Below are 72089 nucleotides of genomic sequence, written 5' to 3' on the forward strand. Positions count from 1 at the left end.
ATAATTGATTGAATTCAGATATTTATCGAAACAAATCAGGTCATATTCATATTGAATCAATTATGATACTCGAATTATCTGAATTCAATTCGATTATATCAAATCTCGAATTTGAACTCAGATTCTCAAATACCGTTGACACCCCTAAGTGTGTATATATATTGTGGGTAGGGCCAGGGCCAAGCTAAAAATGATCTCTTTTCCTCCTACCTTGGTTCTTTCATACAAAGTAGGGGCAGCATCATTTTATTTCTTATTTTACTAATCACAAACAAGGAAAATAGAAAAGGAAGCACAACTTTCATATTCTCTTTCTTATAAAGTGGAGACTATATCATCTTACTTCCTTATTTTATTTCTCACAAACAAATAAGAACAATAAAAAAAAAATGAAGTACTAATAAGCTATAATTTACACAACCCATTTTCTCTCTCCAGCATTTACACTAACTCATGAAATTTGCACTGCAAACATATGAAGCCAGAAGATAAAAAATGACAAGCAATAGCTATTGATATTAGATGTGGTCACGCAGTTGAATTTCAAGCCCCTTATTATATTATGGTAATTTACAACCTGGGTTAAACACATTTCTATATGTTGATTGACCATGGACTGGGTGGGCTACGGATCTACAGTGACTTTATATTACTTAAAACGTTTCATGCATATGTAACAATAGAAATGATACCAAATACAGCCATATTAAGAGACCTCCATAGATGTCCAAGAGAGGATGTAGATGTTATTTGTAGATATGGAAGGAGAGGCAAGATTAAATTAGATGTTGCTTGCAACATTACATCACTGATATTCTTGAATTTTTTTTCATATATATACATCAGAGAGAAATGCCTTTTTATTTTCATAATTTTGGAAACCCCAATCCCATTTGTATAGGTGTATTCATGCATTTCGTAGTCTACAATACGAATAATCCTTTCCTTGGTAATCACATTTGAGCTTTCCTACATCTTAGGTGCAAAAAAAGATGTAATTCGTCAAGTATTGTCGTTTTTATTCACTTTCTTCTCTTGCAAATTCATCTGGACCAGTTTTTCCAGATACGTAAACGAATCATTTTCTTTTTTACTCATCTTCGTCAAATAGTAACTATAAGGAACGCTTGCCATATAATAAACGCCAATGTACCAAAAACCGGTGTCTTGAAGAAATGGGCTACATTCTTTTTACTTGGCTCACGGGCCTAAGAATGGTCCAACACAGCCCCATAACTCATGTGATGTCTGTCTCATACCTAGGGTAAAATCACTACTTAGATGGTGATTGGAAGATATTAACTTTGAAAACAGTGGCTCCTATTGTGGTGCATTTCAAAATTTTTATAGCACTTAAAGTTTCAATCAATCACATCAAATATATCAAATAGCATATTTACTTTTCATTAATTTATGTTACATGAAATTATTTTATCAAATAGATACAACTTTTGAAATCTAAAATTCAACCCAAATGAAGATGGAAAACCAGTTAGAAATGTGCAGAGGATGATTTGGAATCGTCCTCTGGGGCCTTATTTGGAGTTTGGCGTAGACAACAAAAGCAACGGCAGATTCATGAGAGACCAATTATTAAGCAATGAATAAAAAAAAGAAAAGAAATAAAGGTGAAGGGTAATGAATACCTTCAAAGGAATGGTCCAACATTTCAGTGGCTCTATGATTCATATGATACCTCATATCTTTAAGGGAAAAATTAATTAGTGATAGGAAGATTTTCGGTTCTAGCTTTCAAAATATTTCCAGTTTGTAATTTAATTTTTCTATCCGTGAAGCTATTATTATTTATTTTTCTTAATTAATTGTGCTTACGAAAACAAAGTGGTTCTCCACAGTCCACAGTATGGTTCGAGTATCAAGGTTTATGCAATTTTAAACTTGAAGAATTCTAAGGCAGCGCGAAGTAGGTGGGAATGAATACGAGTGACCCTTCATATATATCTAGCCAACTACCAACTGTCGTGCTTATTAGTTGCCGACATACACATACTTGAAAGGAAACCACTATGGCCATCGGTATTCAAGTTAATGGTTTTACAGTTTGACTATCGAGGTGGAATGGATGTGGATCAATCCGTTACAATATTAAATATTAAAAAAATAAGAATTAATCAAAATGTAATAAAATTAACCCAAAAACCATATATCGTTTGAGTTGAAGGCCTCTCAGCGGTTCAATCGTTTGAGTCAGTTGTTTGTTCATCAAGTCAATACTATTTTTAGAAAATTCTGAATTACGTGCAAAACAGAGACATTTAACTGATTGATTCCTATCCTTCCTGGGTCAAACGATTGATTCAGGCGCGCAATTATATATAATATACCATCCGGTTTACTCTGTCTTTCACAAGATCAGGTCAAAAAAGTTACTTTCCATGAATTGGCTATAAATACTATGCTATTAATGATATTTTGCTCATAAGGGTATCTTTTGAAACTTGGATAATATATATATATATATATATATATATATATATATATATATACTTTGTCAATTAATCATTATCATTATCATCAATCAAAACATAATCCTATTTTACCATTCCCTCATGTTCACTGCCATATTCATTATTAAGTTATTGGACATTTGATTCATTACTTCATCCCATTCTTTTATATATATATATATATATATATATATAGCGAAACTTCGCTTATTAGATGGATCAAATTCAAGTAGTCATCCAAATTAAAACTGAGAAACACCCTTCCCTTGACGAGCTTATTTACCTAATACAAGCCAAACCCATCTCTCTTTCTCAACTTGAGTAATTAGGTAATTAAGTAACATGTACGTATTCATCAATCACGCATATATAGCTTTTGAACAAAATTCATTTCAAAGCTTAGTTAGTTAGCTATCTAGCTCACGTAGGCCATGTTTGGGAGTGTTTATTTAAAATAAATGTTTATTTGGGTTATTAAGCACTTATTGGTATTTGAAAAATAAATCCAAAATAAGTATTTATATAAATAATTACTTATCACACTTGAATTTTAAAAATAAGGACTTATTTTTTAAGCCCAGTTTTTCAGTTTTTTAAGTGCTTATACAATAAGCACTTATTCAATTTTTTTTCTTCCAAAATTATCCCTAGTTAAATTTTAAAATACCACTTATAGAATTATCCCTATTTGAATTTTGTATATGTGCTTTTATGAAAGCACTTTTATAAAAGTACTTTTACGAAAACACTTTCACAAAAGTAGTTTTATGAAAGTACTTTTATAAAAGCACATTTATAAAGTTTTATAAAAGTACTTTTGTGAAAACACTTTTAAGAAAATACTTTTATAAAAATATTTTTATGAAAATGCTTTCATAAAACTACTTTCTTAAAAGTGCTTTCAAAAGGTATATTTTTGAAAGTTTGAAAGAAAATGAAGGACAAAAATAGTCACAAATGCTTATTTAAGTACTTATTAGAGAAAAATACTACCAAATAACATCCAATATAAAATAAGCACTTGAAAAAGTTAGGTGCCAAATACAAATAAATATTTATTTGAATAACCACTTCTATTTAGCACTTGCTTTTAACTTAAATGCTCCCAAACATGACCTTATAATGTTTAATTAATTCCTTTAGGCTTTAGGTAGGCGTAAATATAGTTAAGACCACTGAATTATGTGGGGAGAAATAGCTTCTGTTGCCCCCTCCCTTTAACCTTTTGGAATGAGGGGGATTAATTTATAAAATCAATTAAATAAAAGCGAGGCGCATGCTGTAGACGCGCGTGCATGAGGGATTCAAGACAATTTAGTGTTCAGCAAAGCTTTTCCTATCAGTGGGTTGTTGACCCACATGGAAATGACTGCACAACACTTTTCCTCTTAATTAAGGGCTGGCTAGTGGCTACTAATTAATTTGTAGATAAGAAGATAGACATCCATGCCAACCACGTACTATCAAAGTAATTCCATAGGTGTATTTTCCTTTCCTTTTGGAATTAGAAAAGAAAAAAAGAAATTGAATACTTAAGACTTTGGTATTCTTTCTTTCTTAATTGCCTTGGACCAGACCCGGCAGTGAGTCACATTGAACCGGGTCAAGGAATTTTCAGATCATTTTGGTTTGGATGAGCAAAGGTTAGACCCTAATCCCTAAAATATTCAGGTCAGGGTTGATCAAGGTCAGACGGATCAATGGTTCAACTGCCTGAATGAATTGATCTTTGACCAAATCAACAGTTACTACCAAAAATATGGATTTAATCGTCTGGTTCATATGGTTTAAATGATTCAACCATTTGTGTTAATATCATCATTTTAAAAATTTAAAAATGTTGGTATGAAAATAGGTGACCCAACAATAACCACCTGTGACCAATGACCCGACCTGGCTCGAATTCTTTTAGAGTCAAGGGGGTCAGGCCGGCTTCTAATCCCCCAACTCTTTTGGATTGGATCGACTTTTTGTCATGTCTATCTTGGATTGATCATAAGAGACGCAACTTTGATTAGTAAGGCTAATACAATTAAATGGCCATTGCCAAATGTCAGTCCCAGCTTGGTCTTATGCATTTTCGTGCCTGCCATCAAACAAGGCAGTGATTAGTAAATACTGCTTCTTCGTATTTCATATGTTTTAACATGTTTCAGTGATTAGTAACAAAAGAAAAAGAAACACATGTTTTAGTGATTGAAACTAATTAATTTTTTTCTCCGTGTTCTGTGTTCCTAGTGTCAATAAATAAAGTTGTTTTGTTTATTACCAAAAGAAATAATCCTTTAGAGACAAGGAAAGAGAATTTACATGATTTAATGTAATATTTTAATTTGTTCTCTGGTTAGGAGGTGAACTACGGCATATGTTTGGCTGTTCTTTCTGATCGAGCTGTTTTAAACAAGTTATCATGATGGGTGTGGGGTAAAAGAGTAATTACAATCAATATTCTTTTAACTAAAAATACAATTAAACAACCAAATGGGTAATAACCAAGCATTTGTCATACAAGTGGGTTTAGAGCTACCTTTTCAACTTGTTTTTTCTCTTCTTCTTCTTCTTATTATTATTATTTTGGTAAAGATGTAGAGCTCCTTTTCAGCATCTTTGGGTAAATACCTAGTATTTGATTTGAAAGAAAATGAAGGGACAGAGAAGGATGCATGTGAGGTCCTATGATCTTACCACGAAGAGCCTTCTGTTATTGGGTGATATTAACTGATTGTAGCTTCTTTTCAATATATCCCAATATTCATTTCCAAGGAAAAGATAGTTATGTCTATATAGGGAAAATCTACCATGCAGGAAAGACACGGTATGGAAAGAGTTTTGACCAATCAAAACCTATCCATCAATTTTGATAAATAACACCTTATTCGCTACCACATTTACGATTCCAATTTATTGGTTAGTTGTTTTTCAGATATCACATCTTTAATTTCCATATCATAGTCAAACCTCTCTCTCTCTCTCTCTCTATCTATCTATCTACCTACCTACCTACCTACCTACCTACCTACCTATCTATCTATCTATCTATCTATCTATCTATCTATATGTGGAAATTTTAAATTATAAAAATAGTTATTATTATTATTATTATTACTATTATTATTAAACTTTGTATTCCATTTCTGACATAAATAAAATTAATTTTTATTTTAACAACTATTTTTATTTAATATAATGAATGTACAACATAAGAAATGTTCCCAAATGTTTTTGACAAAATTCTGTTTTCATTTTTTGTGTTCTATCTTTTCTCTTAAATATTTATTATTCAATTATGGCATTATGAGTTTCTTTGAAAAGTTGGATCATTGACCCACCATCAAGATAATAAATAGCTTTGCTTTCTTATCAATTTTAAATTATATATTTCATCAATATTATATAAATAATTACTTATCACACTTGAATTTTGTTTGTCGTAATTAATATATATTTTTTTATATATTCTTTTGATTACTTATACTTTTTTACTTTTTTAAAGATTTATTATTTAACTATCATATCATCAATTAATTTATTTGACCCAAACCACTAAACCACCACCCAAAAAGAAAAATAGTTTGACTTCTAGGTTGACATTAACTTTTGTATATTACATCTCCATCATTGATAAAACTATTTATTATGTATAATACTTTTTTTGTTTAAATAATGAATGCATAATATTATAGATGTACCCAATATTTTATTTTTTATAAATATATAACATTAGAAATGTGCCCAAAATTTTCTCTATTTTTTTATTTTAGTGATTATTTGTATTTTCTATTTTAAAAATTTTATTATTTGACTATGTCATCATTTTATTTCTAGGTTGATTTTAAATTTGGCATTCCATTTTCATCATTAATAAAAATACTTTTTTACATTTCATACTTATTTTTGTATAGCATAATAAATATACAATATTAGAGATATGCCCAATTCTTTTTTATATTATATATTTTATTTGTTTTATTATTTAATTATGGAATTATTTATTAATCCATTTGACCACAAATGGTTGAATACTTGAATTGCTTACCCACCACTAGGAGGAAAGAAAATGGTTTTGCTTTCAAATTACTTTTCAAAATATTTATTTCTATACTATTAAAATTAATATTATAGATTTAATTAGTATAATTTAATGATAAGAAAAATCTATCTTAAATATAGAATTTAATGAGAGAATATATCTTAGATATGAGATTTAATTAGAGAGAATAGGAAAATAGTTTTATTTTCAATAAATTTTAATTTTTAAATTTTACATTTTATTTCCATCATTAATAAAAACATTTATTATTTTTCATACTTATCATTGTTTAATATGTCAAATATATAACCTTAAAAATGTTTTCAATTTTTTTTAATTTCAATATTTTTTTATTTTATCTATTGTTGAATTTCATTATTTAATTGTGACAACATGGATTGGCCCATTTGACCCAAAATGGTTTAATTTTCTTACCACCACGTAGATGAAAATACTATTTTTTCTAGTTAGATTTTAAAAGTATAAGTTTTTATGTTATTGGAATTATTAGTTTATTATGTATGGATTTAATTAATAGAATTTAATGATGAGAAAAAACAAAAATGCCTTAAATATATGATTAAATGAAGGTGAATGCAAGTTAATATCTTAAATGTTGGATTTAATGAGAAGGAATTGAATGCATTGAATATCTTAAGACAACCCTTTTCAACTCATTTAATATCAATAACAAATTACCCGATTTGCCTTCATCTTTTATCAATAAATTTAAATATGGAGGGGTAAATTTTCTCCTCAAAAAATTCCAAAAATATTCTTGATGCTATTCATGCTTTTCACCTCTTTACGATGACGTTTTACACTAAACCGTGAAGAAGTGACTATTGCACCTTTGAAAAGGATGATGTGATCAATGTAAAGTTTTACATTGATTTTATCGATGTAGTACTTACATCGATAATCAATGTAAAACTTTAAGTTTGATGAGGTTTTACATCAATTCACGATGTAAAACTTCACTCCATCCAAACACCTGCAAAATTGAGTCGAAGTGGAGTTTTACGTCAATCATGATTATACATTCCTTCCAAATGCCAACAAAATCGAATCATCATAAACTTTTACATCATTGTTTATTTACACCAATTCCAAACACGACCTAAGAATTATTGTATGAAACTTTGAAAGCTGATCATTGAATACCTTTGCAATGTTAAACACTTTCTTTGATGTAGCCAAAGGTAAAGGTTAAATATTAATTTGGGTTGAAAACTACAAACTATTTTTTTTCTACTTTCTCATAATGGAAAATGGTTTCATTAGTGCTATTAGATTCTCTTTGCTATATTATTTTAACTACTTTGTAGGTTTTCATCCTACCGATGATTTCTAAACAAGTAAAATTAATACATGGTGAACACAATGCGATTTTGGATCATCGATTTCAACTCTCATCAACTGTTGGTGGAGATAAAAAAATCCCATTGTTTAAGCTTCAGAGCTTGTGAATTGAATTGATCGACTTAATATGTGTTTGGTTCCATTTATGTTTATTGAATAAATGTTTGTACTTTGTTTGCTAGTAAAACGGAGAAATGAAATAATTACAATGACAATTAGGCACCACCAGACTCCACATCAGCGTAACAGTAATAAAACGCCTGACCATTTGTAAAAACTTTAAAAATTAATTTTCCCAAATGATTAGCATGCACAAAAATCAAAGTCGACTTTTTCCATTTTAGATGCATGCAGAAGAACACGAGAGAGCAAATACTGAAGTAATGCCTATGTAGCACCGCCAATAAATATTTACTGAATAAAGGTAAACACAACCAAACACCCTCAAGATCAATTGTAGATTACACATACCACGATCAAATAGTGAAAAGAAATTGCATCTAATCGTCTTCGTTTTTGTCTAACAACCAACAACAGAGAGAGATAAGCTAGCTGGACGCCATGTGGGTCAGTGGGGGTATAAGATATCGAAACAAATAGGTCAAACACAAAAATATATTAATTATATTAAAGGTATACCTGAATAAGGGTCAGCTAGTCAATGAAGATTTGCGCTGACTTGATCTTCCCCTTTTAAGTTCTCAGGCATCAACTGATTATATTTGTTGCAGAAAAATGGATAACAAAGATTGAAATGAATATCAATCATTCAATGCACAAAAATATCAAATAATCATAATAAAATTTTGAGTTTCTAAAATATTTAAAACAAATAATACAACAATATATAAACTTGCAATGAGGCAAAGGGAAATACAAGGCAAGGCAGTTCCAAAGAGTCCACCAACACTGGAATTAGTAATACTTTGTAGCAATGTTTTAAAAAATGATTAGAATGGAAACCGTTCTGGCCACTGGTTTTTTGGATTGATAGTTCGACTATCTGGTTTGAATAGATGGTCTGCTTTGACAAAAAAATTAAAAATAATTAAAACAAAAAACGGCGAAAGCCATTGAACTGATCGAATGGGTCAATGGTTCGACCACCTTGGTCAACAACCTGTTGACCGATTCAATGGTTTTTGGCCGAGGATCGGGTTTGGGGTAAAATAGAATTGGTTGCTTGGACGGTTCACAAGCCGAATGGTCCAATCATCTGGGTCAACAGCGGTTCGAAAACCATGCTGTGGAGTTTAAACATCACTTTTAATAATTATTAATATACATTATCAATAGTGTGCATGTATTGGTTCGGTTTGTTTCCATGGCAGAACCTGAAACCTACCCTGTAGGGATTAGTTCCAGGTTTTTGGAACTAAAACCTATTCTATGAAGGTCAATTCCAAAGTTGGTTCAAGCCTTGATGGTTCTAGGGTCAGTTCCAAGATCCCATGGAACCTTCCATGAAGCTTTGGTTGAACTGCCTTCAATAAGCCACTAAAGAAGTTTAAATAGATAGTCTTGTTTTTTAAGATAATAAATTTGGGCTTTCTGTGTTTTTTACCAATCACCAAACAAAGAATTGCTTATAGGCTGTCTAAAGTTGGGGCCCATCTTATCTATATTAAAGATGTATAATATTAATCAATGTTAGAATATGGCCTTAGATTAGGAGTGCAACATGCTCCGGTCTTGGGCCTTCGGACTGGACCCTCTTTTCAAACATCATTTTTTTATTTGCTTATCTTTAAGCCCTAATGGGTTTCAAAAGTAGACTCAGAATCAGAACCAATTATTAATCGAGATAATTCGGTCCGACCTGATTATACCTATGATAATAACAATTTAAAACTCTATTTTTGATAATATAACCTTAATAAACATCACCGTAAAATAACAAAATGTCTTACTATACGCTGATTAAATAAGTATTTTCAACCAAAATTATCTTTATGTGCTGTCTATAAAAATGTACCCCTTTATAAAATATAACAAAAGTTACGATGATTTTTAAGTATATAGATTGATTTAGAACGGTAAAACTCTGTCCCAAATCCCAATCCAATTAATAATTGAAAGAAAACTGCCCGTTTGGTTCAATTGGCTGGAACCGATTTAATTATTCACAACCCTAACGCTATATATTCATTAAAGCTAAATCTTCCCAAACGGGACCTTACGAGCTACCAGCCAAGTTTCATTATTCAAGGTAGGGAGACTTTGGCATCAGGGCACTCATGGCAATATATGAACGGTCAGTCTGGAAACGTGGCAATAACAGACAACATGATTTCATTTTTTAAATAATAAAAAAATACCCCCCTGATAGAAAATTTATACTGATTCATTAATCTGTCTTGAGTTAGAATTCAACCATGCGTAAATATTTTAGGGATCTATGCCCATACATAATTCCTCCAAATAAAAGAATTATTTATAACTTTGGGCACATGAAAAGATCATGCTCTCCTTTTTTTTTTTTTTTTTCAAGAAAGGAGCACACTCCCTCGTTCAGCCTGGCCCGGCCCGGCCCATAAATTCTAGGTTTGGGTTTGAGATTTGTGTTCAGCCCAGTTTGGTCTGCATATACTTAAAACTTACATATTTTGTATATAATATATATATAAGTTATTTTACATTATATTATATATTTTATATATAAATATTACAGCATGACATGTATAATTTACATTATATATAATATTTTATATATAAAAATTATACCAAGTGATCATAAGAGCCGAGATCTCCTGCAAGAAAAATTTATGTGCGTGTACGTTAAATTCATAAGAAGATGCTCCCAAAGTATAGCTGAATGCTTGTTCTTGCAAAATATGTATAGAGTTTTTGTTTGCAGGAGATTGCTGATCATATTGTTGCAAAATATGCTCCCAATTTACGTTTGCTTTTTTCTTTTCAAAATAATTAAATGAAATAATGATATCGTGGGCCATTCAATAACCAATAAAGCAGCAAATTGAATGCATCTTTGGAATTCAGAATCTGGCTTGGTTTTGCTTCAGATTTAGCTTTATCTTATGATGTGGCGCGATTCGGGCACTCCTATCTGGCGGTTGACAGGCTCCTTATTGGCAACGAGCGGCACTTGAGAAGATGAAAGGAAGGATTCCCGGGGGCTTGCCCGGTGAGAATACTCCGATGCTTAAGTTAGTATTGTGTATGGAAGTAAAGAGGGCAAAATGAAAGCTAAGAGTGGAGGTCGTGCTTATCACTATATTCGAGAGGTTGGAGGTCTCAAGAAGAAGTTTCTCCTCTACCCTGAGGGCTTTTATAAGAGCGCTCTTGCGAGACAGGGCATAACCGCCACTGGGTCCCTGCCATAGCCGTTACCTGCCAGGGCTGCGCAGGTGGCCGTTGGGACGTACTCCTTACCTGGGCGAGTGACACGTCCCCAAAGTGACAGGCACGCCTCCGTCTGCTAAGAGATGTGAGCGCAGACTGTCGAAAGGACAGAGACTGCGCCATCAGTTAGGGATGTGGCCCAGTCTGACTAGTACGGCCTATTAAGTAGAAGCTTCCTGAGGAATGCTCATGCGGCCCGTTCGCGAGCTACTTTGCAATGAGCTTCGAATACTTCAGAAGCACCCTTAGTAGAATTGGTCCTCGATTGACTTGCCTTGTTCGGGAGCTCGGGTGAGCTGGCTTTCTTAGCTCGCAAGTTAAATTTTGCCTCGGAATATCCCTTGAGGTATCTCGGGGGACCTAGAGCTCGCATTGTGGCGAGCCCCACCTTTACCCCGCTACCATGCAACGAGCTGCTTTATGAGCCTATCACTTAGCCGTACCGGAATACAATGTTGAGTTGTCACTTACGCCGAGTCAGCGTCCACGTGTCGCCGTTTCACAGGTCGGGTCAAATCATCCTTCATCAATTGCCCCCCACTCCTCGGGCTAAGAGTGCCGCCTTAGCGCGGGGAGTTTATGAAGTGCGATGGACTGATTTGACCAAAATTCAAACTTGATTGACTGTAATAAATGTATTGGCAGGAATCAAGAGATCTTCTGACTCCTCCAACTTCTCGGATTCCGAAAACGTGCTGAGGTGGCCTTTAATTCCGAATGTCGTGCGGCTGCGACTACCTTAATCGTGGAAGATGTGCCGCCAATCGCCTTCGATTTTCAGAAGGCGTGCGGTCAGGGCGCTCGCGGGCCGTTGGATCTGTTTCAATCCGGGCCATCGGTTTGAGAGGGCGAGGGCTATAAATGGGGAGCCCCCCTCGGCCCTACCTCCGTCCACGCCATCTTGCTTTGGATTCTGAGGTTGTGTACTTCGCCTGGTCTACTCAAGTTTCTCAGTCCGCCCCGTTCCGTCTACTCTGGTGAGTCCCGATCGCCGTCAGCCATGTCTAGGTACCCACGCCATACCTACCACAGGGGCGATGGTCAGGATGATGATGATGCTCCCTCGAGCTCGGGGGGAGCCTGGGAGCATATCCCAGAGGCTCAGGAGGCCTCTAGCGACATGGCGTCCACTTCTAGGGGGAGGGAGCCTGATACCTTTGGCCCTTCCTTGATGATAGCGGAGAGGCTCAGGTCTCTGATCCGCTACTTTCGCCTTCCTGGGGACCTGGTTTACAGCCTCCCTACTGGCAACTTCCCTTGGGAGCATGGTCCCAATCAGATAGTGATCTTTCAGGAACAGCTCGAGGCTGGCCTGCGTCTTCCCCTGCACCCCTTGATAGTGGAGGTGTTGAACCAGTTCAACATCACTATTGACCAGCTTCACCCCAACGCTGTTCGAAACATGGTTGGGACTATATCCCTATGTCACGAGTATTGCCTCCCTTTGGACCTTGACATTTTTGCCTCTATCCTTTGTATAAAGAATGCTGCTCCTGGGGTTCCTCCGGAGAAGCGCTTTTACTACATCTCTCCCCGTCGTGGCTACAAGCTCTTGTACGAGCTGCCGAATAGGATCCCCGCCTGGAAGCGGGACTACTTTGTGGTCCGTAACCCTGAGGGGTGGCCTTTTCCCACTGCTTAGAAGGGTGCCATCCAGGACACCGGGGCCAAGCTGAACCCTGAGATTCGGAAAAAGATGCTGTCCTGGGCGTCGGTAGGCTTCCTTTGCTCGGACTACTTGGCCGAGGAGAAGCTCGTGCAGGTAGGCTTGAGCCCGGGTAGGTCGGCCTTTTAGGTCGCGTAGTGTCTTGTGACTTGTGTACCCATGCATTTTGCTTTCTGTTGGACTAATATCTTGTGGTCTTTTGGTAGCCATCATGTCTAGTGCCGATTCGCGCCGCCTCCTTCGGGAAGTACTGAGTTTGGGTCTGCCGAGCCGGTCCTGCCCTCTCCTCCGCCCGAGGTTCCAATGGCCCCTCCTGAGGGGACTAGTGGGGTCAACCCTGGGGGAAGCGAGCCCTCTCTGCTAGGGGAGGCCCCCTTTAACCCCCTTCAACCCCGTCCTTACCCCCGGTTCCCAGTGGGAAACTGGGAAGGGATAAACGATTATCTGGTAGCTCGCTGGAGGAGTCGGAAGGCAATCAATAATGACGAGATAGGTCAGTGGGGGAACATGGAGCCCGGGGATCTCTCTGCGTTCGCCTCTTCCCACTGCATGGTGGTAAGTGGCCTTTTTCCCTTTTTCCCTCTCGTTTTGCCCTTTTTCGCTGTCTTCTGATCTTCTTTTTCGTCGATAGGTAAATTCTGCCATCCATGCCATGGCTCTCCAGACGCGCATCCATCGCGTCGAAGCCCTTGACCAACGCGCTGCCAATTAGAAGCTCCAGGTCGAGCTCGACCGGATCCGGGGCGAGCTCCATCACACTCGCAAGGGGAGCGAGTCTCAGGAGCTGCTCGTTCATGACCAGGAGGCTCAAATCACTCGGCTTACTGAAGAGAGCGCACGCTATAGGGAGGAATCGTCGAGGATGGCGGGGGAGAGGGAGCTCCTCAGGCAACAGGTGCGGGAGTTGGAGTCCACTCTTCTGAATCGGACCCGAAACTTTGACCAGATGGTGGAGGCTGAGCGAGAGAAAGCAGTCTGGGATTTTAAAGACTCCCAGGAATTTCATGACCTCCAGGTGGAGTATGGCTCGGGTTCGTACCGCTCAGGGTTTAAGCTCTGCCGGTGGCTGGTTCGAAAGAAGTTCTCTGGGCTTAACCTCGACGGCATTACTATGAAGGGTCTGTTCCCCGAGACAGCAGACCAAGCGGATGAAGAGGAGCCTGACTCTCCGGAGGATGAGGAGGCGGATCCTTGAGGTGGCGTTTCTCTGGGCTTCTGTGGCTTCCGGGTGCCGTAAACCCGGTCTTTCACCAGTTTTTTGGTTGGGCGGTTGTGCCCCATGATGATCAAACCTTTCCCGAGCTGTTTAGCTCGGTTGCTGCACTTGTTATTTTCCTTTACCGCATTTGTTTGTTGTTTGTTGTTTGTTGTTTTTCTTTTCTTTTCTTTTTTTTTTGACAATGAAAGTCTCTCCCCTCTTCTGAGTATGATGAACTCCTTTTATTTTGCTAAAGCGATCTCATCATTTGGGTTATTGAAGTTACCTACCCAAAGTAGGTCTCTTCAGTAGGCGTTCTCCCTATTGGTCACATTTAGGGCCTCCGTGGCATACCGCAAAGTGACTACTACATACGTCCAAACTAAGCATTGGTTGGTTATCCCTTAGTTCGACCGACGTATCGAGACGAGCTATGCTTCGGAGGGTTTGAACCCGAATTGCTTACGCCTTTAATATTTCATACTTTGCCTTCGCTATTGAGGTAGCTATCTTTCTTCACGCCGAGGTCTTTGTTAGCTCAGTGTTTTGGCCCTTAGGCTTAGGAAGGGACCCGTAGTCCGCTCTTGGATTCTCCCAAGCCGAAGTGGCGATTGGGGTCTTCTTGTGCCGAGGTCATGTTAGCTCGGTGTTTTGGCCCTTAGGCTTTGGGAGTAGCTCGTGGCCTACTCGCTTCTTACATATAATATTACCTCAAATTGACAATATTCCATGCTCGAGGTACTTGTTTCCCTTCGAGGGTCTCGAGCTTGTATGTTCCTTCCCCGAGCACTCGTTTCACTCGGTAAGGATCTTCCCAGTTGGACCCGAGTTTGCCAGTGCCGGGTTCAGGTACCATAACTTTACGAAGGGCCAGGTCGCCAACGCGGAGGTTCCGCTTCTTGACCCTGGCGTTGTAGTACCGAGCTACTCTCTACTGGTAGGCTGCGGTCCTAATGTACGCAAGATCCCTTACTTCGTCGAGTAGGTCGAGGTTGGTGCGTAGCTCATCTTCGTTTGTTTGATCACTATATGCTTCTAGGCGCAACGTAGGTACTTCGATCTCTACGAGGATCACTGCTTCGGTGCCGTAGGTGAGATTGAAGGGTGTTTCTCCCGTGGCGGTTTTCTTCATGGTCCGGTAGGCCCATAGGACACTGGGTAGTTCATCTGCTCACAATCCTTTAGCTCGATCCAGCCGTGCCTTTAGTCCGCGGAGGATGGCTCTGTTCGTGACTTATGCCTGGCCATTTGCCTGAGGGTGCGCGACTGAAGTAAAGTTCTGTTGAATCCCCATGTCTCGGCACCAGTCTTGAAATTTGATGTTCTCGAACTGTTTGCCGTTGTCGGAGATCAATACTTGAGGTAATCCGAAGCGGCATACGATGTTCTTCCAAAAGAAGTTTTGGACATTTCGGGCTGTTATTGTTACAAGGGGTTCGGCTTCTACCCACTTGGTAAAATAGTCCACTGCTACCACTAAGAACTTCCTTCCACCCGTTGATGGTGGGAATGGTCCGAGTATATCAATGCCCCACTGTGCAAAGGGCCACGAATTGGTGAGGTATTTGAGGTCGACAGCGGGTTGGTGGTGAACATTGGCATGTCTCTGGCATTTATCACATTTTCTAACGAGTTTGATGGCATCTACCTTCATCATTGGCCAATAGTACCCTTGTCGAAGAGCTTTCTAGGCGAGGACCCTGCCCCCCAAGTGTCCGCCACACAGACCCTCATGGGTGTCGCGAAGTACAAGTTCGGCTTCGGAAGGTCGCAAGCAACGCAGGTAGGGGAGTGTGTAGGATCTCCTATATAGACGCTCATCTATCATGACGTATTTAGCTACTTGACGTTGCACCCTTATGGCTGCATTGCGCTCTGCAGGGAGGGTCCCGTGTAACAAGAAGCTCATGAGTGGGTCAATCCAGCTCGGCTCTGCTTGAACGACGGGAGCGACCTCCTCTACCCCCCCCCCCCCAAGAATGCTAGGTCGAGACAGGTCCTCTATGTACACGGTTCTCATGGTGATGTCGCTAGTGCTGGCTAACTTGGACAAGGCATCAGCCTTGGCATTCTCCAACCTAGGGATCTGTCTGATGAAGTGTGACTAGAAGTTGTGCAGGGCCTCTCTGACTTTGGCTAAATAGGCGACCATGGTCGGCTCGCGAGCTTCATACTCGCCGGTGACCTGGTTGACCACGAGCTGGGAGTCGCTGCAGATAACGATGTGCTTGGCTTTTACTTCTCTGGTTAAGGCTAGTCCGGCTATCAACGCCTCGTATTCTGCTTCATTGTTAGATGCCTCGAACTCAAAGCGTAGCGCGTATTCCAGTTTCATGCCGCTCGGACCGTGCAAAACTATTCCGGCACCGCTGCCCAGTTGGTTCAAGGAGCCATCTACGTGAAGGATCTAGGGCTCCTCATCCCAGCTCGCGACTGGCCAAGCTAGGAGAGGTGCCACACTGGCTACTACTTCATGGGGTTCGGACTCGACCGACCCGGGAGCTTCGGGCTCACCCGAGGTGGGAGCCTCGCGCTCAACCGGCCTGGGAACTTCGGAGCTGAATGTGCATTCGGCTATGAAATCTGCTAAGGCTTGGGCCTTAATGGCAGTTCGCGGCTTGTACTGGAGGTCGTACTCGCTGAGCTCAATGGCCCACTTCGTCAACCGACTGGAGACCTTGGGCTTAAGCAATACTTGCCTCAGAGGTTTGTCGGTAAGAACGATAACAATATGAGCTTGGAAGTACGGGCGGAGCTTCCGAGCTGCAATTATCAATGCGTATGCTAGCTTTTCCATTTCTGGGTATCTCGTTTCTACCCCCTGCAATACTTTACTAACATAATAGATGGGTCATTGGACCCGATCTACTTCCTTTATTAGTACCGAACTAACCACCTCATCGCTTGCCGAGAGGTAGAGTTCTAAAGCATCACCCTCATCGGGCCGGGTTAGGGTCGGCACGCTAGTAAGGTATTCCTTGAGCTCGTCGAGCGCGAGTTGGCAATCTTGGGTCCATTCAAACCCTTTGCTCTTTATTGCCTTAAAAAACGGCAAACAGCGGTCCGCCGACTTAGACATGAAACAGCTTAGGGCGGCTATGCGGCCATTCAACCTTTGAACCTCCTTCAACTTCCGGGATGGTTTCATGTCTAAGATGGCCTTAACCTTATCCGGGTTGGCTTCAATGCCTTGCCGGTTAACGATGTATCCTAGGAACTTACCCGAGGTTACACCGAATACACACTTGTTTGGATTCAATTTCATATTGAACTTACGCAAAATTCCAAAAACAGAATGCAAGTCTTGTATTAATTCATGTGAGAATTGGGTTTTGATGACCATATCATCTACATAGCATTCTTCTTTTCTGCCGATTAACAACACAAACAATTTATTTACAAGCCTTTGAAAGGTTGCCCCTGCGTTTTTCAACCCGAAAGGCATAACCTTGTAACAGTATAGACCGAATTCAGTGATGAAGGCAGTCTTTTCTTCGTCTGTCGGGTCCATCTTGATCTGGTTATAGCTCGAGTAGGCGTCCAAGAAACTTAGCAACTCATGCCCTGAGGTCGCGTCCACCAAACGGTCGATTTTGGGGAGCGGGAAGCAATCTTTTGGACAAGCCCGGTTCAGGTCGGTGTAGTCGACGCACATGCGCCACTTGCCGTTGGCCTTCTTTACCAGGACGGGGTTGACTACCCAGCTTGGGTAGTGGACTTCTCTTATGAAATTCGCTGTGAGGATTTTCTTGACTTCCTCATCGACCGCTTTCTACCATTCCGGGGCTAGGTTGCGTTTCTTCTGTCTAACGGGCCTAACTACAGGATCAGTGTTCAGCTTGTGAGTTATGAGTTCGGGGTCTATACCGGGCATTTTTGCCGCAGACCATGCAAAAATATCTAAATTTTGAAGTAAAAAACTTACCAGTTCGGATCGTAGGGGCTCCTGGACAGAGGCGCCGATCTGGAGCGTCTGAGCTGGGTCTGCTATTGAGGTCGGGACCACGACTGTTTCTTCCGTGGGCGTGGCTCGTTCTTTGCCTTGCTCCGTGGGTCGTTCCAGTTCAAGGTAATCGGTCACTTTGGTTTTCCCCTTTAGGGCGGCAACGTAGCACTTGCGGGACTCGAGCTGGTCGCCCCGCGCCACTCCCACACCGAAGTCTGTTGGGAACTTCATAGCCAAGTGGTAAGTGGAGACCACCGCCCGTAAGACATGGGTGATCGGCCGACCTACTATGGCATTGTAGGGAGAGGGGGTCGCTACCACTAGAAAGTTGTGTTTGAATCTAACTACACAAGGCCATGTGCTGATCTCTACAGGTACTGTTATTTTCCCAAGGGGCCAGACTTCCTCTCCGCTGAAGTCTACCAAAGGAGTGTCTGCGGACTTCAAGTCGCTTTTCTGCAACTGGAGCTGGTCAAACACGGCTTTGAATAATATGTCGGCCGAGCTGCCCGAGTCGACGAGTATGCGCCTAACCTCGAAGTCGTTGATTCTCATTTTTATTACGAGCGCGTCGTCGTGGGGGTAATGGACCCCACGCGCATCGTCTTCTGTGAAGAAAATTGGCTCTTCCGTTCTTGGCCGCTTTGGGGGGTTCTGCTCCTCCCGGGCGACCTCGCGAACCGACGTCTAAATTGCCACTGAGGTGCACCCTGCAACGATCGAACCTCCCACTATCATGTGGATGGTTCCACGAACTAGCCTCTCCTTTGGAGGCTGTCTCTGTGTTGTTCGGCCGGCCTGCTACTGGACTCAGGAGCGTCTTTACTGTGCTCCCCTTGCCGACCTGTTCTGTTACTATTATTATTGTTATTATTATTTTGTACAAAGTTTCTCAAATATCCGCGACGGATGAGCTCTTCTATCTCGTCGCGGAGGTTTTTACAACTCTCGGTGTTGTGCCCGTGGTCTTTATGAAAACTGCAATACAGACTCTTATTTCTTTCACTGGGATTCCCCCTCAGACGGGGCGGCCACTTCACGTACGGGGCGTCCTTGATTGCCATCAGGATTTCGGCCTGCTTTGCGTTCAGTGGGGTGTAGTCAGATCGGTCTAGTGCGGGAGCTCGGAACAACTGACCTGGCTTTGCTCCCCGAACTATCTCCTTTTTTCTTCGGATGTCCTCTTGACTGGAAGGTTCCCCTTCTCTCTTTCTTTTTTCAGGTGCGCCCTCACCCTTCTGGTTGATCCCCTCTTCAGTGGCTATGAACTTATCCGCGAGCTTTAGAAACGCGGTTATGGTCACGGGTTGGTTGACGACCATGTGCCACTTGAACTCTTTGTGCTTTACGCCCTTCTTGGCCGCTGCTAGGCGTACGGCGGGGTCCAGGCGCGGTATCTGCATACAAGCGTCGTTGAACCACTTGATATAACTTCGGATGGACTCTCCCTCTTTTTGGGCTACGTTGAAGATGCTTTCTTCAGTCCGCGGGCACCGCTTGCTGGTGACAAAGTGGGACGTGAAGGCTTGTGCGAACTGCGCCCAACTTCTTATCGACCCGGGTGCCAGGTTCCGGTACCACGTGTGGGCTGCTCCCCTGAAAGTAGTGGAGAAGGCCACACACATGCATGACTCACTGGCTCGCGCCAGGTGCATCTGTGATTGAAAAGCATCTACATGATCATTCGGGTCAAACGACCCGTCATACTTGTCAAGAGGGGGAAGCTTGAAATCCTTGGGCATCGAGACTGCCAAGAGTTCAGAAGACAGGGGGGATGGAACTAAGAGGAGGGGAGCCTTAGCTTCGGCTGAACCTACCTCTTCTTTGCCCATGGGCTCGGGCAAATCGCGGGTGACAGATCGGCGAGCTCAGCGGCGGCGTCTCTGCTTCTTGGTGGGCTCGGCGTTCGTGCTGCTCACCTCCGCGCTGTCTAGAATGGTTTGGGCCGGGAGTAGCCCGGTCTGCTGGTGATGGTTGTGGACAGAAGGGACTTGCCTGGAGTTTGTTGCCAGGGTCTCGAACCGATTTTCAAGGATCGGGGTTCCGAACTTCGACTGTCATGGCAACGTTGACCTGCCGGGCCGAGGCCCTCCCGACCTGTCCACCCGCGGCGAGATCAGGGTAGCCAGTTTCTCTCGTCTACTGTGGGGGGAGGCCTGGTTTTTCGGGAGATTTTGGGGGGCCTCTCCTTGGCCGGAGTGCTCGCTCTGGCGGCGAGATTTGGCTTGCTGCGAGGCCAGGTGCTGAGGCTGTTGAAGTTGGGGTTGGGGCAGCTGGGGGAATTGCTGTTGATACTGGTACTGGGAGACCTGGTGCAGCACGTGCTGTTGATAGAGCTGAAGTCGTTGGAACTGTTGCATCTGGGCCTGCATGGCCTTCATGCACTGCATCAGATCTTCCAGCTAGTTCGGGCTGGCCGCTGGGGGGCACGACCGAGGGTTCGGTGAACATCGTTCTAACTGTAGCGGGGAGTGGGGTGATGACAGGTGCCATTGTGAGAGGCACGTTCAAGCTAAGGATTCCGTCCGCTGAGAGGGGGACGGTGAACTGTCCGATACAGACAGTAGGAGACTGGGGCTGTTCCCTGGAGTTATCATTTTCCGTGCTTCGTCCGACGTTGCTAGAAGAAGCCATGAGCATTGGATTGTTTCAAGGAAGAAGAAGGAACTGATAAAGTTTGGAGGGAAAGGCTTTTTGAAACGTTTCCCACAGACGGATTCCCGGGGGCTTGCCCAGTGGGAATACTCCGATGCTTAAGTTAGTACTGTGTATGGAAGTAAAGAGGGCAAAATGAAAGCTAAGAGTGGAGGTCGCGCTTATCACTATATTCGAGAGGTTGGAGGTCTCAAGAAGAAGTTTCTCCTCTACCCTGAGGGCTTTTATAAGAGCGCTCTTGCGAGACCGGGCATAACCGCCACTGGGTCCCTGCCACAGCCGTTACCTGCCAAGGCTGCGTAGGTGGCCGTAGGGACGTACTCCTTACCCGGGCGAGTGACACGTCCCCAAAGTGACAGGCACGCCTCCGTCTGCTATGAGATGTGGGCGCAGACTGTCGAAAGGACAGGGACTGCGCCGTCAGTTAGGGACGTGGCCCAGTCTGACTAGTACGGCCTATTAAGTAGAAGCTTCCTGAGGAATGCTCGTGCGGCCCGTTCGCGAGCTACTTTGCAACGAGCTTCGAATACTTCAGAAGCACCCTTAGTAGAATTGGTCCTCGGATGACTTGCCTTGTTCGGGAGCTCAGGCGAGCTGGCTTTCTTAGCTCGCAAGTTAAATTTTGCCTCGGAATATCCCTTGAGGTAGCTCGGGGGACCTAGAGCTCGCATTGTGGCGAGCCCCACCTTTACCCCGCTACCATGCAGCGAGCTGCTTTATGAGCCTATCACTTAGCCGTACCGGAATACGATGTTGAGTTGTCGCTTACGCCGAGTCAACGTCCACGTGTCGCCGTTTCACAAGTCAGGTCAAATCATCCTTCATCATCTTATTTATTTGTGATAAATATATAGCAAGTAAAATGACCAGGTCTCTATTTTATATAGATAAAAAGATTACAGATTGAAGAATTATTTGCTTGGAAGTAAGGTAGGGAGCAAGATGCAAAATTTGCATTGCAAGTCAATGCAAATGAGACAAAAAAATTACAAAATTTGTATCAAATAAAAATACAAATCATAATAACAAACAAATGAATGAAAAACTGAATTGGGAGCAAAACTTTATCTTATTAAGATTTATACTACAAATAAATGAATGAAAAACTGAATTGAGAGCAAAACTTTATCTTATTAAGATTTATACTACAAACAAATGAAGCATAAAGGATGGAGTGGATGCGAATCATGCATATTTAGTCAAATTATAAACAAAATAAATTCAAATTGTCTTAACCAAAACTCGAATTTGGATTAGGATAAATTGATACCAATCCCATGAAACTAAAATTTGACTCAAATTTTAATTAAATCAAATAGATTAATAACTATTAATCGAATGCTAGTTCTAAAATTCAGGATGAATGTCAAATCAGATATTGAATTAGGTAGTCTATTGACAACCCTAAGAAAAAATGGCAAATTGGAATGGTATATTTAAGATAATTATTAGATTTAGACGACCTAAACATTCTCCACTGCCGCACCCCCTTTGTAGAGTTGGAAGTCAGTGTCTCATGGATGTGCGGATGGGCCATGGAGTGAGATCAAATCAGACCCCACCAGATTGTCCACCCCCACCACACACACACAATGTCTTACAGCATATCCCTTGCCTTGTATTGGGAACATCTCTTGATGATTATTTCTAGTATTATCATCGGGAGATGTTCCCAATATACGGTGGGGATGTGTTGTGGGGGGCTGATTTGAACTCTGATGGAGTGAGTATATCAATCAAACGAGCTTGGGATCTGGTACTAAAAATGTTGGTTGCAATGTTGGCTTCAACGGATCCAATAGGCACAACATAAAAAGCACGTTTAATGTGTAATTTATAAATATTCTGACAACTGTTAAATATTATATTTAATTTTTTCGAAAGTAGATTGAGAGTATTTCAAGGGACAGGTGTCAAAAAGAATTTAAAGTTCCGTGCCCATCTGATCCGGAGTCCGGACTCAATATTGAGATGCCAGTTATAGGTCGTGAAGCATTCTGAATGGAGAGGATCTTTATTGAAACAGTTGTGCTGCCATTAGGTGATTAGGAGGTGCAATTTCGATCGCGCTCATCTAAAACTGGTCCAAGTCAACCTGAGGGCCGGATGGTTTCTCACAACCTCCTAACCCGCCTAGGACTGACTGGTTTGAAATAAAAAAAAAAAAAGAAAGAAAAGAAAAGCATATATATTTACAGGGAAAAACAAAAACTTTTTTTTTAAGCAAAAGAAGAAAACGCCGTTGCCGGGGATCGAACCCGGGTCACCCGCGTGACAGGCGGGAATACTCACCACTATACTACAACGACTTTGATATCGTTAGAACGAAAATCAAAAAGAATAAGAATTGGACAAATCGCACATGGTTGAGTCAGGTAATAAGTCGCTTTTTTTTTAGATATTTAGGAAGAGGCTTACAAAGTATTTGTAAGGGTGCAAATCGGATATTAGATTTGAAGGACTCGGAGTTTCGAATCATATCCATTAAAATTTTAATAAAATCCGCCAAATTGCACCTCTATTAGAAACCAGGAGGGGTGAAACGGCCCCTCACATCACAAAAACAAATGTGATGCGTCATGCGTCGTCTCAAGTTTCTGAATAATCACTTTGATTTCCTTGCCGGTTTTTATAATTGAATGTAGCTTGAACCCTTTGAATCTCCGTTTGAAAGAAAAAACAAATTAAAAAAAAAAAGCATTAAATCTTTACCTTGCGAGCCAATTTTCAGGCAGAGCTGCTTGGTCTCAAGTCTCATCAGTTGGTAGTGAGTAGTGAGTAGTGACCACCCAAATAAACACAGACAGGTCAGTTCAGTAAAGAAGATAATAAAATAGATCAAAGTCAGAGGTCCAGTTGTGCTTTTGAGTATTCCAGTCTCCCACATGTATAATAAGTTGAATGTCAGCTAGGAAAGAATAAAAAAAAAATCAAAAATCAAAGATCAAACCCTGATTACTTGACACATTTGTCACGTTTCTTGATTCAAGAGACCTGCCATGTTCATTTTAATTCTTTTGATCTTGACTTGATGCAACATGTGGACCAGCGAACTGGTGTCTCTTGTCAGATTATAAGTGGGTTATCAACTTTAGATAGAGCCCACCATTTTTTTTTATACCGAAATTCATGTTTCACATGCAGTGGCAACTTGATACCACTTGCCACTACATCAAGGCCACATGCACCACCCCCCCCCTCTCTCTGTCGAAAATAGACCTGGCAAAAAGTTGTCCCAACCCAACCCAAAAAAAAAAAAAAAAAAAAAAAAGTTAGGGTCTCATTTAGTTACCTGAATTCGAGAATGGCCCAATCCAGAAAAAACTGGGTTGGGTTGGGTTGCGTTATGGTCAATTCGTTGACCTGATTGTCAGGTCTAATTGAGACTATTTATGCATTATTAGAAGTTTTTATTCTTTAATTTTTATTATTTAGTCTTTATTCTTTATTGTTTGTTCTTTGAATTGTTAAATGTTCAAGTTTTTTTATTTTACATTTGGAATTTTAAGGTTAATTCCTTTAATTTTGACATTTTCATGTATTTTTTCTTTATTTTTTTAAACTCTAATTATTTTTTGAGATGGCCCAAATTGACCCATGGCTCAACCCTAACCCGAACATTTAAGGTTAGGGTATAGCATTTGGCCCAACTTGAAATTCAACCCAACCCAAAATCAACCCGAAGTGTCTTGATCCAACCCGAACCTAATCCATCCAACCTAATTGCCAGGTCTACTCCTAAATAAATAACCCTCCTCCTATCTGCATTCTCTTTCATATAAGGCAGGGACATGCATTATTTTATTTCCATTTTAACAAATAAGACAAACTATGTCAAATATGAAACAAAAGTAAAGAAGAAGAAGAAGAAAGCTCTCTTTTAGTATTAAAACAGAAAGAGATGAAATCATTGCTGAGCCCACGCTTCTCTTCTGTGTGTGGTATGAAATTGTTCAGCAGTTTTTCCTCATTTAGTTGAGTTTGATGTTGCTCTGAAGAGAAGGAAGCAATCAAGCAACTTCTTGAAGAAAAGCACTTGCGTGGAATTAACAATTCTTTAGCTTTACAGTATTTACTAAAGAAGTACTTCTGTTAGGGGTGGAAAAGTGGCATGCATGTTGGTGTAAAGGAAATAAAACACAAATGGGTAGTATGGTCATTACATAAATAATATGGGGGGTTTAATGGTCATTAGATATTCAAAACTTCTCTATGTTTAATAAGCGCAGTTGTCCTTCTAAAGTTGGAAATCTGCATCAATTCAATAGAGGACCTTCTCGAGCCACTGATTACTACTTGATTCAGGCCCATGTTAGAGAGCCAGAGAGGAACCCTAACCAGCATGGGTTGGAAGTGACTTGGAACTTGGAACTTTAAACGCTTGCCGTGATTGGATTGGACCCAATCTCATGTTTAACTCCATCTGCGTTAACCTTCTTTGCTACCAGGCCCAAGCCCAGGTCGGCAGGTCCCGGTTGACATAATTCGGCAGCCCAACCAGTGTGAACACCCAAAACCAAAAGTGAAACCGGATTAGAATGGAAAGGATGAGCTGAGTTCAGCGGCCAAAATGGACCGCGCTACTCTGAGTCAACTCGACATGTCACGGTGGGTGTGGAACGGAAGTTGTGAAGTTGGGGTAGACGTAGATCCCAGAAGAGGAGCTTTTACCTACCCACAGCGGCGCATGCATGCATCTGACCATAGTTTTCAGTTTTGGTAGGTAAGTAATGCTCAACGCCCCCTAGCCCCAGCCCCAGCCCCCAAGCCCAACCCATTAGACTTTTGGAAAATTCCAAGCCAGACTAAAATAAATTCTATATTTCCTAGCCTCCACATGCTATACTATACACTTTGATTTCTAATTTCTTTCTTTTTCAAGCCCTAAGCCCTAATGCAAATTCGATTTCACCACTGGAAAATTTACGTCTCATCAGAAATCAAAGAACCCAGAAAATCCAGAACATTGGACCAGGTCATTGAGCAATTTTGCCTAACAGCAAATTGATGAGGAAGCAGTTAATGGGCTTCTCGGTTACGTATAATTAAAATCTCAAATGACGAGAATCAATCCAGAGACAAAGATTTGTACAGTCCAATATAATAACATTATGAATGCGCCAACCAACTGCCAAGGAGGTTGTAGATCTCAATTCACAGGGACAGGGAGGGAGAGCCACTCAGTGAGGCAGACGGATTTTGCGTCATTCTCAAGAGAAATGAATTTTATATGCATATGTCCTTAGCAAATAGAAGGGAGTCCTTCCGGCTCCAGTTCCAGGCAGCAAAGCCAAGAAGATGAACACACCTAACCTTCACAGCTTTCCTAATAACGAACCAACCAACCACTACCAGCATCATCTCTAATGACAGCGTCCAAGTATCAATCTGACCGGACAGGGAACCATTCTGGGTCTGGTTCCCGGGTTGAACATTTTGACCGTCTGGTCCAAATGGATGATCCGCTCTAACAAAAAATAAGAAATTAAAAGAAAAAACAAAAAACGACTAAAAACTATTGTCCGGATCAACAGTTCAACGGTTCAACCGCCCAGGTCAGCAGTTCGCTGACCAAATCAACGGTTTTTGGCCAAAAAACAGTTTTGGGGTGAAACAGAACCAGTCAGGTGACCAGTTCCCAGTTTTTCAGGTCAAGTCCAGAAAAAACCAGCAATTGAACATATAAATGAAAGAGAATTATGTCCATATTGTGGGCCGTAACCTGGTTCCTGGTTTTTTTTTGTGGGGGGGATGAATAACTTGGTTCCTAGTTTGTATTAAACAACATTAGATTCATTAGAAAGCAGTTGTCGTAAGCTTCTTGACGCTGTCAAACAGGGGGTGGTACAGGACACAGTGACCCACTATGTTTAAACAAGAGAGCAATCAATAAATGTCAACTTTCATCAACTTTGAAAGCTTTACGATTAAATATTGCAATTCATGTTCTTTTACTAGTATATTGCCCTGGCTTTGCGGTTGCAGATGTTAATAACTTAATCTTTTGCCTCCTCCCACGGGGCACTGGTCACCTGCTCCGAAACTTCAGCACACAGCAAATTCCCTTTCCAATTTCCAAAGCTGTATGAGTGCATTAAGTGTGTAACTTCTCATATCGTAGGCATGGATCACAAAAACTGATCACAAGACGGACAAAAAAATTCATCTCGCTGGCATTTTCAGTGACTCAAATAGATACACTGTTTATAATTAGAATTACAACACTGGAGTATCCCTCCCAACCCCAAATTTTACAGACTCGTTTTCTATAGGATCACTGCTCCCACAGCAGGACCCATCATGTACCGAAAATCCAACTTTTTGGGCAGCCATTTCCCTATGTATTACTCGTACCAAGATACATCATTTCTCTATATTCTTTTCCTGAATTACAATGGATTAAATGGGTATCTTTTCTGGGATTGGCTTATCATGAATGTAGGAGAGTGACAGTGGCTTAGACACACCTAATGAAACTTCCAACTCTCAAAGTCCAACCCATTTTACCCATCTAAAAACACGCCCAACTCTGAAAGGCAGCTCATAGTCCTTTGCAACTGCAGGTTCTCTCCTTGCAGTCTCAGTTTCGCACCAGACATAGACCCCACGCTCTTGCCGGCTGCCAGGTACAGTGTTGTCCAGAACCACAGCTATGAGGAATGCTACGATCATATGAAATGACAGTAATGTGTTCAAAACATAGTTTACCTGCAACAAAAACAATACAAAGTTACTCACCTGCTACAGGAAGAAAATGTAAGTGCTTATCAATGACCATCAGGACCATCTACCAATTATGCATTGACACAGGAGGAAGTATCCTTTAGATGGTAAGACTATTGTTTGATGGTTCCCACTTGGGAATCTAATAGCAAAACATGTCCCAGACAAATTACTGTCATTTAGAAACAATAGTTTCTTGAGATCATCCAAAAAGAACAGGATTTGTTTTCGGCCAACCAATCAGGTTAGCTTTTTGGCATAGAAATCTCGTCCTGTTACCCTGACAGGTAGTATAAATTTAAGCCAGGAGTGACTCAAAACAGAAGATGATCCCAAGAGGATCCATCTGCTGGTTTTCTTTATTGTTTAGCCAGTAGATAGATCCTCTTGGCATGCGCTAAGAAGTAAGAACAGTTAATTCCAAAGGTGCATTGTCAATAAAAAAAAATACCCCGCCATATTTGCCTCGGATAGGTCCATGAGATGCCACAATATATGGTTGGAAATAACTTGGAACAGAAGAATTAGCATTAGGACTGACACCATATTGCTGGAAGTAGGCAGGCACAGATAAGGAGAAGAAGAGAGAGAGCCCGACTATAATAATATTTCTAGAACTTCCTGCCTCACTGTAACGCAAGTTTGACAAGCCCAATGCCGCTAGCATTGCCCACATGAAGCAGAGTAGAGCAGCAACTATAACATCAGGAATTGAAGCAATAAAGCCCCCAACTTTACCTGTAGGCATGCAGCTAGGGTTGAAAAGAGTAGCATAAAGCAAACAAAAACTATGTGAAAGCAGAAAAAAAGAAATTACAGTTTCTCAGGAATATTGATTTATTTTCAACTGTTTAACTGTGCAAGTTCGGTTAATGGTTAAATCAGTTCTTATAACAGCTAGACTTTGATGACAAACAGAAGAATTATTCTCATCATCTCATGATGGTATATTGCACACTTGTGATTAGCAGCATTAGCCTACAAGTAAATCCATCAATCAGTAAAACAAAGCTCCAAAATCACATTAATTGGCCATCACAAGTTCTTATTATCAACTTATAAACCAAAACAGCTAGAGTGGGTGATTTAGCAGCAAGGCAAAGCCTATGCTCAGAATTTGGCATTTTTTTTCTTTTCTTTTTCTTTTTTTCCTTTTTTCTGGGGGTGGTCATAAATGATCAAAGTAGCTTTATTAACAAATAACAGTAAAAAGAAGGAGAAATCCCTATTCTTGGAAGGATTAAAGAGCAGGGAACAGAACAACATCCTATGATGGCTCATGTGAGTAAGAAAGGACAAAAATAGTTCAGAACTTATGATCTCCCGTTTGATTGGGCTAGAAGGATTTAAATCTAATCCAATATTGTCATATTTCACTTTCTAATTTTTGTACTTTCTATCATAATCTAATTACAAAAATTCCCACATGTATCCCTATGTAAACTACTCAAAAGAAAATTGTAAATTTATAGCAAATTAACAAAAGATAGATATTTCATTGGGCTTTCATATCTGGACCCAATCCATTGTGTTTTGTCACCTTAGAACAGAAAGGAGAAAGTCCTACTAAGATGAACAAGTTATTAAGAGAAATCAAGGACCTGAATAATAAGATGAAAAGTTTTAGATCTTAGTAGGGGAAAAAACAAAGAGAAAGAATACAGATTGCACCTTTAGAAGAAAAAGACAAAGAAAGAAGATGAACACTCTTGCCTGTAGGTAACTTCAAACAAACTTTTAATTCCATTACTTTAGTTTAAAATTTCAATTACAATTACTCTATTTATAGACTAAACATAAGGGTTCAGATCTCTCTTTACAGATGCCAATTTTAGACTCAAAAACTGACCCAAAACAAATTCTAACTGCTTCAAAACTAAGACAAACTTATAGGTAACCCATAGGGACATCGGACATGCAAGTTGAGACTCTAACTCTTTAAATAACTCCAGTAACACTTAAATAATACTACTAAAACTAAGCAAACTAAAAACAATTCCAAGAGTGGCCCAAAGAAAAAGGACCCGAAACCTTGTCATTAGCTGACATCCTATCACTAGAATGGCCACATCTCCCTCAAAAATGTCGGATTTATAAGGAACCTTGTCATGAACAATACCTTGAAATATATTTTCCTTGTTTATTCTGGTTCTAACAGCCATATTTGGGCAGCCAATTCCAAGGGTGCATTTTCCTGTGCTTGTCTTCTGTTTCTTTTCCCATGGTCCTCCTTGGATGGTGTTCCCTGCAAACGGTGGTGTGGAACAGACTAGCTCCACTTGAAATTAGAGCTTTCTGGAATACTAATCTTACATGCATGTAGCCATTACAATACCCCCTAAACGTCACACCTGCCCTGTTAAATTAGAGAGGGTAGGTGTCTCATTTGTGAGGTTTAGTAAAGGCCATACGCCCTATAGGGCTTTTTTCTAGAAGGTGGTTGATATGGAAATAAAAACATATGAGAACCCTTAAATGAGATGGTCCAGTTGTCTTTATATTGTGAACAATGAAACCAGACACCACTTGCTAATCTCCTATCCTTTTGCATCCTACATTTGAGAGTATTTCTTTTCTTTGTTTGGTTGCAAGTGGATCCCTCCGGAGGATATGAAGAATCTTTGATCTTTTCAAATTCTCTTCATCTAAGAAGCAAGGAAAGATCTAAGGAACGCTAGAGCAGCTATTTTATGGTGTATTTAGGAGGAAAGGAATTATAGAATTTTTTTCCAACAAAAAAAGCTCTAAATCGAAGTTGTTACTGAAAACATCATTGTTTGCATGGTACATTGAATGAAGTCCATGGAAGCATTAAAACACTAGTCCACAAAAAGAAAGAAATAAATTGGCTCCAAGTGGCTCTATTAAAAAAAAAAGTTGCAAGGACCAGTTCTTCCGAGGCTAGATCCCATCTGAAGTCTTCTTGGTAACTACCAGCCCCAAGCTTGATCAAACTAAATTTTGAAGGATGTAGCTTAGGAAACCTGGTATCTTTAGCAGTGAAGGTGTGACTAGAAACTGTGATGGTGATGTGTTAGCTTTGTACTATGTGCCTATAGACACTGGGAACTCTACTAGATTAGAATTTTCAGCTCTATTACATCCTACAAGGAATGAGATTGGCATAGCCTTTGGGTTATAAAGATCTAATAGTGGAAGGGGATTCTAATGTTATTTATTCTTCTTAATACAAGACATTTTTTAAAAGATAAATAAAATTAAAAAAAAAAAAAAACATCTTTTGTGTAGGACTTAAGAACCTAATACCCTACCATGTACTTGTTTGGGCTTGCCTTGAGGGGCTTGATCGGGGTCTGGGGGCAGTCACTGGTCCAGCCACAATGCTTAAAGTACAAACTTTAACAATTGTGCATGCCTGAGCTGAGGCGCAAGACACACCAGACACATGCCTCTTCAAAGGGGCTGCACCTAGGCCTAAGCTAAGTGCAGACCTTAAAATGCACCTCGCCCTTGTGCTCAGGCATGCCATTTAAATCACCCAGACAAACTTATAAGTGACTCATAGACACACTCTATAAGGACTCTCTACTCTTTTCATTTTTCAGGTGACTTCTGGTCATCTTTCTTGTATCTGTTTTTCTTTTAACAAATTTTGTTTTCTATCAACAAAAAAAAAAAAAAAAAAAAAACTTGGTACACTTTAATCCTACTAAAACTAAACAAACAAAAAGGCAATTCCACGAGTGACTTGAAAAAAGAAAGAGCCAAATTCCACCATTGACCTACACCCAATCACTAAAATGACCATAACTTCTTCAAAACACGTGGTATTTACAAGATCTTGGTCCCATTGGATGGATAACTCAGTTATCCATCTAATGACACCAAAATCATGAATAAAGGGGCAAATTTTAACTCCTCAAAAATAGGCTGAAAGAAAATGATGACATTACGTTTTTCAACTTTCAAAATTTCAAAATCCCTCCAATAAGACTCTATAAACTAATTTGACCCTTTAAAATAACTAATCTTATTCCTAAGACTCATGAATAAGAAAATAAATTTAAATAAGCTTGAAATTACTAAAATCCAAAACACACAGAAATTACAAATTTGACATTGGTTCAAGAATATGAAGAATCTATGTTTCTTCTTTCATGGATTTGTCCATTGCTTCCATTTCTGCTTTACTAACTCTCCCCTATCAGACAAATTTCAGCCCAGTAGGCTCAATATGATGATCTTGAAATTTTTCAACACTTAGGTTTGTATTGAAAGATCTCAAGAATTTTGTTCATGACAGACTTTCATTCAATATTATCAAGCCAATATTTTATTATTAACGAGCAATTTTGGCTGTTTGTTGTGATGATGAACAGTGATAAAGCAAATATTTGCTAAGGTATCAAGCAATTTTAGCACATTTGACAGATGATCTGAACTGACTGGTTTTGGGGGAAAAGTGCACTTCTAAGAGGCCTGCAAATAGTTATCTTATCAGTTTATTATATTGCCCTGCATCATACAAGTTAAATCCAAAATAGAGATGTGCTTACCCACAAGAGACAAGAGTATCAAAATACATGCACCTAATTCAACTGCTCTTCGGCTTCCCATTTTGGTCACAGCAATAGTATGCACATTTTCAGTAAGGGTTGTACATCCAGTTCCTGTACCCCAGAGACCAGCCAAGACACTAGAAAGTCCTTCAAAACCAATCCCTCGACTAAGAACACCTGGGGTTGGAGGTCTAGATGCCACCAGTAATGATGATGCATGGTATGAGCCAACCTAACAATAAATACCCATACAGAACAGTCAGGATTTCTAATAAAACAAAATATTCATCATGTCCAAAATAAAATAAACACCATTTTGCCACAAGATCCACAATTAAGATGGATTATTTGCTTTATCCTGAATTTTTCTTAACATTCTTATCACTACCTGAAAAATATAGATCAAAGATTTGACTTAACATCATTTGAGGGATGGAGAGATTTTCAAGTGGCTTTGCATCAAGACATGTTTTCAAGTAATGGGAATTTCAAATCATCATCATGCCTGTCTTATGTTCGGTAAAAAGGTAAGATACATATATTAGAGTTAAACAAGAAGATGCAAGAGAAGTCTTATCCTCTTGCTTATCATGAATTATGCCATCCTTATTTTCATAATTATATTTGTGCTTCTGCAGATGCAATTTACATGGCTGTCTGTGTTTTTTTTTTCTTTTGATCAATAACTGGAATTCATTGGATTAAAAGAATTTAGTTACAGCACTCCAAAGAGAGAAAAACAGGCTGTCTGTGTATTTTTTTTTCCTCTAAATATAATTTTGTCACAACTGTGGATGCATTCTACAATCTGGCATCTTATTTCATAACTCTATATATACATTTTTTTCTCTTCAGTAGCCACTTTCAGGGGTGCTTCCAGTACATGGCTAACCTTCCCCAGAGATGCTAACATTCAATCTCATTGTTGGAAGCCTGATGCACAATAAGCCAGACAAAAGAGAATAGGCAATATCAATTATGGTAAAACATGAGGTCATATATAAAATGTCATCAATACTTGGAACAATTTAGAAGTGAAACCAATAAATTGATGATACTATCATGACAACTAATTTAGTGAAGCCAATGCCACTTGCAAGCACAAATCAAAATGAACTTTGGATGGGGGTGGTTAACAAATAAAAGAAAGACAAATCCACAATTTTTCTTTAGTTTTATATCTACTTTTGACTTTGAAATAACTATAAAGGGCTGACTCAACTAAACTATAGGTGCATGAATCCTACTAACAAGAACCATGTGTGGTGGGGTGGTGCATATCTGCTCTAGTAAGCTGAATTTAAAATACAAATAGAAACACCAATGGAGTAAGTTTGCAAATGGTTTAGATTTTGATCCAATTCATATTTGAATGTGACCCATTTGTGCTGGATTAGATATCGGTTTGGTGTAAACAAATTGGATCAAAGACCTACTTTATCTAGTAATCAAATCAAACTGAATTTGAATATTTTTTTTTTATTTCTTTTGAAGGGCTACACAGTGGGGGTAGCCCATCCCCCAACCCAGGTGCAGGTGGGATTCGATCCCAAGTCTCCGCTACGACCAGAAGGAGACCTTACCAACCAGCTGGTTGGCACCTTGCTGGATTGAATTTGAATATTGGTCTTTTTGATCTGTTAATATCTGATTTAATCCAATTAATTATACATAATATAAGATTTTATTAATTATATATAAGACTTCTATGCCCCTCCACCCTCTTCAGGTTTTATGTAAACCTAATGTAATTTCAACTATAGAGGGATCTAAATATTCTATTTAGAAAAATAAAAATCTAATCCAAGAACTAAATGGTTCTAAATAGACATTTATATCCAGTCTGTTGTAAAAGGCATGGGAGGCATACACTTGGAGGCCCGCCTCCAGGCGAAGCGCCCCCAAAATGCCTTGAGGCATAGGCCAGAGACACTGACACCTTTGAGGCGTACACCTCATGCACACCTCAAATAAAAAGGCAAAAAATAAAGAAAAAAGGGAAGGGAAGAATAGATAAGGGGAAAGAAAGTGGGTCAGGGGCTCTACCCCTGGACCCCATGGCTGGGGGACTTAGTCCCCCAGCCCCCATTTCCAATGCAGCCCAATTTGGTTTTTTTCTCCACTTCGACGAGACCCCCCCCCCTTTTCAACTAGTGCCATGCATCTTCATTCTTTTTAATATAAAAGATTTTTATTAAAAATAAAGAAAAATGAGATCTTCCTCTTCTTCCTCCTCCTCATCCCCCTCTTCAAGAGGCTTACGCCTCTGAACTACACCTCATGCCTCTAGGTGGTGGAATGCCTTCGTCATGCCTCGTGTCACGCCTTCGCATTTTAAACATTGTATCCAGCCTGGTCGTTCATTTCGCTTGCTCCCTGAAACAACCAGTCTAATTGAAAAAGTGCACAATTGGGCTGAGGAGCAAGAGGCATGTGAATGTAACATAACCAAATAAGTTCCAATAGTTGCATGCATTGCTCCTTTTTTTGGTAAGTACATGCATTGCTCCTTTGCATATATAATACATAAATTATCTATAATGCCGCATTTTAGTTATATTAACTAATAATTTAAATGTGGCATATTAACTAATAATTACCACATTAATATTAATATGCCACATTTTAGTTATATTAACTAATAATTTAAATTTATTGCATCAAATAAAGTATATATCTGTTTCAAATATATATACACACTAATATATTTATCAATGTACACATCTATATTTGAAAGCTCCTAAGTTTTATGCTCCTACATTCCCACCTTGGCTCCCTTTCCACAATTTGGTATTATCCTGCCCTGCCTGTTAATTCATATCATTTTTAAAATCATAAGCATATGAGTAATGTTTTTAAAGGCGTGGGAGGCATACACCTGGAGGTGCGCCTCCAGGCAAGGCACCCCTAAAACGCCCCAAGGCATATGCCAGAGGCGCTAACACCTCTAAGGCGTATGCCTCATACATTTTTTTCATGAGGCGTGCTAGAGGCGTACGCCTCATGTGCCTCGTATAAAAAGTGCTGTGCATCTTCATTTTTCTTAATATAAAGGATTTTATTAAAAATAAAGAAAAATGAGATTTTTCTTCCTCTTCTTCCTCCTCATTCCCCCCCCCCTGCCTCCTTGTGTTTGGGAGGCCTACGCCTCTTACATTCTGAACTACGCCTCACACCTCTAGGTAGTGGAGTGCCTCGCGTCACGCCTCGGCGTTTTAAAACATTGATGTCTTCTCCAACTCTTTTAATCCACATTCTTTTTGTATTTCATTCTCGTTTAGTCATCTACTTGTGCCAGATCACTCCTGATTGCTACATCACTGCCCTTTCCATCCACATGAGCAAACAAAATCACTTGACTTCCCCTCATCTTGTAACCTATGGGGTCATACCTAGTTCTCCACAACCACAAATAATGTCAGCCTTCTAGTTTTTCCAAGCATCTAACTTGGTGGCCTTTATTCTCCTACAATCATTTTAAGGACATGTTTCTACTTTCTTGACTGCCCAACATTCTCTCCAAGAAAGTATTTTGCTGATTATAATTTTCCTATGAAGTGCAATTTGTGTTCATTACCACAAACACCAAGAAGCACATCTCCACTTTATCTATCCTGATTCAATTCTACGGGCTATAGCATCTTCAGTCTCTCATTTGTTTTCAATTAAAACAACATGGAAGAGAAAATGATTAATTTAGGGTATCTCATTATCTCTTTGGCATCAGTTTTTTTTCTCTCCATATCAATTATGAGAACTCAGTAAATAACAAGGAAAATAAATAAGGATACTGGATATATAACAGGGAAAAAATGGGCCAAGCCAAACCAAATATATATAAAGAAAGCACTAAAATAAACCCAACCAGAACCCACCCAAAAAAAAAAAAAACAATCACCACAAACCCAAAAAAAATACTCAAAAGCAACAGAAGACAACCCACTACCCCATATGAGCAAGAGACTGACATCTTGACACAAGCATCCACTCTGGATTCTGTTAGATCTGGATTCTTGCTTTGAACTTTGAAGTGTGTTGAGACCATAGCATCATTCAAATAGGCACCAAATCAGATAATACCTAGCTATCAATTTCACACTTGGTCAAATTCAAATGAAATATTCAAATTTCCATAAATAAACTGCACAAAATCAGATAATACCTAGCTAAAATTGTGAGAACTTTGAAATGCCATAGTTCTCAAGATGGCCCAAAATCAAAATTAAAAGAATTCCATCAACATTTGAAATCATCATAACTGTACCATGTTCACAGTCCATCTACTCGTAAATAACAGTGTTTTATTTTTAATCAAAGGATATTTTTTTTATCAATAACCAAAGGACATTTATGAAGAACACTTATTTCAATATCTGAAAGTTGCAAGAGGTCAGAAATAAGAAAATGTCAGACAAGGAAAAGAAATGTTATGTGCAATTTAAGGATAACTGATAGTTGGATAGTCAGATACTTCAAGGGTTATCAGCACCAGAGAGTCAGTGTATTTTTGAAAGCTCAGACAGAAAGAATGAACTTACTCCTTGAACACTACTTAAAGGCACATCATTGTAAACCAGAAGGAAGTAAAAAAATGGGCAATGGATTTTCTAGATGAGTTGTCAAGGGTCTACAACACCTCAGCTACATAGATGTAGCACTGAAAACTCAGCTATCAGTTTGAAGGGGCTCTAGTACATGTTAACATAACTTCATACATCAGACCAAACCCCCTTCCCCCACCCAAAAAAGGACAGTAAAAAAGAAAATTAGGCGAGAAGAAAGCTCACTTGATTGACACTTCTTAATTATACTTTTCACTTGCCATTACCAGAATAGAATCAAAACAAAATAAATGGATGGAAAGTGGACATGGACTAGAGCACCAAACACGCATTCAATCGCCATAGTTGACAATGTAGACCATTAGAATTGACCATGCCACCACTCAATATTCCAATTCTTTTCTTTCTTGCTGGAGTTGGTGGTGAGGATATCTAGAGTTGTCAAGAGAACCTTTTTCTCTTAATTCTTGCAAGTTACTCAAAAAAAACTTTAATTGAATGCATCAAGGTTGCACTGGGAATAACATAGAAATCTCAAATAAGTACAACACATGCACATATGGCACAGAACATCAAAAACATAAGGCACAGTTGAGAATAAAAAAAAAGGAACTCCCAAAAGAAAACATCTAATGACACCATTAAGAGACAGGAAACTCACCGAATCAACTGATGCAATTATAGAAACCGCACACATTACAAGAACCATTTTCCAGTCAAACACAGGTGTACCCCATTGTAATGGATATGGAAATCTAAACCACGGGGAAGACTTTAATGCATGAGAAGTATCAACTCTGCAGTGTTTCATCCTGGAAACATGCTTTCTGCAGGCTTCAGATACAATATTTGATGCAGGTATATTCATATCACAACCTTTGTAGTTATAGGCTCCAGTTTCTGTAAGAAGGAAAGCAGCAGCCCATGTGATTGCTAAACCCAATGGAACCTGCATATTACATAAAAGCATTGCAATTACAAACACAGATAAGCAATCACTGAAAAATGAACATGACTAATTTATTAATATATAACTTACTGCATAAATTAGAAATATGCGATGACCAAAGACTGATATTTTACGGAGATACTGCAAGAGTGAAAAGCATTAGACAATCTGTCAAAAACCATAGTATCACAATAAATGGTAATATCATTTTAAAAAATAACATGAACAGGTAGAACCAATGCAAGCTACTCCATACTTACAAGTGAAAAAATAACAACCAGTAATATCTGCACAATACCGATTTCTAGACAGGTACCCACTTGTGGGAAACCATAACTATAGAAGGAAAGCCCAACTGCAGCTATAGTTGGGGATACAACCACTGGATTGATGAACCTAAAAAAGAATCAATTGCACAAGGATAAGCCAGTCAGATATGCTAAGAACCTAGAACTCACTGCAGCAAGCTAATATGTGTGTGTGCTTAATTTAGAGACCCAAGATAAGTGATTTATCAACATAATGATGTATGCACATAACCCTTTTTTTTTTTTTTTTTTTGGGGGGGGGGGGGGGGTTAAAAGCCATAACCTGAAGTTATTATGTCAAATTTCTGATGTATGCACAAGTAAAACTAAGTCAGCTTTTCTATTCCCCTTGCTCTTCTATTCCTTAACCTTAGCCTCATTAGGAACACCGGGAAAGGAAACAAGCTTAATAGAAAGAATAAAGATAAACTATGGATGCAAAATAATTAAAACAATGGAACTAATTCGACCTAGGAAAGAAGCCACTGTTTGATGGTAAGGATCTTGTCTAAGGAGACTATCTACGTATATAAGCAAATTTTGGTAGGAAGACATGGAACCAAATCCATTTCCAGGGTGTTGAGGAGAATAGATTTCTTGCATTTGAGGCAGTAGGATAGCTTAGTATTTCCTCTCTTTTATTAAGGGCACTCCTGTCCAGAATTTATCAATTATCATAAACAGGGGTATTTTTGTAAACATCTTTGTTTACATTAATATAAGTAGTGGGCCAGACTGGTTAAGAGGGTTAGATGCTTCTAATCTACTCTCTAATCAGTTCGACTGTGTTCTCTTCTTTCTCCTTCCTATTTATCTTCTTTCTCTGCTCTCTTCCTTTTTCTTTTCTCTCCCTCCTCCTTGCTGATCAGAAGTAGTGTCTGTTTCCTAATCATTCAGGTGTTTCCTAGTCATCAAGACAGTGCCCACGCTTGAATTCAAAGGTTCTGAAATTAGATGGTGTTACAGTGAGGACTGGCCTGCCTTTTCACTTATGGTAGCAATCAACTTTTGATTCAATAGTTTCGGTCTGTGGGGGTTGCTAAGCAGGTTATTTTGCTAGAGACTTACATTCGACAGCATTGAGATTGGAGGGAGTGATGCCTGAATGGATCCCCAGGAAGAGTGAAGTGTTCTCTGATGGAACAGGCCATAGTGTCCAGCTTGCAACCTCTGTTAAATTGAAGCTTCTCTGTGGAGAGAAGGTTGCAGGCTGGACTACGAACAGGTTGAAGAAGATGATCTATGTGGCTAGAAAAGATTGGTTAATTCAAATTGCATAAGAAGTTTTTCAAGATTGAGAATGGAGAACCTAGAGAAGAAAAATTTTGCGCTCCAATTTCATAAAAATAGTAGAGAAGTCTTGGCGCAGGTGCAATGGGCAAGTGTTGTCCAATGGATAAGCTGAAGCACCTTTCACCTGGAAGAGTATTAATGTGCTAGGCAAGAAAAGGAGTTAAATAGACAGATTGGCATAAGGGGTTTGGCCAATAATTTTGATAGTGAAAGTCAGGCATCTCACATGTGTAGGCACAGGAAACCACTTCAGGAAGGATCGAGTTCTCAGGCATGTAAAATAGATAAAGTTGAACATGTAGTGGGGCGACCCAATACAAGCAGACCAATTTTTAGTCCACAACTGGCTAGTTTAGACCAGGAGGCACATGGTTACTTAAATAGTCATGTGCGTGGATAGGGAATTAGCAGATGCAATGGAATATATATAATTGTCCCCTCTAAAGTCTTCCGTAATCAGTAGTTTTTTTTTTTTTTTGAGAAAAGGTAAAGAATAATTGTATTAATCAACTGGTCCTTTGTACAATGAGAAGCTGTACAAAACATAAACAAAAGGACCTCAAAAAAAGGCCACCATCAGTAGGGTTTGTTTTAGCTACTGAGTCCCATGGCAACCATATCCAAGTTGTAGATCAGTGATCCCTGAAGAAGTTAACCCTGCCATTATTGGAAGGAAAAGCAATGAAGAGGATCATGTCTTAGCAAGAAGTAAGGGTTCTGCTATTCAAAAGAAGCAGGCAAGTGAAATTCTAAGAAAGTCTAAGAGACGACCAATGTGGAGGTTTTGAGAAAGGAAAATGGTTTATTTTTAAGAAGCATCTTAGAAAAAGATGCAGTAGAGTTATCAAAGAAAAAAGGTGCGGTAGAGTTGGAAAAGAGAAGAGAAAGATTGGGAATTTGTGAAACGGTCTTCATTCAGTAGGGATGCTTGCATTTTAAAGGACAAAGGATTCTTATGGAAAGACAAGGAAGAAAAGTTGGTGGCTCCAGATCTTGAGTTGGAAGAAAGATTACAAGAATTTGCAGCCATGCAGATGTAAACACAACATTGTTAAAGATGGTGGGACCGCAAAGGAATCATTAGGCAACACAGGTGAAGAAGGAAGAAGAAGTAAGGGTTTCAGGAAATCACACAAAGGAAGTTTTGGTGTTCGAAGAGATGGAAGGCAAAGATAAGAAAGGAGCAAAAAAGGAGGGGTGTCAATCCAGAGGATGGTTTGGAACCTGGGTATAGTGACTGCAAGGAGAAAGAGATAAAAATGTACAAGCATAAAAAGAGTTATAGAATAAAACCATTAACAGAGGATGAAGAAAAAGAAACTAAAGGTTAAAACATTGAGAGAGTGAGTCATCAGAGGAAAGTGAAGAATATTGAGAAGATTCCTAATGGCTAATGCAGTCAAAAGGTTCAGACCTCAAAGAAAACAACGCATTTTCCAAGTGTCGAGAGTCTTTGCCAGATTGAAGATGGGATTATTTGGGATTGGGCCCATTAAGAAAGTGAAGAAAACAAGAAAAGCAGAGATGATTGTGTTCGAGATTCAGGAAAAGCTGATTAATTGGGTATTGTTATTGGGGATTTTGTTGAGCTTTTGGTGGGTGTAGGGTAGCAAGTGTTTGAAGGTGGGTTGATCTTCAGCAGGTGGTTCTTTTTTTATGAGGTTTATATGTATTTGGAGTGTGATTGATCTACTTCTATGGGATTTGGATAGTTTGTGTAGGAGAGGGAGGGTTGTTGGTTTTTTCTTTTTGCTTGTTTGTGGTGATATCTTATGACCTCTCTCGTACTCCTCTTTTCTCTTAATAAATTTTCTTTTTTATTTATTATCAAAAGAACAATCAGGAATTGGATTCACAGAATGGCTTGGTTGGATCCTCATATTCCTCATTTGGAACATGTAAACTAAAGGTTACCCAGCTTCTATTGTAAACTCGCTTCAGATTTTGTGTTCCTTTATCATGTAATAGGCTGTTCCAAGCAAGCAATTATTTTATGATTTTAGATTCATGAACCCTCTGACTTATTTCATAATCAGAGATCTTAGATTCCTCAAGCTGTTATTATTACAACATACATTTTTGCATTAAAATCACTTTTGGGTTGAGTTTATGTCCAATTAGTGAGCCCATCACGTATAGACTACCATGTGTTTTGCATCAAAGCTGAGCAAGGTGGGCTCAACCAGAGTCCTGGCAAATGATAACTCAAGCCTTAGCTCATCTGTCCGCTGATACATGTTAAGCAAGATGAGAGTAGTTAAGTTTAACGTAGTTAAATGAGAACAAGCAGAGACAGATTTGTATTATTAGAACAAGTAAAGATAAAGGTATTAATAAATCTCAGAAAGACAGATGTAAAGATGTCAAGAATCACACCTCAGCAAGACTGACATGAGTCCACTATACCCCAGAAATGCTTGAAATGCAGAAGATATAATTATAGCACCCTGTAAGTGCTTCATTATATGCTTGAAATTCTGCAATATTAAATCATTTTTAATAAGTCCAGTTGAACATTCTACAACAAAGAAGCAGCACCATGCAATGTTACTGTAAAAATAGAGATAAGCGGAATGTAGAAGAAAACAGAAACAGTAATTGTTCCTGATCCTGAGGATGCATCCATCAATGCTCTAAGCTGAAGTCAGCTAAAAACTTAGGCACTTCGCACAAGTAAGGTATAACAAGAAAGATGCAACAAATTAAAGGTCAAAACTTTGATTGCCTTAATTTTTACTTTAACTTTAAATTATGGCTAAATATTAATTATCATTGTTCCCCATACCAATAATTATTTTGGACAGCTTTGGAGACCAAAAAACTTTGCATCCGTGCCATATACAAGGAAACACTGTAACCAACCTATTCCCCAGTCGCAAAATAAAAACCTTAATCCACCTCAGATAATTATATTCTGAACTCAAGCTGAAGAAACATTATCTCAGTTTTTTATAAATAAAATGAATTCTAATCAAAACCTCAATATCTCTCAACATTCTTATAGACTTGGTGGGAACACCTAGATTTAGACTGAAAAAAAAAAAAAATCACATCTGCAAATCAGGTGGGAACAACACCTTCAAAATATAGGTTCCTCAATCAATGGAACTTTTAATAAGTTTGGGAGATTAGAAGAAAGAAAGGCAAAACTGATAAGCAGAATTGAGGAGATCAATAGAAAGGAGGGAGGGGCTTTAAAGATAGGGGAGGAGGAAAGACTAAATTTGAAAGGAGAATTAGAAACTACGCTCCTAAGAGAGGAAATAACTTGGAAGCAGAAATCAAGAGTGTGATGGATTAAAGAAGGGGATGGGAACACCAAATTCTTCCACATGATAGGAAATGGGAGAAAAAGAAAGAATCAGATCTCTATGCTAGAACTGGAAAATGGAACTTTAACAAATCAGGACAAGATTGCTAAGGCCATGGTGGATCACTTTAAATCAATTTTTAGAAGGCTCACATCAGGAAGATGGGAGTTTGAAGGATTGGAGTGGTCAGCAGAAATCTAGAGAGATGTTTTGAGGAGAGTGAAGTGAAAGAAGAAGTTTTCTCAATGGATCGAACTAAGGCACCCGGGCCTAATGTATTCACGATGGCTTTCTATCAAGACTGTTGGGAGTGATGAAAGTTTTTCGAGGAATTCTATCATAGAGGGGTTGTCAACCGAGGTGTTAATGCTACCTTCATAGCACTGATCCCAAAGAAATCTGGAGCTTGCCACCCCAAGGACTTTAGGCCAATCAATTTGATAACAAGCCAATATAAGATCCTAGCCAAGGTTCTCTCCCTAAGGCTAAAAAAGGTCCTACCAGCAATCATCTCTCAGTTTCAAGGGGCTTTCATCCAAGAAAGGCAAATTTCAGATCAAATTCTAATAGCTAATGAATGTGTGGAGGATTTCAGGAAATCTGGAAAGAAAGGCATTGTGTGTAAAACTGCAAATTAGATTTAGAGAAAGCCTATGACTTTGTGGATTGGAGTTTTTGTTGGAGGCTCTTAGGAAGTGTGGATTTGGAGCAAGATGGTGTAGGTGGATTAAAGGATGTTTACAGACCTGTCATTTCTCAGTATTAGTCAATGGAGTAGTAAAGGACTTTTTTAACGCTAAAAGAGGAGTGAGACAACTGATCAAAAAAAAAAAAGAGGAGTGAGACAAGGAGACCCTCTATCCCCCTTCCTTATTAAGATCTTAGCAGAGGTGCGTAGCAGATTGATATCAAAGGCGAATGAGATAGGTATTTTAAAGGGCTGGAGAGTAGGAAGGGAGAGTGTGGTGGTAACTCGTCTTTAATTTGCGAACGGCATCATCGTTTTTTGTGAAATTGGAGATGAGGTGGCTGCAAGGGACCTAAGGTTGGTGGTTAATCTTTTTGAAAAAGTGACAAATCTGAAGGTGAACCTCAACAAGAGTGTGGTAGCTGGGATTAACTTAACCCAAGAAGAGGTCAATGTTTGGGCAGAGAAATTAGGTTGTCTGCGGAGTGAGTGGCCTTTGAAATATCTAGGACTCCCCCTAGGTGCAAACCCAAAAAATTTAGGATTCTGGGAACCAGTACTGGAGAGGTTTGAAAAGAAGTTGGCAGCATGGAAGAGAAATTATGTTTCTTTGGGGGGTAGGATCACTCTTATTAGGGCCACCTTAGCAAATCTCCCAGTTTACTATCTCTCAGTGTTTAGTATGCCTCAAGCTATTGGGAAGAAATTAGAGAAGATAATGAGGGATTTTCTATGGGAACCTGATGAGAAGAAGAGAGATCATCTAATTAGATGGGAAGTAGTGACTAGAAGGAAGGAATTGGGAGGATTGGGTCTTGGAAGACTGAAGGAGAGGAATGAGGCCCTGTTGGGCAAGTAGTTATGGAGATTACTAAGTGAGACAGGCAGACTTTAGCACAAAGTGGTAACTAGTATACACCATGGAAGGCAATTCACAAACTTCTCCCTTCATTTCTCAGTCATATCAGATTTGATCTCAACTCAAGTAACAAAATCAAATTCTGGGAAGATATTTGGGTGGGGGACTCTTCTTTAAAAACCTTATTCCCTTCAATTTTTGCTCTCTCCTCCCTCAAAGTTAGACCAATTGCTAACTTCCTTGCCCCTTCCCCATCCCTGTCCGGTCTAGCCTGGAACCTGGGACTTCGTAGAAATGTGAGGGATTCAGAATTGGGCTCATTGTCCTCTCTACTCCAGCTGCTCGATGGGGTGTTTCTAGACACTTTGAAACAAGACACTAGATTTTGGGCTCCTCATCCTTCAGGAGTTTTCAGTTGCGCCTCCTTTTTCAAGCCCTTGTCTTCTCCTGCCCAACCTGGGGTACCCTTCCCTTTACAAGAAGTTTGGTGTCGACCTATCCCCCACAAAGTGGGTGCCTTTTGTTAGGAGGTCTATCATAGCGCAATTAACACTAGTGATCTGATGCAAAGGAAAAGACCTGGTTGGTGCCTTTCACCAAATTGGTGTTGTTTGTGTAAGTCAAATGATGAGAATGCCTTTCATATTCTTGTCTCCTGTCCTCTTGCTAGTTGTGTTTGGGATTGGTTTTTCTACCTTTTTGGGTGCAGGTGGGACACCCCGTTGAGCTTGGAAAGATTGTTTGAGCCAACTACTTTTAGATGGCCAAAGCGAAGAGGGAGAATACTGTGGTGATGCACAAGGGCAGCAGTGCTATGGGTACTATGGGAGGAAAGAAATCTGAGAATATTTGAAGACAAGGAAAGATGCAAGGAAGAACTAATAGAAAGTATTATGACAAAGGTGACTTCATGGGTGAAAACACTAAATTTATTCTCAAATTTTACAGTGGATGTAAGAAATTGGAGGACAGTTGCTAGCTCTTCCTCGGCAAAGAAGAAGGCCCTGAATGGGTGCCCCCTAAATCAGGTTTTATCAAATTAAACTTTGATGGCAGCAGTTTTGGAAACCCAAGAAGATCTGGAATTGGAGGGGTTACAAGAAATGAAAGAGGAAATGTGTTGGGGATGTTTTCAGGTCCCATTGGAATTGGAAATTCCACTACAGCTGAACTGAAGACAATGGTATATGGGATACAAAAAGCTAAGGAGATGGGGGTGGAAAAGCTGGTTGTGGAAGGGGATTCCGAAGTTATCATCAGTTGGCTAAAACAACAGGACAGCACACCCTGGCTATTCAGAAAAGACATCAAGAAGATTAAAAATCTATCCAAGGGCATGCAACTGTCAATTAGGTGGACTCCTAGAGCAGCAAATGGATTTGCAGACCAGCTAGCAAACAAGGGGTAAACAGGGATCACTGTTTCTGGGCTCAACTGTAAGAGTGAAAAATCAACTTAATAGTGGATACAGTACATTGTAGTGGGACAGCCGAGGCTACTCAAAACTGTAACCCCTGTAATTCTATTTTTCATCAATGAAATTTGTTTTTATTGATCAAAAAAAAAAACACAATGGAACTTTTAGGAATGGAACGCCCCAGGTTTAACAAGGGTTTCAAAATCCTGGGATTGGAAAATGAGATTTTGCCATTTCATCGATTTGAGTTTCATAAATTAATGAAAACGAAATCATCCAGATTGGCAAACAAACTCTAAGATTGTCAAGCTACATTCTCTCAAGAAGGAAAATACCTAATGGACTGTTTGTGATAATGACTTATAAGTACATGTAACATGTAGGATTAATCCTATAGGATATGGCCTATAAGGTAGCAGGCTGCATTGCGAAGTATAAAACTGGGCATATCATGTTTCTCTTGTTGATACAGTAAATAGTCCAGGAAATATCACCCTAAAAGGTTTTCATTGCACCCATTTCCATAGCAAATTCTTTGGTTTGCCTCTCTGTAAATGTGTTGCAAGTGAAAGCGCACACTCAACATGCAAACAAGTGCTTTATCACTACTGACCATGGAAGAACTAATCGGTACAAACATAAACGGGTCAAAAATGAATCTAATATGGGAGAGGAGAAACTTACGTTTCCATTCAGCCCTTGGAACTCAGGAGAGTTAATTATCACCAGAGCTGGAGCAAGATATACAAATGATGGACCCTGTATCAACGGCAACCTTGAACCGAAGAATGTGTGCAACAGAGTCGTCACTCCCGATACAAACATCACGGTGGACACTACCATTGAAGTATCCTCCTGACACTCACTAATTCCCATTAGACAAAATAATCTACAAATAAACTCACGTTAACCGAACAGATCTTCATAAAACTAATTTGAGTCTGGAATAAATACTCACATGACTGCCACCCATTGCTGGGATTATGACCAGTGGAATGAGAATCAAGGAGCCTAAAATGGAAATGTAATGCTGCAACCCATATAGACTAATTGGAACTGAAACATTTTAAAGCGGAATCAGTCACAAAATAAACTCAACATAACCATTTCAGAAAAAAAAAATGTTGCCTGCAACAAAAGAAAATCATTTTACAATCGTCTTAGAAAAAGAAAGAAATTATTTCAGAAAGCTCACCAAGGCCAGGGGTATCTCTGAGCTCATACTTCATATGAGAATGACGAGCTACAAATGCTTCGTCATTGACAACTTGAGGCAAAACATCGACAACCTCTTCTTCCCGACTAGGCTTCGGAGGAGGTTGCGGCGCAGGGTCCGACCGGACCTGCCCATTGGGACCCGGTCCAGCACTCTTCCCTGCTCCTTCTGAATCCCTCCTCTTCCTAACCGACTGATCTCTATCAGACGAAGGCCGCATTTTTTCACTCTCGGGCTCACCATTTCCAGCGGGAGCTGGCCGACCTCGACCTGCTTCGAGATCCACCGGAAACTCAGACTCCTTCGGCTTCGGTGCTGCCACAATCTGGCCAGAATCACTGGCATTCGTCTCCCCGGAGAATCTTGTTCTGAACCCAGTCCTTTTCGCCCACGATGACTGCATTGCCGGCTGCTCTCCCGCCGGCGGCCACGGCCCCGGGCGGGGACGTTTTGTTGAGTCTGAACTCGCCATTTCCCCCGGCGAGCTAAAGCTGCATCACTGTACACGAACTGCGTAGATATCCGTAGATCTGATCGCTGTTAAGGGTTGTTTCCAAACAAGTGCCCCGATCACCTGATACTATAATCTGATAGGGTTCTCACAGAACCTTAGGGCTTACAGAGAGAAAGCTGTTCCTCGATGAACTGCGAGCCCTCACTACTGAGAGAGAGAGAGAGAGACGTGATGTGGGGGTGCAGAAACGCCAAAAAAGCAACAACTAATGGTGATGTTGGCGTAGAGACTTGAACAGAGAGAGATGACCGAGACGATACCCGTTTTTTCTCTCTGTTTGTCTGTGTGTTTTGTCTTGAGAAAGGGATGTAATGAACTGTCTAATTACTGATTTGTTATTAACTAATACCTGATTAGACTTAAGAGCTTGAGTGTGTTTATTACTTATTAGCTGTGTCGGGATTCTCCATAATAAGCTAGTTTTGGAGGGAATCGTCTGGGTATAGCCATCTGCATGTGCGCTACCTGTACGGTTGTGAGACAGCTAGAGGATGTATAATCTATGACATCCAACTGCAACTTGGCCTTTCAAATTTTCCAAGAATTCCATCAAGCGTTGATTGGGTTGACAGTGAGGTAAGTGTTCTGATTAGTCTGATTTGGGATCCAATGCCCATTCAGGTAACGCTCAGCCAATAACCAGCCGGATTCGATTCGGGTGAGTTTGTCAGTTCAAGTGGCCACTTTTTCGGTCCAACCTTGATTGACTTGCCAGGGGTTGGGCCATCACTAGGCCCGGATAAAAGGAACAATGTTTCTTTCTGGATTAGGATGGGACCAGACTTCTGAGCCGGGTTGGACCAGTAATAAATCCGTTGATGGTCTGGTCAGTGTCAAACCAATTCGTGTGGTGTGGATAATAAATGGATAAATGATAATGCCAACGGACCAGACGGTTGGATTGACAGAACCATCCAAAGTCCAAACCAGATGGCTTAATAAATGCTACTTTTCTATGGGAATCATCCGTTGGGCTGTCGAATTAGAATTGAACCAAAGTGGTCCCTTTACGGTTCGTCGTTATTCAGGGCTCTTAGTCATTTTCCGGGAGAAAAAATCCAGCAAACTTTCCATTATGAAAAGGATTTGACTGTAGAAGACCCATTCCCACCTTTAATTCTGCCTCTGATTCTGGGCGCCCATTGCCCAACTTCAATTTATAGGGCTGTTTATTTTGGGCCTCATTAACTTCCACACCAAACAGATCCTACTTTGTTTCCAAGCTTTTAAATGCTAACATAAATAAATAAATGGGCTTTTAATTTTGGTGGGGTAGGGGGAGTGGTGGTGATTAAGATACTAACGAGTAACAAACTTCTTTAGAGTCCACAGACCACAGCTTTACCCCCAAACCCAGAACCCATTTGTGTTTGGGCCCACCACAAGCTTGTGTTGTGGCAATGATTAAGGATAATAATAATCCGTTTAAACTTATTGCACTGTTGGGCTGGGCCTGGGCGCGGTTGGTGAATGAAGTGAAACCCCGTTATAGCACGTTGTATCTCCAGATCTTTACACGTGGAAGAAAGTTAGAATGCCTTATAAGCCCCACTCTACCATTTGACGAGATGGGCCGGGCGTTCGGGTCCACTACAACTCTTCCTGTAAAACTGGATCAATCGTAATACATCACGTCAGGTTCATAGCTGACTTGGTGTATCATGATTGGGTCAGCATCCTCGAGTAAAGGATTCAGGGAGGGGCCCAGTGGTACAGTGGTATGGATGTTTGCTTGTCTGCCACGTGCAGGACCCAAGTGGGAATAGATGGAGGTTGGAGCTTGATGGATCCAAAACTGGGAAAAAGGGTCGTCTTTTGGGCTAGCTGGATAAGAGCGTGAGGAGTGGAGCCCACATGGGAAAGCAATGGATTTGGCCTGCTAAGTGCAAAGTGCTAACAATCAAGGGAGAGAAGGAGAAAATGACCACTTTGTCCTCGTCACTGCTATATTTTATTCGAATTCGGATGTTAGGATATTGGGGAAAGCCGCCGCCGTTAACACAGCAAATCTGCAAATCCTTGGTGTCGTCAGTCTGTGGCTCTGTGCTTTCTTTGAAAGAAAAAGTAAGAAAATCTATACAAGATGGGATTTATATGAAATGGGATTCAGTCAGTGCTAAGCCCGTTCAAACAACTATCATATCCTTGCATTGGGAATATATCTCATGAAATAAAGTATAGTACGGAGATATTTCCGATGTAAGGCTGTTCGAATAGTGTTTGAATGGGCCTTACATTGATTGAAGCTGATCTCCATTTATATGGGTTTCTTTACCTTTTCCTTCAAACCAAATACAGCCTTGGGGATTCCTGTTCTTTTGTTGATGACCTTAGATACTGATGTAAATATTTTGATCCTTGGTCTAGGGAAGGGTTGTAGGGTACAATTCTGTCCATGTTTAGATCAGTTGATAATCCTACTTAGGGGTGTCAATTGATTGGTTTTGATTTGGATCTAATTTGATCCAAACCTTAACGAATCAAATTTGGACGGTCTATTATAATTATTGGATTGGGCCAATCTAAAATAAATTGGTCCATATTCTTATTGGTTTGAATTGGGCCTAAACCAAATTTCCAATAATTCGATAAGAGGTCAAACCTTGTCCAATTTGAAATCAATCAAAACTGAAGTCAGCATAAAATCACTTTTATGAAAGTAATTTTACGAAAACACTTTTACAAAAGTAATTTTATGAAAAGTATTTATACAAAAGCACTTTTATGAAAAGTATTTTTACAAAAGCACTATTATGAAAAGTATTTTTACAAAAGCATTTTTACATAAGTACTTATGGAATCACTTTTACAAAAACAGTTTTATAAAAGCACTTTTACAAAAGTACTTTTACATGAAAGCACTTTTATGAAATCACTTTAAAAAAAAACTTTTACGGAAGTACTTTATAAAAGTACTTTACAAAATCAATTTTATAGAAGTATTTTTATAAAAGCACTTTTATGGAAGTACTTTTATAAAAGCACTTTTATGAAAGTACTTTTATAAAAACACTTCTATGAAGTACTTTTATGAAAGCACTTTTACAACAGCACTTTATGGAAGTACTTTTATAAAACCCAAGCCATAGTTGATATCTTTTGATATATATATATAGATGTATGCACATATATGGGTTGTGCTGCGGGCCAGGTCGGGCCAGCACGCAGCCCGCGGGTGGCATGACCCGCTCGGTCGTGTCGTATCGGCCTGGCCCACGAACCTAAAACCTAAGCCCAACATGGCTCACACAATCGTGCCGAGCTTGGCACGGATCGATTTACATCTCTACCTGTCCCTCCCTTGGGAATGAAATCCCATTCCTACTACTTTCAATTTCTATTCTTATTTCTATGTGAACCAAACTAATTATGAAAAGAGACAATTCCAATTTCGATTCCAAAAGATTTCAATTCTGATTCCAATTTCAATTCTAACTGCAAACAAAAAAGACCCTAAGAAGATAGTGTGAATCAACATCCTAGAAAATATTTATGGGTGTAAGGTTTTGCTATACAGTGTACCACCTTGTTACAACTTCTACTAATATTAGATCTCTATCTCTTGCAAACAAAAACTCTCTACACATAGCATACAATACAACCATATATTGGGAATATGTTTCATACATGTGACAGGATATATCCCCAATGTGCGGCTGAATTCCCATGCTTGTAAGGAATCCTGTCAGTAATCAATGGGTGATCTTTGTCACTAGCTCTCATAGCATCCAACCAACAAGGATGGTATTGATCTGCCAGGGTGTGTAAGGTTTTAATTTGGTCCTAATAAAGTCAATTACCGTGCACCAAAATTTCATTACAAACGTGTGGATATGAAACTGTATTTTTTCTAGGATCCATTGATATTTGAGAAGGTAACCAAGTTCTAAAGCAAACCCCAATTAATGATCAAGGGACTGCAACCACTATAAAGGCCATAGAAGATTTTACCTAAGATAAGAATGAGCGAGTGTGAGTGAGAGAGAGGATCTATCGCAATAAAAAAGCATGCTGATATGCTGCCAGCATGTTAATCCAGCCATGCCTTGGGAACATCTCTCATGAATAATAGCTTACAATTGTGAATGTATGTGAGGAGCCTAGATCTCCCAAATGAAAAGGCGGTGTTTGGCATCGATGTCATTGCTTAAAAAATAGTTCTACGTCTATGCCACATCAGAAAAAAACCGTGCATCAAAGAACACAATTTGTTTGGAATTGTTGTTCTAGAAAACAGTCACATCTTGGGATTCACGAAAGTGTGGTTCATAAAAACGTTGAATTTGGCATTTTTTCATTTTCGCAACTGTTGCTGCCAACAGTACCCGTGACATAGCATCATGTAAACCATTAGATATATGAACCAATGCTGAAAACAATTATAGATTATTTTGTACCAAATAAAACATGTTCCTTTCCACAGAAAACATCCTATGTGGCAGCATCTATGCCAAACAAAAAAAGAAGTTGTTTTCTTAGAAAACAATGCAACAGATACAATACCGTATTTTCAGAAAATGGCTCTAAAGCAATGCATCTATGCCAAACACTTACAAAAACTTTGCACATATAGAATTCAACTACACATTGGACTTGTACATGCTTAGTTTGGAAAGGGTACGAATACAAATATGTACAGTGCAAATGCACACAAAATAATACAAAATATAAGGTTTTGCACTCTACACACTTGTATTTGCACTCCTTCCAAACTAAGCCTAATGTGAGACTGGCTGCTCATGCCTTTAAAGTGTGTATCCAAAAGTTTTTTCTTTCAAGGGATCCTATCATTTAGGAGAGATGTTTCTAATGTGAGATTGGATTACCAAAAGTGGGAATGAGACCTATTTCTTAAAAAAGATAAATGCAGGGATGCTAGCATATCTACTTAAGTTGTACCTCTGTTTAGACCCGGTTTTAGTGGACCATGATTGGATCTTCTTTAGGCTGCATTTTGTTGTAATGCAAATTCCAATTTTATGTAAATAATTACTTTGGTCATGTATTGTTGTCATTTATTCATAGCATAAATTTGTTGCAAAAATCGATGTAAACATGTAAAGTTATCAGACTTCCCCTCAATTTTTTTTTTCACAAAAAGAGCAGCTTCACTTATATTACTTCATTGCAGATATCTATACAGTGGCAGACTGACTAGGATTGTAGTTTATGACCATTTGTCCTTTACAAGCAGAATAAGCCAGTGCATGAGCAACTCTATTTAGACTTCTATTGATCGAAAGAAATCCTTGATCAAGGCACAAATATCCTCCCCCACAATATTCCAATACTTTTGATAAAAATAAGCTATGAAGCCATTAGGACCTGGAGCTTTGTGCGGAAAAATAAAAAATCCTCTCCCCCTTTTTACAAGAGGAAGGATCCGAACTAAACAATTTGTGTCTCACTTGATCATTAGTCACTGAGAGGTTAGAAATATATCTTCCTTCGATAGAAAGAGAATGAACGCTCATTTGATCTTGATCCTTGGGGAGCGAAAAAGGCACTATATTGGATCTGCACGGACTTCCTAATAATATCCATAAATGACTTGTTTTTGGTAAGAGATGAACATTACCATATGTATATTCAGGTGCATGGTACACATCCATCAGATCAGTCATGTATTGGTCCAATGCAAGATTATCCAAGATTATGGATTGATGTTGATAAGAAGCTGTTGTTGGAATTCTTGGGCTCATTAGAGAGCTTTGGAATTGGTCCATGGTAGGATTGTTGAGCTCTTTTCCATCCATCGGGAATCCTGAGTGGAGTTGTGATATTTGCCCTTTATCTTTTATCTTTATCTGCTTTGAGTTGGAATCTACAAAGTATTTAAAAGGAGGTCCACACTTTCTCTTTCCCGTTGTCATATTGTAGACCCCGAGTCGGCCAGATTTCGTGAGATAGTAAGAAAGTGGCCACCTCCCGAAACGTGCCGAAAAGAAGCTTCACTAGTTGGCACTGCTAGTATTCCTTCAGCTAGGTTTTGAACGTGTTCTACTTGTGGCACACGTGGCTTGGATGAGCTTGCATGGCCAGCACCTGCCCGAGCTAACGTTCCATTTTCTAGTGCATGCAACAAGTCCATCTGGCCTTGGGTGTTCGGGCCGAGTTGAGGGTGTGACTCGGACTGAGTGTTCAACTCAGCTGTGTTGTGTTGTTGGTAACCTTCGCCAAAGGTGTTGAGGCATTTGCATATGGGGACATCGGTCTTCATCTTCAGTATCTTCATCGGAGCCATGGTCTCCATGTCTGGTGTTGCAAGGTTTCGGACCATGTAGCTGCGAAGAGAAGGTCAGAATCTTTAGGGGAGCATCTTGCTTGTGCTCCGCTTGTAACTAGTCACTCGGATGGTTTATTGTGCGGTTTTCCATAAAGATTTTGTAGTTGTTGATCATTGGATCTCTTCTTTTGCAATTGTACCAAACATGTCCTACTAAACCACAGTTTACACATACCCTTGGTAGTTACTCGTAGCAATAGCGAAGCTAGATAGGTTTCCTAGAGAAGATAATGAAACGACCTATGTAGAGGGGCTCTTGTAAATTGATGATGCTTTTTTTTCGGACATAAAGACCTCTCATAAGGTGGCCCGAGCTGATCTTTTCCTGATCTGGAATAACTTTCCCTGCAAAGCTTGCCAGGAAGCAAATTCTTGTGTCTTCTACCATGTTTCATGGGATCATGTGAATCTGCAACCAGACTCGCTGGGTCCATACTTTCTCTACTACCCCAGTAGCAGAGTCCGACCATTCTTCCAATAAAATCCAGCTTGACTTATAGAATCACAGGCCTCCTTCCAAGGCTACTTTTTTGTCTGCTTGTTGTTCAAAAATGAATTCAATGTTGCCGTTGTCAATAAATTTAACTGAAACTGTAGTTAGGATATTCCATAGTTCTTTAATGTATGCTACTAGATCTTCTTCACTGACTTGCTATCGAGGGAATATTCTCCCTTTCAAGGTTAAATAAGTGAGGTTTACTGCTTCTTCCATTGGGCTAAACTTTAGTGCTCTGTTGCTAGATTTATAGCTTTAGAAAATTTACTAGTGAGGTCTGTCTTCTCGAGCATCCATTCATCATTAGAGATTACCTCTTTACCCTTGTAGGTGTGGCTTTTGGTAGGCTCCTTCCGTGCATTTAAGGTGTCTTCATGTTGTAGAACATCTTTCCCTTTTGTAACACCACCCTTCTTTTCTTTTTCCATTTTGACACGGGAATCACTGTGTGATACAGTGATTCACAGTGGAAATATTGTGACTCTTAGTGAAAAGATAATGTAGGGCGATAAATAACCAACCGTAGCTTCTTAGATGTGAAAGCTGATCCAACACATGACAATCCGATGGCTACTCTTTCAACATAACATGTTTTGTTTGGGAAAATGGGTAGGAGAAAGGAAAACCAGTTTTAGATGTAAAGGTTACAAGTGCAAGAGGGTTGTAGCGAGAGAGTTACAGGCGCGAGGTCGACTTCCCACGAATCACTTCTTAGCGTTGGGGTTTCGAAGCTTGAAAGTTGAAACTTGAAACCGATTTATAGTGGAGATCTTAGGAAGGAAGACTTCCCCTCAACTATGAGCATAAGAACTTTACCCCTCGTCTTTATCAATGTAAGCAAATAGCTTGTTTATACTCATTGAATAGAGATGACAACAAGGCGGTTTGGGTAGGGTTTTGTAAATTCTAGACCTTACTTGCCTCCCTAGACCTCCCAACTCGTATTTTCCTCAAAATCCAAAGTGTGTTAGATCTTTAGAATCCAAAACTTCCCTGCATATGAAAATGCAAAACCCTCCTAAACCCTGCCCTCCTTACATTTGAGGTGAGATGGATCGGATTAGCGGGTTGTGTTTAGAACTTATATCTAATTTCTTATTATATATAAGTAATAAACAAGTAAAGTAGCATGAGCAAACATCAAAATTTCCAATTATTTGATTTAGCATGTAAAAAATACATAAACTATCAATTATACTTCACATCAAAATTTCCAACCCACATTGTAATTTAATGCACTTGGGGTTTTGGGTTCGGGTTGGTCAATGAACCCGCTCTAATATACATACATACATATATGTATGCATATATATATATATATATATATATGTATGCAAAAATGTACATATATACACATGTATGTATGAATGTGTATAATTGGGCCGGGCTTGAGCCTAGTTCAAGCTACATAAGGGCTAAGCCCAAGCCCAGCCCAACATAAAAAAAAAAACTGAATTCTTGGGCCCAAGCCCAACTTGAGGATTGAAAATCCAACCCTAGCCCATGTATAGTTTCGAGCTGGGTTGATTTGGGCTTAGGTTGGGGCCACCCAAGTTGCATCCATATATATAAATTCCTGGTAGTTGCCTTTAGGGTGAGCAACAAAAACTGAAAAATGAAGGTATCAGTTCGGTTTCAATTAATCAATATAGAAAACTGACGGTTAACCGAGCTGACTGATATACATATATTTCTATATATTATATATATATATATATTTATGTATATTATATATATAATTGTATATATTTTAAATTAATAAATATGCATTATATATAAATATATTTATAATATATAATATATTATTTATTATTTAAAATATCATAATATATATTTATAGTTTTTATTGTATATTTATATATTTTTATGATATAATATATACTATAAATATACAAAACTGAAAAATTAACAAATCGAACTAATCAATCATTAATAGATCAGTTTACATTCAGTTTCAGTTACCAATTTTCCAGAAATCGATAATACCGATTCAGTTTCAAGGCCCACATACGATCATCCCTTATTGCCTAGACTACCTCTGAAAGACTAAAACTACGAACGACCAATAAACTAGCAGATTTGACGATTTCTACCCAGAATAAAGACATTAGTGGCTTCTTCTTTTGTCAACGAAGCTCTATTACAGCAACGATAAGTCAATAACTATAGAGCTCAGATCTATAACTGATGAAGGGAAATTTGGCCCGACCTCACAATCACCCGACACGTGGCAAAAGCAAGCAACTCGGGGCAGCAGAGTGCCCAAAACGAGCACCAAAAGTAACAAAATCCAAGCACACTACTGAGCCCGAACTCCACTAGACCAGATTCCCTACTAGGAGCCCGAGCTCTCTACTAAGAACCCGAGCTCCCTACTGGGAGTCCGAACTCCCTTTTAAGAACCCGAGCTCCCTACTAAGAACCCGAGCTCCCTGCAAGGAGCCCGAACTATCTCGGGTCCTAAGCCTCCCAAAGCCGTGACCCGAGCTGGCCCATGGTAGCACAGAACACTCCCCAAACCGAACTCAAGACATCTCGCTCGCCACTCCAGCACTTCGCTTCCGAAACACCAGACTGACCAAACGTACCTGACACCGAGGACGTCCGTATCCAAGGGCGGCGCACCTGACTGATTTGGGATCTGACGCCTGACAGCCGCGCTTCAAATGGCCTCCTGCCACCGCCACCTGCCACTGTCGTCGCCAGCCGCAGAGACGGCTCCGACAAAAGGAGCAGTGGCGGTTCTGTCCGGCCAGAGGGGATGACATCCGAACTGGTAGGAGCTCAGAGATAATCATGCTCGATCTGACAGAAGCCTGGAAGTGAGTGCGCGAGGTGGTTATAAAAGGCTCCCTACCCTCCAAGAACGATGTATGCTAACTTTGCGCTATCTGGCTTATCTTGCCTTTGAAAGATTCTAACTTGAGCTTCGGAGCCCTTATGCCAGGTTCTCCTCGGAGCTTCTTCACCCCCTCCGTTTCAAGTCCCCTACCACTCAGTTCAGAGGCAAGATCGTTGACAGCTAAAAATAGCCGGATTATGCATCATCAATAACTATCTATGTCCGATGTACAATGAACATTTTATTTTTTATGTGTATGATTTTGTTTTATTCTTTTTTTTTTTTCATTCTCAGATCTCCGATGTCGAAAGCGAGATTGGAATGATCTGACTTCGATGTGCAACTTCGAAGAGACGTACAACCCGAATATTTGATTGCATATATTGAAGCAGTTATACCGTCTTGATCAACATGCATCTAGTATTTGTATCCATCTTAATAATCCGAACCTTCATATTCTTACATTTTGGTTTGCATAGTTATTTGCCAAATGCAAATAGTGCATATTAAAGTTGAGAGCCGTCTTATTTTGCACTTTCCCGTTTACGTTTGCACTTATACTGTGGAAAAGTGTACTTGCACTAGAACCAAATATAACCGTAATTGCATCTTAGACTGTGTTGGGTTGGAGTGCAAATTTATTTGCATTAATACAAATACATGAGAGTATAAATGAAAAAAATGTAAATTCTTATTTAATTATTTTTCTCTAGCCTCTATGTCTTAATTTACTTCATTTATATTGCAAACAAATAAAATACATTAAAATAAAAAAAAATGTCAAAACTTACATTCAAAATTATTTGCATTACTATAATTTTGCAGCGGTATAAATTTATTTGCATCGCAATCAAACATAGTGCCGATGTATTGGATTTGGATTTTATATCTTATTTAAATTAGGGTCGGACCGGTCCATTTATGGTGGAGCAAAACGCTACCATTGACCCCTTGACAATTGACATTCCTAAAATGGTTAATGAAAAAGAAGCATAAACCATTTCAAGGGACTATGGCTTGAACCTCCCTTGAAGTTGAAGTTGTGGATAAATACTTGCACCTGCCATCCAATTTTTGAGAAGACCTAAACCTACCTTGTTAGAATATTACTCCTTTATGTTTGACAGAATTAATACAAAGTCTATTTTACCCTTTGATGATGCGCAATCTGGCCGGTCTTAGCTGTCAATGACCTTGCCTTTGAATCAAGTAGCGGGGACCTGAAATGTAGGAGATGAAGAAGCTCCAGGGAGAACCCAGTGTAAAGGCTCCGAAGCTTAAGTTAGAATCTTTCAAAGGCAAGATAAACCAGATAGCGCAAGGTTTGCATACCTCCTCTTTGGGGGTGGAGCGCCTTTTATAACCACCTTGCGCACTTACTCCTAGACTCCTGTCAAGTCGGGAATGAGTATTTCCGTGCTTCTACCAGTCCGGGTGCCATCGCCTCTGCTGGGGCAGAACCGTCGCTGCTCCTTTTGTCGGAGCCATCTCTGTAACTGGAGGCAGTGGTGGCAGGTGACGGTGGCAGATGGCCGTTGGAAATGCGGCCGTCAAGCGTCAGATCCCAAGTCAGTCAGGTGCGCCGCCCCTGGGTACAGACTCCTTCGGTGTCAGGTACGGCGTGGTCCGTCCAGTTCAATGCTCCGGAAGCGAAGTACCTGGAGTGGTGCATAAGGCAAAGTCTCGAGTTTGGAGAAGGGGAGGCCCCGAATTGTCATAAGACGGGCCCGTTCGGGTCTCTACTTTGTGTGACAGGGTCAGAAGGGAGAGTTCGGGCTCCTCGTAGGGAGTTCGAACTCTAGGTAGGGAGCTCGGGCACTAAGTAGGGAGCTCGGGCCTCTTGCTAGGGAGTTCGAGCTCTAAGTAGGGAGCTCAGGCCTCTTGCTAGGGAGTCCGAGCTCTAAGTAGGGAGCTCAGGCCTCTTGCTAGGGAGTCCGAGATCTAAGTAGGGAGCTTGGGCCTCTTGCTAGGGAGTTTGAGCTCTAAGTAGGGAGCTCGGGCCTGTTGGTCCCTTCCCTTTGGCGTTTGTACCCTCGGTATGCTATCTTAAGTTCCGAGCTGCTTGCCTTTTTTGCCACGTGCCGTGATTTGCGAGGTCGGGCCAAATCTTCCTTCATCAATTGCCCCCCACTCCTCGTGCTAAGGTCTTGCCCTGGCGCGGGGAGTTCGCAAGGTGTCAGGTAGATTTGTCCTGCACTCTGAACCTTGGTTCTGCTGGCGCGAGGTGCGTTTGTCAGGGTTTCTTGGGTTTCTTCGAGCGTCCATTTATGCGGGAAGCGTGTTGGCCTGTCTGAATGTTGCTAGATGTGGCGGTGCACGCGCTTTGCTTCGAAATTTCAAAAAAAAGGGGGGCGCGCCACTTGGGGGCGCGAAAGCGGGCGCTTTTTCAAATTTGAAAAAGACATGCCGCTTCCATCTTTTTTGAGACGTGCGCTGACGTTCCGTCAGTTTCGAAAAGATGCACGCCGTCGCTGTCAGTTTCAGAAAGACGTGCGCCAATCACGTCTTGGTTTCGGGCGACGTGCGGTCAGGGCAGTCGTAGGTCGTCGGATTGGCTTTGATCTAAGCCGTTGCCTTTTGGTCACTATGTGCATAAATAGCGGGGGGGGGGGGGGGGGGGGGGGGGACCCCGTTTCGTTGTCGCTTTTGTATCTCTCGAGCTCGCGTCTGAGTTTCAGCTCGCATCCAGTTCGCGTCCAAGTTTTTTCAGTTCGCGCTCAAGGTCTTCCGTTCGTCCGAGCTCCTGTGGTCTACAGCTTTCGTCCGGGTGAGTACTTTCCTGGTCTACTCCCAATGTCTAGCTCGAATGGCTCAAATAGTCATTTCAGCAGGTCTGATGCAGGTTCTACGAACCAAGTTGCATCCCCCGATAGCCTTAGCGAGCCAGAGGTAGAGCTCGAGGAAGAGTTCGAGCCTGTAGGCCATGGCGCTTCGGGTAGTTTGGCGTCCACCTCTCGCCGGGGTCGGATGTTAGACAAGTTCGACCCTTCGACCATGATGCCCGAGGGGCTCCAATCCCTCATTACTTACTATAACTTGCCCGAGGAGTATGCTTATTTCATACCATTGGGTAGCTTTCCTTGGGAACATGGTCCTGATGAGATCATAATATTTCGGGAGCAGCTCGCCGCGGGGCTGCGATTGCCTTTCCACCCCCTCTTCGTCGAAGTCTTGAACCACTTCGGCGTGACAGTCGGTCAGCTTCACCCGAACTCTATTCGGAACTTGGTGGGGACAATCTCCCTTTTCTGTGACGAGAGCTTTCCATTGGACTTGGAGATTTTTTCTTCAATCTTGATGCTCAAGAAGCAAGTGGGTCCTCTCCCCGGGTGCAGGCGGGCTTACTACCTGTCTCCTCGCCCAGGTTTTAACCTTTTACACGAGCTCCCCAACAAGGTCTCAGCATGGAAGCGGGACTATTTCGGGGTGCGAAGTGTGCTGGGGTGGCCTTTTCAGACCAGGTGGGGAATGGCCGCTCCCGACTCCCGGGTTACGCTTGACAAGGAGACGGCGAAGGGCCTCCGGCAATGGGTGCGGCTTGGGTTGAAGTGTAAACAGTATCTGACGGAGGCCAAGCTCATTGCGGCCGGCCTGAGCTCGGGTAGGTCCTTCACTTAGAGACTCTTATCTTGCTGTCTTTCTTGCTTTTTACTGATGGCGAACCTCTTTTCGTAGGTGTGATGGATTCGCGAGGGACCCAAGGTGGACACTTGTTTCAAGGTATGAAGAGGAGAAAGCGGGTTGCCAAGCGAACTCGCGCCGAGGTGCCTCAGGATGCAGAGCCCGAGGTGCCGGGCTACCGGCCAGAAGATCCATACAGGGGGCCCGAGATGGTCCCTCCGATGCAAGAGCCAGCGGGGGGCCCTTATGCTGAGACTACATACACAGGGGCTCCTACATACTCCGGTGCTCCTGCTTACTCCGGGTCTGCTCATACGCGAGCTGGTCCCTCGGGCTCGGGGGCCCCGGGGGATTTCAGGAGCATGTTGACGCTGACCTACGTTCTTCAAAAGAGTAAAGAGGCCATCTTCCCCGAGGAGGTCGCAGCATGGACTGATCTCCCTCTGCATCAAGTGGCCTGTCGTGCCGTTACCCACGCTATGGTGGTAAGTGTTCTACTTTTTTTAGCTCTTTGGCTTTTGTTTTGTTGGTTCTTTTGATCATTCGGTCTCTCTTTTGGCAGGTAAATTCTTCCATTCACGCCTTGGCGGCTCAGGGGGAGAGAAGCTCGAGGCAAGCGCGAGCTGCCGAAGAGGCTCGTCGTGCGGTCGAGGAAGCCGCTCGTGCTGCTAAAGAGACTACTCGTGCTGCTGAAGAGACTGCTCGTGCTGCTGAAGAGACTGCTCGTTTTTCCCGGATTAGGCAGGCGAGGTCTCAGAGAGATGCCGAGGCCATGGGAGTGGTGGTGAAGCACATGGCGGACTTGAGGCTGGATCTACAGCATCAAGTTGAGTATCTTCAGGAGGACATCAGGGAGAGGACACAGATCTTCTCCCAAGGTATCGAAGATGCCAAGAAGAAGGCCGTCGAAGAGTACATCGCTTTGCCGGGTTTTGACGATCTGATGGTGGATTCATATAGGAGGGGTTTTAAGCTAAGCCGGTGGATGATCCGGAATACGTACCCCGAGCTCGATGTTAGCGCCATATCCACTTCGCGCATAACTCAGGAGATGGCTAATGCTGCTGACGCCGAGCCAGACTCCGAGGGTGAGGCGGGGCCTTCGGGTTTTGTCGAAGTGCCTTTAGACGATGTTGAAATAGCTCCTGACTTGTAATTTTTTTTTTTGTATTACCCTACTTTTGGAATAGAATGATTTGTTTAAGTGCTTGTTGTTCTCTCCCGAACTGAGTATATTTGCTGAACTGAATGTATTTGCCAAACTGACTATACGTTCGATCTGTTTTCTTTGCTTGTGCCGAGATTCCTTCGTTAGCTCGACATCCTAACCCGTAGGCTTTGGTGGTGATTTTACCCATTTCGCTTGGCGGTCTATAGGTAGTATCGCCTTAGGTTGACAATGTTCCATGCTCGGGGTACTTGTTTTCCCTCTAGTGTTTCGAGCTCGTATGCCCCCCCGAGTGCTTTCTTTACTCTGTAGGGTCCTTCCCAATTTGGTCCAAATTTCCCTACACCGGGTTCGGGCACCATGACCTTATGGAGAACCAGGTCGCCGACGCGGAAGTTCCTCTTCTTTACTCGCGCATTATAATACCGAGCTACCTTTTGCTGGTAGGCCGCAGCTTGAATGTGCGCAAGGTCTCTCACCTCATCCAGGATCGTGCTTGGTCTAACCAGGAGGGATGCTACACTGGCTGCTACTTCACGGGGTTCGGACTCGATTGGCTTGGGAGCTTCGAGCTCGCCCGAACTGGGGATCTCAGGCTCGACCGGCTCGGGGGCTTCGAGGCTAAACGTGCATTCTGCGATAAAATCTGCCAAGGCTTGGGCCTTAATGGCAGTTCTTGGCTTGTACTGGAGATCGTACTCGCTGAGTTCGATGGCCCATTTCGTCAGTCAACCGGAAACCTCGGGTTTGAGTAAAACTTGTCTCAGAGGTTTGTCGGTCAGGAAAATGACGGTGTGAGCTTGGAAGTACGGGCGGAGTTTCCGAGCTGCTATCACCAGTGCATAGGCTAGCTTTTCTATCTGCGGGTATCTTGTCTCTGCTCCCTGCAAAATTTTACTAACATAATATATGGGTCGCTGGACCCGATCTGTTTCCTTTATTAGTACCGAACTGACCACCTCGTCGCTTGCCGAGAGGTACAGTTCTAAGACCTCGCCCTCCTCGGGCCGAGCTAAGGTTGGCACACTGGTGAGGTAACCTTTTAACTCGTCAAACGCGAGCTGGCAGTCTTGGGTCCACTCGAACCCTTTGCCTTTGATTGCTTTGAAGAAAGGATGGCAGCGGTTTGCCGACTTGAACATGAAGCGGCTTAGGGCGGCTATGCAGCCGTTTAGCCTCTGAACTTCTTTTACTTTCCGAGGTGGTCTCATATCTAGGATGGCTTTTATCTTGTCCGGGTTGGCCTCAATACCGCGCCGATTGACAATGTAGCCTAGGAATTTGCCCGAGGTGATGCCAAAGACACATTTGTTGGGGTTCAATTTCATGCTAAACTGACGCAGGATTTGGAAGACAGAATCTAAGTCTTGTATTAATTCTTGTGAAAACTGTGTCTTGACGACCATGTCGTCTACATAACACTCTATCTTCGTGCCAATCAGGGGCCGAAACAACCTATTTACAAGTCTTTGGAAGGTCGCCCCGGCATTCTTTAATCTGAAGGGCATGACCTTGTAACAGTACAGACTGAACTCGGTTATGAAGCTGGTTTTTTCCTCATCGGACTGGTCCTTCCGGATTTGGTTGTAGCCTAAGTAGGCATCTAGGAAGCTTAGCAACTCATGTCCCGAGGTCGCGTCCACTAGGCGGTCAATTCTGGGGAGGGGGAAGCAATCTTTCGGGCAAGCTCGGTTCAGGTCGGTGTAGTCGACGCACATGCGCCACTTGCCGTTCGCCTTTTTTACCAGCACAGGATTGGCCACCCAGCTCGGGTAATGGACTTCCCTGACGAAGTCTGCTGCGAGGAGCTTCTCGACCTCCTCGTCGACCGCCCTCCAGCGTTCTGGGGCTAAGTTGCGTTTCTTCTGTCTAACGGGTCTGACTACAGGGTTAGTGTTAAGTTTGTGAGTTATAAGGCCAGGGTCAATGCCGGGCATATCGGCCGCGGACCATGCAAAAATATCTAAATTTTGAAGTAAAAACTCATCAGTTCGGTCCATTGGGGTTCCTCGACGGAAGCACCAATCTGGAGTGTGCAAGCTGGGTCCGTAGGCGAAGTCGGGATTGCGACTGTTTCCTCTGTGGGCGAAGCTCGTTCCTCGCCTTGCTCCGTAGGCCACTCCAGCTCGAGGTCGTCGACTGCCTTGGTTTTTCCCTTCAGGGCGGCAACATAACACTTGCGGGACTCGAGCTGGTCGCCCCGCGCTACCCCCACACCGAAGTCCGTAGGGAACTTCATGGCCAAATAGTAGGTGGAGACCACCGTCCGTAGGATATGCGTCATCGGCCGCCCTATTATGGCATTGTATGGGGAATGGGTCACGACCACCAGGAAATCATGGTTGAGTCTGACCGCGCAAGGCCATGTGCCGACTTCCACAAGTACTATTATTTTTCTGAGGGGCCTGGCTTCCTTTCCGCTGAAACCCACCAGGGGAGTGTTCGCGGGCTTCAGTTCTCTCCTCTGTAGCTGTAGCTGGTCAAATGCTGATTTAAAGAGGATGTCCGCCGAGCTGCCCGAATCTACGAGTACGCGTCTGACCTCGAAGTCGCTGATCCTTAGTTTAATGACAAGCGCATCATCGTGGGGGTAGCGGACTCCTCGCGCGTCATCCTCCGTGAAGAAGATTGGTTCTTCAGTCTTTGGTCTCTTTGGAGGGTTCCGCTCCTCGAGGGCCGCTTTGCGAACTGAAGTCCGGGCTACTGCCGAGGTACACCCTGCTACCACCGAACCTCCCACAATTACATGGATGGTTCCCCGAACTGGCCTCTCCACCGGAGGCTGTCGCTGCAATGGTTCGGCAGGCCTGCTGCTAGATTCGGGGGCATCCTTTTCGTGCTCCCCTGGCCGATCTGCCTTATTGTTATTATTGTTGTGCTGTACAAAGTTTCTCAAGTATCCACGATGGATGAGCCCCTCTATCTCGTCCAGGAGATTATTACACTGCTCGGTACTGTGACCATGGTCCCTATGGAAACTACAATACAAATTCTTATTTCTTTCGTTCGGATTTCCTTTTAGGCGAGGTGGCCACTTCACGTATGGGACGTCCTTGATCGTCATTAAGATCTCGGTCCGCCTTGTGTTCAGTGGCGTGTAATCCGTCCGAACTGCTAGGGGAGCTTGGAACGACTGGTTCGACTTCGGCTCTCGGGCCAGGTTTTTCTGGTCGACTGGGTTAGAGGGCTCGCCTTCCCTCTTTTTTTTCTCGTTTCCACCCTCGGTTCGTTGGTTGATTTCTTCCTCCGTCCTCATGAACTTGTCCGCGAGCTTGAGGAATTCGGCCACGATTGCGGGCTGGTTAGCTACCATGTGCCATTTGAATTCTTTGTGCGTTACCCCTCTTTTTGCTGCCGCGAGCTGCACCGCGGGGTCTAACCGCGGTATCTGCAAGCATGCTTCGTTGAATCGCTTGATGTAGCCCCGTATGGATTGTCCTTCCCTTTGGACTACTCCGAAGATGCTTTCTTCTGCTCTGGGGCACCGTTTGCTGGTGACAAAGTGTGCGGTGAAAACCTGCACGAACTGAGCCCAGCACTTTATCGACCCGGGGGCCAGGTTCCTGTACCAAGTGCGGGCTACCCCCCGGAGGGTGGTGGTGAAGGCCACGCACATGCACGATTCGCTGGCTTTGGCGAGGTGCATTTGGGACTGGAACTTGTCCAGAGGTGGGACCTTGAAATCTCTGGGCAAGGGGACTGCCAAGAGTTCTGATGCGAGGGGGGAAGGAACTGAGAGAATCGGGGCAACTCCTATCTCGTCCGAGCTCGTCTCTTCTTTGCCTCTGAGCTCTGACAGGACATGGGTGGCGGTTCGGCGACTTCGCCGACGCCTCCGCTGTTGAGTGGGCCTTGTACTGGCGCTGCTGGCCTCCGTGTTGCCGAGCTCGATGGGCCTGGAATGCTGGTAGTCTGCTGCTGCCAGTGCGCCGAATCGGTTTTCCGTAAGGGGGAACTCGGGCTTGGAGTGCCGAGGTGCCGACCTCGCGGGCGAGGTTATCGACCCGCCTGCAAGCTACGAGGCGGGGATGACTTTTTTCTCTCTTCGGCCTGGGGACGAGGCCTGGCTGTTAGGGGGGTTCTGGGGCCCGGAGGCCTTTCCTTGGTGGGGGCGCCCATCCTGCGGGGAGGCCTTGACCGGTCTCGGAGCAGGGTGGCGAGGTGGAAGTAGTGATTGGTTCAGTGGCAGTTGGGGGAACTGCTGTTGATAATGATACTGGGAGATGTTGTGCAGCACTTGGTGTTGGTGAAGCTGGTGTTGTTGGAACTGTTGCATTTGGGCTTGTATTGCCCGCATGCACTGCATCAGGTCGTCCAACCGGTTTTGGCTGGCTGCCAGGGGGACGACAGTCGGTTCAGTGAAGGTTGTCTCAATAGGGGGAGGGAAGGGGATGCTTGTGGCAGGAAGGTTTACGAGCGCCACCGCTTGTGGCGCATTCAAACTGGGGATTCCATCCACCGAAAGGGGGATGGTGAACTGTCCAACGCACACCATGGGAACTTGAAGCTGTTCCCCGGCGGTGTTTGTCTCTGTGCCGCGTCCGGCGTTGCTGGAAGAGGCCATGAGTGTTGGGTTTTTTGAAGAAAAAAGGGGGTATGAGAATTTGGAGGGAGGCTTTTTGAAGCTTTCCCACAGACGGCGCCAATTGATGATGCGCAATCCGGCCGGTCTTAGCTGTCAATGACCTTGCCTCTGAATCGAGTAGCGGGGACCTGAAACGTAGGAGATGAAGAAGCTCCGGGGAGAATCCAGTGTAAAGGCTCCGAAGCTTAAGTTAGAATCTTTCAAAGGCAAGATAAACCAGATAGCGCAAGGTTTGCATACCTCCTCTTTGGGGGTGGAGCGCCTTTTATAACCACCTCGCGCACTTACTCCTAGACTCCTGTCAGGTCGGAAATGAGTATTTCCATGCTTCTGCCAGTCCGGGCGCCATCGCCTCTGTTGGGGCAAAACCGTCGCTGCTCCTTTTGTCGGAGCCGTCTCTATAACTGGAGGTAGTGGTGACAGGTGACGGTGGCAGGTGGCCGTTGGAAATGCGGCCGTCAAGCGTCAGATCCCAAGTTAGTCAGGTGCGCCGCCCCTGGGTACGGACTCCTTCGGTGTCAGGTACGGCGTGGTTCGTCCAGTTCAATGCTCCGGAAGCGAAGTACCTGGAGTGGTGCGTAAGGCAAAGTCTCGAGTTTAGAGAAGGGGAGGCCCCGAATTGTCATAAGGCGGGCCCGTTCAGGTCTCTGCTTTGTGTGACGGGGTCAAAAAGGAGAGTTCGGGCTCCTCGCAGGGAGTTCGAACTTAGGTAGGGAGCTCGGGCCTCTTGCTAGGGAGTTCGAGCTCTAAGTACGGAGCTCGAGCCTCTTGCTAGGGAGTTCGAGCTCTAAGTAGGGAGCTCGGGCCTCTTGCTAGGGAGTCTGAGCTCTAAGTAGGGAGCTCGGGCCTCTTGCTAGGGAGTTCGAGCTCTAAGTAGGGAGCTCGGGCCTGCTAGTCCCTTCCCTTTGGCGTTTGTACCCTCGATATGCTGTTTTGCGTTCCGAACTGCTTACTTTTTTTGCCACGTGCCATGATTTGCGAGATCGGGCCAAATCTTCCTTCATCACCCTTCAACACCCTTCAAATTTTCAAAGAGAACCACCGAAATTAAATCAAATTCATCATCAACTATATACAGTTAAGCACTTGGGAAAATGTAAGTTTTGGCCCTTCACCCAATCTATTGGTAGTAGCACAAAAACCATTAACAAAAACAAAGTCCATTTGAGAGTAAGCATTCAATCTCCGATCCATAGAAGAAAAGGCAAACACCCAGCTAATGATAGTCAAGTTTTTGCTTCAGGCAGCAGACTCCATTCAAAGTTCAGATCTCCTACTTCTAAAAAACCAAGACAATAACATATGCTCTTAATAAAAAAGACAAGAATAAAATTGAAAAAACCATCAGAACCCCAATCAAAAATAAGTCCTGAGTATAACTCCACTTCAATTACTGTGTCCATATTTTCCATGGAAACTCCCGAAACCCCACTTCAATTACTGTGTCCCTGTTTAATTCCATGGAAACTTCCAAAACCCCGGTTCAAATTATCCAAATAAGGACGTTAGGTAAACTCCAACTATTAAAAATGCGAATGAAAAATTAAAATGCGATCGCTTCTTCCACCATGAGTAGATGGTTGAAACCTGAGGTCTATCCATTCTTTGCAGAGGTTGGTATTTGGCACAGCTGTTGGTATTTGCGCAATGCAACTAGCAAGGAACAGCTACACCAATCCTGATGTTAGAGTTACCAAAGAGAACAGAGCCGCTGGAGTGCTTGACAATTTTAGTGAGGGTGAGAGATGCAGAAATGGCCTCAGGAAATTTCTGCGTAACACAGCTCCCAAAGCAAAATCATGCTTTCCGTCAACGAGTTCGTTTCAGATCCCAATCGAAAAAGAATACTGATATTCTCCAACATATTCCATTTGAATTTTATTCGGCTGCATAAAACAGACAAAGTTGGGCAAAGGAGCACTTTTTTTTTTTTTTTTTTTCTTTTTGGTTGTTGAAAGAATATTATAAATTAGCAGTGCAATGCAAGTTATTAATATTAAATCTAAATAATCGGTTTTAAAATATAAAATCTTTAGTAGAAAAGGCAAATGAGAAAAAGAAAGAAGAACTCAAGAGAGAGAAAATATAACCTGATGGGGCAAATTTGGGTTTTTAAAAAATTTACACCCACCCATGATGTCATGTGCAATCGGTACTTCACAAATTGCAAACAATGGGAAGGTGTTTGTCTGATCATGTCATCCTACAAGGGAAGCCCTTGAAAGAAGAGGGGAGGTATCAGTATTTAGGAGAAATTTGAAGGGAGGTAAGTCTTTTACCATAAATTCTATGATTTGTTAGCATTCATTTTTTGTCCAGTGTTTTGAACGTTGCTTATCAACTATTCTTTGTGTTGGCTGTAAACAATTTAAAGTAAATAAAACTAAAAAATAAAATATAAAATATACTGAAAGGACAAACATATATTTATATGATATTGCAAGACTTATAACCAATCAATGGGTATCATAGAACTGTTAATCAATCAGATGGGTTTTCATCAAAATTTAAGGGGATTTTGACTTTTGATTGATCAAAGATCTTTTCATATAATGTCTTTCCAGCATCATAGATTTTTTAATTATATATATTTATTTATTTATTTTAGGAGAGGGGTGGAGAATGTGGGTAAAAATTGAATTAATGGAATAAAAAAATATTGCCCCTGCATTTTTTAAGGGCTGAATAACAATTGAAGACTGCTGGAAAGAGATGACTATCAATCGTGTGACAATATGTGATGCAAGGATCTACTAACACTAACCACAAGTAAACCTCTTATAACAAAATCATCAATAAATAAAGAAATAGTTGATTATTCTGCTGTAGTGGAGACCCAATGAATGAATTTAAATAATCATTTAGTTCTGGTTACTCCATGAAGTCATTGCTCATGCAAACCACCTCATAATCTTTTTCTCTATTAGCTGGGGGATAGAATGAATAGAGTAATTCAATGTTTCGACAGTTGAAAGAAGAAATTGCATATCAATGTCAATGCATTAAAAACTAGTAACAGATCGTATTGTCCAAGTTTCTAACAGGGAAGAAGTGATTTGAACGATATTTGGTTCCTGGGTTTCTGGCTTTTGAAACAGTTTTGAGTTTTGGCAGCTACACCTTAAATTGTTTAACTAACACAACCAGGAAATTAATTAATGGACGAATCATTTAAGTTTGATATCCAATTCTGTTTTTAAAACATTGTGTTGTCAGGCCTGCATGTTTTCCAAATAGAAATAGGTTGAGGACTTGAGGCCTCATTCAACTAGCGTTCTCCAAATTTCTACGTACGTACTTTCTTGGATGAAGTAGCTTACAAATTAGTCCTTCTGTTTAATGCACAATTCACATGCAAGCATACACTCACAATAGGAAATCAAATAAAATCAAAAGGATAAATTACATGGATTTGGGTCTCTCAAATAGTTAAATTTATACCTCCTTGGACCACGAAATCATGGTTCAAAGTATTGCTACCTTCGACTTCGATACTTAAAAAAATTGAGTACTGAGGATTTTTTTTTTCCAAAATTTCTCAGTCTGGCTGTTTACAGATGTGTACCTTGACGTGATTGATACAATTTAAACTTATTAATTAGTCCTAATTCAAATTGTTCAACAAATCAACGACCATGTAAACCAATACATATTGTTTGATATGTGTCGATGCATTGCTATACTTTACATCTTGCAAGAAGCAAGTGCGGTACTTTAAACCAATGTTTTGAAAATCAGACTGGAATGGGCGGTCAGACCGTTTGAACCGGGAACATGTCATGTCTCCGGTTCCAGTTATTCTTCAAAAAAACATTGAAAAGGTGAGAGAACTGCTGACCCGGGCAGCGGTTTGCGGGTTATGTTTTTTATTTTTTTCTGAATTAAAAAACCAAAAAAGAAATTCCACCTTTGTCCCACTTTAATTGGTAATTGGGGCTAGGGATTGAATGAAAATAATTTTCGTTCTTTCCTTCTTAGCCGCTCACTCATCTTGACCTCTAACGACCTATGGCGACGACGAACTACAATGACCAGCGATTGAGGCTCCATCTAGGGTGACCTATGGCGAACACAAGCAAAGGTTTTGCATTTCTCACTCTGAGTGAGCCATCGAGTGCAAGGTTTTGCAGCACCGACAGTTTTGCAATGATCTACAATGGTTTAATCAGCGTCGAATGCCGGTTATATACCATAATCTACGATGGTTTCATTAACGATCTACGACACTTTCTTCTCCTCTACCGGAGAGTCTATAGTTGCAGCGGAAATTTTAATCATCCGCGACCAGACTACAATCCACCGGTGGTGATTTTTCCCCTCTCTCTGTGAGCCCAACACCATCACACCACCGTTACCGGCGGGTAGTGAATCTATGAAGGTATAAAATGCATCACAAATCCCCCCTCTCTTTTTGTGTTTTTCTCTATATTTCATTTAATTTTATGATATTTTTATTATTTATAATTTTTTGTTTTTAATTTATTTATAACATCATGGGTTGAACCATTCGACCCGGATGGTTGAACTATTGAACCAGAAAATGGTGCCCAAACCAGTTCTATTTCGGGGTTGGTTTTCAAAATCTTGCTTCAAACTTATAGACCTAGAGTTTGGCCTCTAGGGAGGATCCTTCGACAGTCAAGTCAACACAGGTCTAGAAGTATGTGAGAGCTAAAAAGCTCAATAAGCTGATGAGTTGTGATGTGCCGAGGTGTGTGAAGAATAGTAAGAATAGAGAATGAGCAAGCTGGGCAGGTTGGATTTATGGTTAACCCAAGCCCAACCCTAAGATTTGGGCCTAAGGCCTAAGCCCGAGGTCAAACATGATTTTCCCAACTTGAGCCCACCTCGCATTATAATTTGATGCATTCGGGTTGAGCTTGGTCCCAAGCTAGGTTCGGGTTGGTCAATGAGCCTGTTCTAAAACTATACATGTATGTATGCATTTATGCAAATATGTATACATATATGTATGTATATATGTAAATATGTATCAATACATGTAAATACATATCTATATATGTATATATGAATGTGTATAGTTAGGCCGGGTTCAGGCTACCTAAGGGCTAGGCCCAGGCCCAACCCATGTAAAATATCAGGCTTGGGTTTAGGGATGGCAATTTTGACCCGATGGGGTCGAGGATGAGGATTGAGGTCCCCGCCCCGCCCTACCTCGACCCCAATTATATATATATAGTAAATGTTATTTATATTAAATATATTATTATATTATTTATATCATATTATATATCAAAACATATTTTAATTTTAATTTTTTATTTATTTTAAGTAAATTTGTTTTTCAAAAAATTATTGTTATCTAAAAACATTTCAGGGATTTGGGTCCCCATTGGGAATCGGGGATGGAGGACAAATTTTATCCCCAGCGGGGATCGGGGATGGGGATGGGGGTTAATTTCAGAATGAGGGTTGGGGACGGGGAATATGATCCCCGCCCCGTTGCCATTCCTACTTGGGTTGGACCCACCCAAGTTGCAGCGCTATGAGTGTGCATGCGCACACATGAGAGAGAGAGAGAGAGAGAGGTGCCTTGAAAAAGGTGCAATATTTATGGAGTGGGTCACTTTTTTTGAAGGATGCATATTATATTAAACTAAACCAAAAGAACAAAGTCCTCCACCCTTGGTATCCCATCTTGATAATCATTAAGAACAAAAGATGATAAACAATGAGATTTAGCTAATTGGGATACCTTGTGGGACATTCTATTTACAAAACAAAAATTTATGTTTCGAAAGTTTAACACTAGAGATCTGGTCCTAGACAAAAGCCATTGGCATGACAAGGGAAAATCTGCACTCTGTTGAAGCGCCCTTACAACTTGCTTAGCGTTTGTATATATACATACTTCCTGAACATTCCAGTCTAGAAGCTTTGATAAAGCCTGCATGATAGCATAAAGTTCAGCTTGGATTACAGAAGAGATCTGATTGGTTCTACCTCCAATAATTTTTAAACATGATAAATTTTTAGAAAGGAGAATGACACCATAAGTATATAATGAATCTACGATATTCCC

The 72089-nt window shown here is 41.3% G+C and overlaps 1 protein-coding gene and 1 non-coding gene across 3 annotated transcripts; both read right to left on the minus strand.

Moving 5' to 3' along the window:
• Nucleotides 1–22925: 22925 nt before the first annotated feature.
• Nucleotides 22926–22997, minus strand: TRNAD-GUC (transfer RNA aspartic acid (anticodon GUC)). Its single transcript has one exon. It is a non-coding gene; the product is annotated as a tRNA-Asp (tRNA).
• A 3842-nt stretch (nt 22998–26839) lies between these two features.
• LOC104587723 (nucleobase-ascorbate transporter 12) lies at nt 26840–47331 on the minus strand. Of its 2 annotated transcripts, XM_010245443.3 has the most exons (10): nt 46514–47331; nt 46277–46374; nt 46003–46173; nt 41420–41520; nt 37703–37838; nt 37533–37583; nt 37155–37442; nt 31929–32163; nt 27863–28149; nt 26840–27396 (listed from the first exon to the last, which is right to left on the minus strand). In XM_010245443.3, exons 1-10 carry the CDS (start codon nt 47004–47006, stop codon nt 27175–27177), a joined length of 2082 nt encoding a protein of 693 aa, XP_010243745.1. In that variant the 5' UTR covers nt 47007–47331; the 3' UTR covers nt 26840–27174. The 2 variants fall into 2 exon arrangements, with proteins under 2 accessions (XP_010243745.1, XP_088745793.1); XM_088889667.1 differs by lacking the exon at nt 27863–28149 and having other exon boundaries at nt 27132–27396.
• Nucleotides 47332–72089: the final 24758 nt, after the last annotated feature.

Source organism: Nelumbo nucifera, chromosome 6 (genome assembly GCF_055504915.1).
Source record: "Nelumbo nucifera cultivar China Antique chromosome 6, China Antique-T2T, whole genome shotgun sequence".
Lineage (NCBI taxonomy): Eukaryota > Viridiplantae > Streptophyta > Magnoliopsida > Proteales > Nelumbonaceae > Nelumbo > Nelumbo nucifera.

Bases quoted from the DNA above. Each gene is read 5' to 3' on its own strand.
- LOC104587723 (XM_010245443.3), bottom strand. From the start codon at position 47,006: ATGGCGAGTTCAGACTCAACAAAACGTCCCCGCCCGGGGCCGTGGCCG. The intron at 46,375-46,513 runs GTGAGCTTTCTG...AAAATGTTTCAG, and splicing joins CAGAGATACCCCTGGCCTTG to TTCCAATTAGTCTATATGGG. The intron at 37,443-37,532 runs GTAAGTTATATA...TGTAATATGCAG, and splicing joins GCATATTTCTAATTTATGCA to GTTCCATTGGGTTTAGCAAT.